Source organism: Pteropus medius, unplaced genomic scaffold (genome assembly GCF_902729225.1).
Source record: "Pteropus medius unplaced genomic scaffold, Ma_sr-lr_union100, whole genome shotgun sequence".
Classification (NCBI taxonomy): domain Eukaryota; kingdom Metazoa; phylum Chordata; class Mammalia; order Chiroptera; family Pteropodidae; genus Pteropus; species Pteropus medius.
The window spans coordinates 22763450-22835184 of NW_024351730.1; the positions used below are offsets into that span (position 1 = coordinate 22763450).

The 71735-nt window shown below is 36.7% G+C and overlaps 4 protein-coding genes and 1 pseudogene across 5 annotated transcripts; 4 read left to right on the plus strand and 1 right to left on the minus strand.

Annotated features, from left to right (window-relative positions):
* Positions 1-5135: 5135 nt before the first annotated feature.
* On the minus strand, positions 5136-5254 carry LOC120588433 (uncharacterized; annotated as a pseudogene).
* Positions 5255-26012: 20758 nt separating this feature from the next.
* On the plus strand, positions 26013-28180 carry LOC120588199 (C-X-C motif chemokine 6-like). The gene is made up of 4 exons (XM_039845444.1): positions 26013-26187; positions 26351-26483; positions 26597-26680; positions 27033-28180. Exons 1-4 carry the CDS (start codon positions 26100-26102, stop codon positions 27049-27051), a joined length of 324 nt encoding a protein of 107 aa, XP_039701378.1. The 5' UTR covers positions 26013-26099; the 3' UTR covers positions 27052-28180.
* Positions 28181-31970: 3790 nt separating this feature from the next.
* LOC120588178 (platelet basic protein-like) lies at positions 31971-37235 on the plus strand. The gene is made up of 4 exons (XM_039845392.1): positions 31971-32057; positions 36310-36370; positions 36707-36842; positions 36981-37235. The coding sequence occupies exons 1-4, from the start codon at positions 31971-31973 to the stop codon at positions 37117-37119; spliced, it is 423 nt and encodes a 140-aa protein (XP_039701326.1). The 3' UTR covers positions 37120-37235.
* A 3916-nt stretch (positions 37236-41151) lies between these two features.
* Positions 41152-42495, plus strand: LOC120587960 (platelet factor 4-like). Of its 2 annotated transcripts, none has more exons than XM_039844965.1 (3): positions 41152-41351; positions 41697-41823; positions 41961-42495. In XM_039844965.1, exons 1-3 carry the CDS (start codon positions 41249-41251, stop codon positions 42061-42063), a joined length of 333 nt encoding a protein of 110 aa, XP_039700899.1. In that variant the 5' UTR covers positions 41152-41248; the 3' UTR covers positions 42064-42495. The 2 variants fall into 2 exon arrangements, with proteins under 2 accessions (XP_039700899.1, XP_039700898.1); XM_039844964.1 differs by having other exon boundaries at positions 41159-41351; positions 41694-41823.
* Positions 42496-55443: 12948 nt separating this feature from the next.
* On the plus strand, positions 55444-57623 carry LOC120588200 (growth-regulated protein homolog gamma-like). Its single transcript, XM_039845445.1, has 4 exons — positions 55444-55646; positions 55744-55867; positions 55986-56069; positions 56924-57623. The coding sequence occupies exons 1-4, from the start codon at positions 55547-55549 to the stop codon at positions 56937-56939; spliced, it is 324 nt and encodes a 107-aa protein (XP_039701379.1). The 5' UTR covers positions 55444-55546; the 3' UTR covers positions 56940-57623.
* The last annotated feature ends 14112 nt before the right edge of the window (positions 57624-71735 follow it).

Genomic DNA, 71735 nt, shown 5'->3' on the forward strand with positions numbered 1-71735 from the left:
CTCAGACGCCAAAGCTCTGTTCTGAGAAAAATAAAGTAAGAGTGGGGGCTGGTGTAGTTGGATATAAAGATGAGGAAAGGACAGTTAACTTTATGTTCTCTGGAGGAAGAAATGAAGATCACTTGCTGAAAATGAGAGGAAAAGGGTACTGTAGGTGGGGTATTTAACAGTTGCTCTTCCATTTGGTTCATTTTCCTTCTGGTAGCTATATCCTCTGAAAAACCACCTCATTCTCTATTCTCAGTCTATGTACTTTTTGAAAAGTTTAATTTACTGTAGGCATGTGACTCAGGTCTAGTCAATCAGAATTTCAGATCTTCCCTATACAAAATGATTGGGGGACTGATTTGAACTTTAATGGAACAAAATGATATATATTTTTTCTTTTTTTCAATTTCATTTATGGTGGTTAGGTATACAGAATTTTTTTTCAAGTTTATTGGGGTAACATTGGTTAATACAATTATATAATTTTCAGGTATACATTATAATTCGACATCTATATATTCTATTGTGTGTTTACCACCCAAAGTCCAGTTTCCTTCAGCTACCATACCTTTAACAAAAAGATAATTTTGCTGAGAAATTTACTAGATGGACTTAAGAGCATAGAGAGTCTGAGATCACCAGCAACCATCTTGCAACTACCTGAAACCTGAGAACGGAGCCAGTGCCAAGAAAGTGGAGTCAAAGAAACAGGCCTTGGTGACTGACAACAATTGGGACCTAGATTCGGCTAAACTTAAACTAGTTTTAAACTGAAACATTCAGTTAAATTGCCAGTTAATTCCTTTTTTTTTTAAGGAAAGTAGTTTAGGTTGAGGTTTCTGACACTTGAAATGGAAAACTTGAAATGATTATATGAGCTAATTGCGCAATGACAGAGTAGGAAAGTGATTATAAGAATGAGTAAAAGAGCTGTAAGGGGAAAAAAAAGTATTTCCAAGAAGAAATTAGTCCTGACGTCATCTCTAGATTTTTCATTAATTTCCAGAAGGAAAAAAATAAGATCACCCTACTATAGTTCTCACGAAGGCTTGGGTTTCTAAAGCTCATCTCAAGAAATAATTCAGCCGACAGTAATATCAGATTGCCTGACCTTACAATTTCACTTGACATTTGTAAATGAAAGTGTTTATTTAAATGTTATTAAAAATAAACATTATGGGAAACATTGTTTTTCAATATGAGGTCAATGAGCCCACAGAATTTGCACTGGCAAAGCTAGTCTGGCTACACTACAAAATGTGATGCTGCAAGCTTGCCCTACCCCTAATATAAATTTCCACATCTGTTTTTTTATTTTCTCCCTCTTTCCCACAAATATACTTTGAGTGCTTAGTTAGATAAAATCTGGTCATTTGATCAGGACTATGGATAAAATGGAAGGCAAGCAGAAGACACTGTCCTTTGCCCTCATGAGACTTACAATCTAATGAGAAAGTCAGTCAATAAGCTAGTAATTACACACATACACAATATTTCAACTGTAAAAGTATTACAAAAAGAGCGTACCTTATTAGAGCACACAAAAACAAAAGTTTATAAGATAAACTTAATTATGTGCAACCCATTCTGACATTTTTCTATTCCATTGTATTCTATTTCCTTTTCTTTAAAAAGATGCAAGTCATAACTTCCTAAATTTATTTCATAATCTACATTTCATAGAGGAATTTAGCTTAGTCAGAAAAATCAGAGAAGCCTTCCCCTAAGGAAATGATGATTGAGCCAAGGTCGAAACATGAGTAAGAGTTAATTAGGTGAAACAAGGGAGGAAAAAGTCATCAGAGGATACCACAAGTGCAAAACCTAGGACAAGAGGAAGTAGATGTTTTTTAGGGACTGAAGGAAGGAGAGTGATGACTGCTGTGTTGACAGCAATGAAGATGCCTGGTCTCTGAAGAGAAAAAGACAGATGGCCAACACCAGACATGCCCTTACAGGTCATGTTAAGAATTGTTGCCTTTGAGAACAATAAGATGGCATTGAAGATTTATTTTCTGAAAAGATTATGTGAGTTAATTGTGTAAAAATAAAGGTAAGGATAGATGTGGGTAGAACATTTACGATAAGGGAAAACCAAAGCTTGGATCTGAATAGATGGTAGTAGATGAGGAGAGAAATGTCTTCTCAACATTAAAAATTAATTCCTTATTATAACACAAATAAAATAGCTTGTAATACAGATTCACAAACACATTTCAGTTTTTATGTAATGACTCATCTAGGGAAGCTGATTGACAGGATAGATTCCTGGGCTCTGTTCTCAAAGATTTCAATTTGATGAGTCTATAAGCTCTGATATGTGTATTTTAAAGTCCTGTGTAGAGTCTGGTGTGCAACTAGGATAAGGAATTATTAAGAGAGTGCTTTTCTTTATTCTATACTCACTTCCATGAGTGCCCTAATCCAATTCTTTGTAAATACAAGCCATATGATAATCACACAAATTTATCTAATTCAAGCCCTAACCTCTCTGCTGAACTACATATTCCTATATTCAACTGTTTAATACTTTGTATATTTACTTGGATGATTAATAGGAATCTCTAATATTAAAATGACCAAAATAAAACTTTAAATCTCAAGCCATTCCCTATCGAATCTTGAATTTCTCTAACTCAGTGATACCTACTTCATGCTTCCACTTGTTCAGGCTAATCTCAGAGCCACCCTAATACCTCACATATGTCATGCCTCACATTCAATTCACCAGCAAGTCCTGTCAGCTCCATTTTTCAAAAACACCCCCAACTCAACAACTTCAAAGGTCCCAATACAAATGAAAGCATCATCGTTTTATACCTGAACTATTGTAAAAGCCTTTACACTGGTCTCTTTTTATCTTTCTTTGCCTGCTTATGTTCTAAATTTCACATAGAGCATGGTGAACTTTTAAAAAGCAAGAGAAATCATCTTGCCAAATGACTTTGTAATTCACCTAGAGGACATCCTAAATTCTCATTATATACTACAAGTGCAAAAGCTTCAATCTTACCGCCTCTGGCTACTTCTTACTAATTATGCTCAGATACATTATTTTTTAAATATATCAAGTGAACTCCTATCTTGGGATATTTGGACCTGCTGTTCTCTCTGCCTGGAATATTTTTCTTTCCCAAAGCCTATAAAGTTTGTCCTTTACTTCTTTCAGATTTTTACTCAAATATCATTGTATTAGAGTTCTTAAATCACTCTATATAATATACACAGACACACCATACATGCACATATCTTTTTTTTTCTTGCTTATTTGTCAACTGTAATTCTTTATAGAATGACCTTGAGAGAGAAACTTTGTTTGTTTTTTTGCTATACTGGGGAAATTGCTCAGGAGAAGCTCAATAAATATTTGATGAATGAATAAATGAATGAATGGCATAGAGAGAGAAGAGATGGTGAAACAAACAAAGAGAAATGAATGGGGATGGGCAGCAAGAGCATGGAAAGTACACAATGGCATCTCTGAGGCACCTAGCCTGTCAGTGGAAAAAGTCAAATCCCATCCTTCTAGGCAGGTAAAGTTGTGTGAATGCAAAGAGGACTTTGGGAGAGGCAAGGAGGCCTATTAGGCAGTAATTACCTATATTGGCTCTGCTGTCAGGCAGGCTGGTTTTAAACCCTAGTTCCACCACACTCCTGTCTAATATTAGCCACGCCACTCAACCTCTCTAAACCTCTATACACTTATTCAAAAATTATCTAAAACAGTTTATTTTGTTGGGAGAATTAAATGAAGATAATTTATACAATGTACTTGGCACAAAGTAGTTGTCATCAAATATTAGCTGTCGTTTATTATTATATGGTAAAGTGAGGTTGGCTAGAGGTGAAATGATGAAAGAAAGAGAAAAGAATAGGATTGGAAGAGCTAAAACATTGGGCTTACTTTGCAGCAAATATTTGGATAAGTAAAGTCTTTCTCACCTGCTAAAATGCTTGGCTAGAGAAAGAGGTAAATAGAATGCCAATAGTCACAATCTTTCTAGTGTTGACCTAGTTAGATCTTTAGATTTCATGAATAAAGGTAAAGCATAATCAGATTAGATGCCAGATGAAAAGAGGAAGGCGATTAAGTAAAAAAAAAAAAAAAAAAAAACACACAAAACACACATGATTCAGCAGAGGACTTAGTGCATCATGTTACACCATATCCTGTTATTTTTTAGGCCACTACCATCATCATGTGTTCTAGCGACATAGGAGGATAGTTAAGACTAACTTTACTCAACATTAGCAACCATTTCCAGAGGCAACTAACTCCTGCTTTAGTCAACATACCCATCAAATGATGAAAAAAATAAAGCGAGAAATTTCTTTATAATCTGAAAATTTGGAAAATATGTGAATTTCAGCATCATATAGATATAGAATTATATTTTTATATTTAATTACAATAATAAAATAAAGAGTTCAAAAATGCTTAAGAAGATGTTTTCACATTTTACTCTGTGATTTCTATTTTCTCCCCATTTCCCCCAAATACATACCTTTAACAGGTCGGTAAATCTCCTAAATATTATCTCTCATTCAAGCGTACTATTTAAGATTTCTATGACTCATGAGCTTGCTTGAGTAGATTTGGATTCAATTCACAATTTCAGTATTTACCAAAACATTAAATAATAATCACAAGTATCAACATGATTAAGGAAACCAGGTTGGCAACACCTCTCTCAGAAATGACAGATCTCAGAAACGGAACTGCGTAGTTGGGTATTAATATTGTTTTTATTGGAGATCTCCAATTTGGCACTCCAATATCTCTTACTGCCAAATCAACACACAGCTCATTCTTACCTGTCATTAAGAACAGGGATTTTGCATAAGTCCTGATTTTGGATGAGTTGACCAGTAACAAATGAATCTTTAAGTCAGACATTAAAGCAGAAAAGTTTCATTTTGAACATGAAACAAATGTTTCAATGTAGAATTCAAACTTTATTCTTTTTCCTTTTTTCCTTCCTTCCTTCCTTCCTTCCTTCCTTCCTTCCTTCCTTCCTTTCCTTCCTTCCTTCCCTTCCTTCCTTCCTTTCCTTCCTTCCTTCTTCCCTTCCTTCCTTCCTTCCTTCCTTCCTTTCTTTTTCCTTCTCTCTCTCTCTTCTCTCTCTTTCTCTCTCTCTCTCTTTTAATGCCGATAGCACCTGGTCTTCCTAGGTGGTCTCCCATCCAAGTACTAACCAGGCCCAACCCTGCTTAGCTTCTGAGATCAGCCAAGATCAGGCATTTTCACGGTGGCATTGCCATAGACTTGTTGACCATTTTCTTTGCCATGCAAAAACTTTTTTAGTTTGAAGTAGTCTCATTTGTTTATTTTTTCTTTTGTTTCCCTAGTCTAAGAAGACATATCCAAAAAATATTACTAAGAGTAATGTCAGAGAGTTTACTGCCTATGTAGGAGTTTTGTAGTTTCCAGTCTTACATTGAAGCTTTTAATTTGTTTTGTATATAGTATAGGAAGTTTGTCTAGTTTCATTTTTTGGATGTATCTGTCCAGTTTTCCCACCACCATTTATTGAAAAATCTATCTTTACCCCATTGTATATTTTTGCCTCCTTCATCATAGATTATTTGGGATAGGCCTTAATGTTTATGACTAAATTTCTTATGTATTGAAATTGTGGTTGTAGTTATAGGACTACATCTTTCTCATAGGAGGTAAATTATCTTAGAGAAATATAGCAGAAGTAATTAGTTAAAAGAGAAAGGGACTGATGAAAATCTATTGACAAGATCCTGCTCTAGAGGTTGTTCAATGACCAAAGATTATCAATACCTCTAAGACTGTGGCCTTGCTATTAAAGACTAATGAATGGTTATTTGGAATATAAAGAAGATAGGAAAGGGAAAGAAAATGAGTGGAAAAAAGGGATATGTGTGTTAAATCCTTTAATATCCACCGCAATGTAGGGAAAAAAGAAACTTTGTATGTGCTGATGCTGAAAAAGTTATTTCTGAGAAGAGTTGAGAGAGAAGCAATAGAGCAGCTTCTGGCAGATTAAGTTTATTTAGAAAACGTGAGAGCAGATGCTAGCCATAGCTAAATGCTTCTGGAGTGAACTGAGAATGCTTAGTGACTACCCTCATCACCCTAACTTTCAGTTCCAGTAATTAGAATTTGTAAGAGCAAGGGAGGGAAGTAGTATTAGAGGCTTAAAATAAGGCAAAGGAGAAGACCACAAAGTCATTCCTGTGACCTCAGCTCATATCTTGGTTATAGGCACTGAAGTCATGACAGCACATTGAAGTCATGTCTTCCACATTGAAAGCTTTGAGGGCTGTGGATAACCAGGATTTCTTCCCTAAGCAGTCTCCATATCCTCAGTCCTTCGAAGACAAAGATCCCAGTGGCATACTTGTGTCTCTGCTACCACCATGAGGCAATTTAGTTACCCACCAGCAGAACCACTGTTGGAACTTAAATATGACCTCTCAGAACCAGTCAGAGAAAGACCATAGGGATAGATTTGGCAAAGAACTTTAGTCTCTTAATGAAATAAACTAGATCCTGAAGTAGTAAAGCCTATTCTCTAACTCATAAGCCTCAATCAGTTAGAGAATAAGCTGATGGCAGAAGAAAGGATAATTTTAAGGGCCTTTTCTGATTATTATCTGCTCCTCCTATTTCTTAATATTATGAGAGAACAGCCTTACCCCCCTTATACAAATTCAGTCACCAATAAAGTCTGTGGAATAAACGTATTAATAAATTAATTAACAAAAATAGGCCTCTGTGGTTTCAGGCCTGGAACTTTTTCAATCTAGAGTACATTATGAAGAGGTTGAAATTCTCTGAAGAGATTGTAACATTAAAGGAACAGCTGGACATGAATGCTATATTGCACAGGGATCCAACATAAACTATAATTGTAGTGACATGGACAGGGCTATTTTTATTATCTTTATGGTTCCGGTACATTATCACAAGAGTAGTCTAGTGAAATTGAATCTAGAAACTAAAGGTGGGAAGAAAAGAAAATAATCAATAATTCCTTTTTCTCTTGAGTGTCTTTTTAGAAGATCCCATGAATTGAATCCAAATAGCTTTTGATTGAGGAAAGTTTCATTACCTGCAGATAGAATATATTGAAGGGGAGTTCACGACTAGAGTTACTGTACTTTTAATATACGAAATGAATATTGGCTATTCCCAAGGTAAACAAGACATCAAAATGTTAAATTATTCATGGAAGTGTTAGAATAAATCTTGGATAATTGTTTTACTAGATATTAATAATCTAATTATAGATCTATAAAAACTATCTGTTATAGACTTGTTGGCTAACAGTTGACCAAAGAGTTTTTATAGGACACTAAATCCAAATGCCTCACCAATTCATAAAAAATTCTGGGGAAAAAATGTGAATGCCTGTTGAATACGATACTCTTAATTGTCCATCTAAGGCTGTTCAAAAAGCTGGCCCCCATGACAGGCAAGATGAATTTTTTGGCTTGCTGCAAAATGAGTGTTTATAATTCATATGCTATTACCAGGTACAAACAGATACCTGGTAATAGCAGTGGGGTTTCTCATGCATTTAAATAGATGCCCCAGAAGATGTTATTAGAAGCCCCAGATAGAGTCCAGCATTTAATGAAGAAGATGGTTTGTGATGAGACCCACCTAGAGGAAGCAGGGTAACTCCAGCATTGGGTAGTGGCAATGACACTGTCTATACCTTATTTTAGCTGCAGCAGTTCTCATGAAAATATCTACTGTCCAGCATTGCAAGTGTGTCAGTCATGCATATTGTGGTATCCATGACCACTGGGGGAAGCTTGCGTTGTCTGCTCCAGCTTAATTCTGCCCGATTTTGGATACTATTCTTGATGCGCATTTTCTGAGACTGGCTTTCTGGCCCTGCTGAAAGCTCTGTGGGTCTCCCAGTATCTTTTTAAATACATTTCTTTTGTGTTTAAATTGTTATTTGTAACTAATGAAATCATTGTCTTTAACAAGATATTAGGATCACATAAGAACCTTCATAAGTTCTCTTGGATTATATCTCTGGAAAGGGCCAGTTTTGTGAAGTTTTTACATATAATGTAGAGCAGATTGTACCCCAGTAAGAGTGAATAGCAACAAGAAGTGTTAGCTGATGTCACTCCCTAGCCACATCCTACCAAGTACAGCACAAAGACTTTTTGGGGTAGCAGAAATGTGATAGAGTAAAAAGATCATGAGCCTTGCAATCAGGAACTTTACCATTTACAAGATGTGTAACGGGTTGTTTAACCTCTCTGGAACTTTTTCTTTCTTATATATATATATATAAGAAAGATATATATATACAAAGAACAGTAGAATTTGTTTTGTCAAGTTGTTATAAGAATGACAGGAAATCAGTCTGAAGTACTTAGCTGTGTGCTAAGTGAAAAGGTATCAGTAATGCAAAAAGGAGGAAAAGACTTGAACATAAGGACAAATGCTCAAAGATTGGAGACCACTTAATATTGCAGTCTTCATTGTTCTGGGCCATGATTTCTTTCTAGCTCTCTCACTAGGTGGATTCCATAAGTAATTTTCTGTGCTGATGTCTCTTGCTTAATAGCTGTAGTGCAAGCCACTTCCCTGAGTTCACACAGAACTTCCTCCACATTTCCATTTGGATATTTCACAGGAATTTACACTTTATTTGTCTAAAGAAGAATTCTTAATTCTACTACCATCTAAACATGTTCGTTCCTGTTTTTTATATCTCAATAAATGGCATCACCATACATTCAGTTGTTTCCATCAAACAACTGAGAATAATTCTTGAATTTTGCATTGCCTGCACCCAAACCATCAACAGGTCTTGAAGGTGCACCTACGAAATTTATTCATAATCTTCCAATATCTCTACACCTCTATTTATCCTAGTGTACCCATCATATTTCTCATCTAGATAAGGGGTTAACAAACTTTTTCTGTAAAGGACCAGATAGTAAATGTTTTTGCTTTGCAGGTTTTGTGGTTCCTGTTACAGTTATTCAATACTGCCATTGTAGCATGAGAACAGCCATAGATAACCATTATTGGCTGTGTTTCAATAAAACTTTATTTACAAAAACATGTGGCAGGCCCATAGATGATAGTTTGCTTACACTTTACTTAAACTGTTAACTGCCTTCCAACTTGTGTTTCTGTTTCCAAATTGTGTACTACTACAGCTCCATGCAGAAGTCAGAGGTGTTATTGAACAAAACAGATCATATCTTATTGCAACGTAAAATCCCTGAAAGGCTTTTTATTGCGAATAAAATAAAATATGAACTCTGTACCTTGGCCTAGAAATTTCTCTATGACCTGGCTCTTGTTTATCTATCCAACCTCACTTACACCACTCTCCCCCTTTCTAACTACAGATGGTCCACGACTTACAACTTTACAGTGGTACAAAAGTGATATATGTTCAATAGAAACCATACTTTGAATTTCGAATTTGATATTTTCCTGGGCTAGCAGTATGTGATTAAATAATCTCTTGTGATGCTGGGCAGTGGAAGTGGGCTGCAGCTCCCAACCAGGCACGTGATTACGAGGGTAAATAATAAATATCCTATTATGTTGTCAGCGTTTTTGGATATTGTATTTTATGTTTCACATCTCATTAGGTCTGCAAAATGCTCATCTTTGTCTCCTGTTTCTGGTAAGAAGAGGAGGAAGGCAATTACTCTTGAGATGAAACTCAAGATTATTGCCTAACAGTCAGCTAAACACAACAAGCTCTTTCCCGCTTCTGCCCTTATTGTTCTTACTGCTTAGAGCCCACTTCTCTAGGCTCTTTGCACGGTTGTTTCATTTTTAAGCGGCTAGAAAATGTTATCTCTTCAATGACCATTATTCTAATGTAAACATTCTCAGCCCATGTGACTTTTCGTCAAGTTATGAAATTACTCTGCCTCCTTCATAGCATTTATCACAATTTCTATCTTGTTTCTTTGCCTGTTTTATTTTGACCCCTCTCACTAGATTATAAATTTATGGCCCTACGCATCACTGCATCTTGAGCTTCTAGCATAATGGAAACTGACAAAGCCAGGCACAAATATAAAAAAGTTTGGAGATGGGGAGACATAAATTGAGGAAATTTCTATGAGAGAGGGAGAGAGCACTTGAAAAGACCATACCAGAGAAACTTCCAACTACTGGTGAAGGGAACAGGAGAAAGAGCTGATCAAGAAAAAAATAAGTCTTTACATGAGTCAGCAGAAAGAATTTGGAGAACATAAGATGTTGTAATCTGAATAACCATATGATTTTTAAAAATTTACTTGGCACATGCAGTAGCCATTATTAATGCCACCATTATTATTATTATAGATTTTTGAAAAAGTATTTTATTATAAAGCTCTATAAAGGTATATGTTAAAGGCTTGATGAAGGAAAGAAGTCAGAAAGTCAGAAGGGCCTTCTAAGCCCTAGTCATCCTGCCATTTTTTCATTATTATCATTTAGTGTTTTATAAGAGCATTTCTCAAACATAGTGTGCACAAAAATGTCTTGGGGAGCTTATTAAAACAGATTCCTAGCAACCCCTCATCCCCAATTCTGATTTAATAGTTCTGGAGAAGGGCCCAATAATTTTTTATGTATTCTTTCCATTGGGATATATTTCACATGCCATAAAATTCACCCTTTTAAAGAGTACAATTTGGCAGTTTTTAATACGTTCACAAAGATGGGCAACCATCACTACTAATTCCAGTACATTTCAGCATTCCCAAAAGGAAATTCATACCCGTTAGCAGTTTCTCCTTATGTTTCCCTTTGCCTAGCCCCTGGAAAACAATAATCTTTCTGTCCCTATGGATTTGTCTATTCTGGACATTTTATATAAGTAGAATCATACAATATGTAGCTTTTTGTGTCTGGCTTCTTTCACTTAGCATAGTATTTTCCAAGTTAATCCATGTTGTAGTATAAATTGGCACTTTTTATGGCTGAATAATATTCCAATATTTAGATTTATATTACATTTTACTTAACCATCTGTAAATTGATAAACACTTGGATTGTTTCTACTTTTTTATTATTACAAATTATACTGCTATGACTATTCGTTGACAAGTTTTTGTGTGGTCATATATTTTTTATGATCTTGGTTATATATCTAAGAGTGGAACTGCTGGGTCATACAGTAACTGTATATTTAACATTTTGAGGAACTGCTAAACTCTTTTACAAAGCTACTACACTGTTTGTATTCCTACCAGCAATGTATAAGGATTCCAAATTCTAGTTAGCCTTACAACACTCAATAGTGGGTGTAAAGTGGTATCTCATTGTGGTTTTTTATTTGTATTTTCTTAAAACAGTAATGAGGTTGAACATTTTTTCATGTGCTTATTGGCCTTTGTTTATGTTCTTTGAAGAAATGTATATTCTAAAACTCCGCCTATTTTTAAATTGGATTATTTGTCTTTTTATGATCGAGTTGTAAGAGTTATTTACATATTCTGAATATGAGATGTTTATCATATATGTGATTTGCAAATATTTTCTTATGTGGATTGTCTTTTTACTTTCTTTATAATTACCTTAAAAGCACAAAAGTCTTTAATTTTGATAAAGTACAATTCATCTAATTTTTCTTTGGTTTTGGTTCTTTTAGTGTCATACCTAGGAAACCATTGCCTAATCCAAGGCCAAAAAGACTAAAACCTATGACATCTATGTTTTCTTTTAACAGTTACATAGTTTTAGCACTTATATTGAGGTCTTTGATTCATTTTAAGTTAATTTTTTTATATAATGTGAAGTAAAGTCATTCTTTTGCATGTGTATATGTAGCTGTTCACTACCATTTGTTGAAAAAACGGTTCTTTCTCTTGTTGAAAATCAATTGATCATAAATGTGTGGGTTTATTTCTGGATTCTTAATTCTATTGCATTGATCTGTTTGTCTATCCATTTGTCAGTAATACATAGCCTTGATTATTATGGCTTTGTAGTTTTAAAATCGGGAAGTGTGAATTCTCCAACTTTTTTTCCCCAAGATTGTTTTGGTTATTCTGTGTCTCTTGCATTTCCATGTGAATTTCAAGATTAGCTTGTCAGCTAGACAGAACATTTTTAAATTCCTTAAACCTCGGGAGCATAGTGGATGGATATTTATGTTTAGACTGTTAAAGTTTTAGTGCATACATGATAAAGGATTCTAGGTTGTTATTGACTGATCCTAAACAATTTCTTTAGTTTAAATACTAATTGCAATTTTGAGAGTCTAGAAATTTATTATATCAGGATGAAGTAGAATAAAAGTTTGCAGATTTTCTTTTAAATGTATTAGCTCATGACTCAACTTGCCAGAATTTCTTGCTCTGAGAAAAGCAACAACAAATACATCTTGGGAGAATATATCCACTATGAGAATATGTCAAGTTTAAACTGATAACAACTTCTTCTCTTGCCTTTATCAGAGACAAGCTAAGCACAGTTGGACAAAGATATTTAGTAATCCCACTGATTGTTAACTTCAGAATGTACTCCAAGTCAGATGATGGCAAAAATATGCTGAAGAACTTTTTCAGTAAAAGAATGTTCTCAAAGAAATTCACAATATAAGAATTTGAAACAAAAAAAGACAGAGAAGGACTAGAGAAAAGCACTTGAGAAAGCTAAAAACTTAATCATTCTAGAAAAACTAAAATTTCAGATAGATAAAACACAACTAATTTCTCCCTGAAGTATTATTTTTTAATCTAACAATATTATTTTATAGTTTATTAATCCAGGAAGGGATAGAAGTCTAAAACTGGTAAGAATCCAGATTTGATTGGTTGATTGACTGATTGATTGTTCTAAAATGGTAGAAGACATCTAATGCAAATGTGAGACATATCCATTGAATATAAACCAGAGCAATTTAATTAGACCTTGTTAAATATGTCTGTACACTAAGTCAAAGTTGAAGGATTATTAGTCAGCTATTGTAATCTTGGGACAGGTTTATGCAATTGGATAATATTTTAAAATATTAACTAATGTGTTTGCTTCTAATCTCCTAACAGCAGCAGAGTCAGCAGATTCTACCTAACACTGACAATTGACACTCCTGTGTAGCCACATGAAACCTAACCTAAAACCTATCATCCATTTTCCATTCAAATGAGCACTATCAATCACCTTTGCTGAAAAATTATATACTTTCTCCTGGTTGCCACTATTGAATTTTACCCTTAGCATCATGCAGCATGTTATTTATTGAACATTAAGAAGTAATCATGACTACTTATTCATCTAAATTTTGCTCAACCTCTTTCTAAAATATTCCAGGTAAACGATCCACTTTTCAAGGTCCTATCTATATATGATCTCCTCAAAATAGAAAGTGAAATCCTCAAAGGGTCAAAGAGTATAAAAAAGAAAACCTGAATATGTACAAATTGGAAGTAAATAGACACTAACTGAGATTCTCCCTTCCTCTCAAGCCAGAAGAGTGGTGACACCACTATGAGCACAGATGTACCAACCTGTTATACTTGTAATGACCCTAATAATGCTACCACTGGCTTTGTTCCTTGTTTTTTATTTGTTTTTGAGATTTGGCTAAGAATTATGGCTACCTACAGGCATCTGATTTGGGGTGGAGATTCTAGATATTCCATTCAATATGTAGCTAAAGGAAGGAAGAAATTTCAAAAGCTAAAAATAGAAAGGAAGCATCCAAATTCTTCAATGCTACAACCCAAACTGATGCACTAATTAGTCATTTAATGTAGATCTAAGTGCAGTAAGACAGTCCTCAGTAAAACACAATATTTCTACCCTAGGTAGTTATAGGTTTTGAAGACTCCTGAACAGGCATGAAACAGTTGACTGTTTGGAAACTTAACTCTTCTTAGTCATGGCATGGTGAGGCATATTACCTATGCAGCACAATGTACAGAAGTAAAAAACGAAATGCGCCTATCTGTATGTATGATAAAAACTTCATGCCAATGACAGAAGTAAAATTAACAAGCTTTAAAGCTAGGAAATGGGACATTCCTCCTAGAAGCTGGAGCACAGACTTGAGAGACAAAAACCCTACAGTGCACAAAAAAGAAATAGTTAATACTTAGGTGCATCCCCAGATAAATGAATGAAATTAACTTTCTGAACCCATAAAGTTATTCTGTAAGAAATTCCCTAAAGCATCATCTTATTTAACTTTACTAACACACAGTAATATTACCAATAATATTTACACTATTTAGCTTTTTACCCTTTATAAGAAGTTATCCAGGTCTTTCTTTCCTAGTTTTGTTGGAGCAACTGTGACTCAACTCACTTTTCTGCCAAAAACAGTAAAGAACTAAACAAAATTTATTAGGTAATGGCTTTCAGGAATAACACAATAGGCAGTAGAAAACCTTAATCATTGAGAAAAGAAGCATGATATCAGTCCCTCAACCATCCTGACATTCTGGCTTAGTGGATCTTTAACCTGCAAGGAGGAGGAACACAATTAGAGCTCAAGCAGAATGAATTCCTGAAAGAGCTGCAACTGGTGAGATGAAGTACTGGAGAAAATGGAGTACTACCTAGGGATTAATACAATTCCCTGGACAAAGACTGGGCTATCCAGGTATGGAGAGAGACTCCGTGAGGCTTAGAAAATATGGCCTGTTTTGTAACTGGGAGCTGGATAGCGATACCAGAGGTCATATAGTGCTAGGAATGTTGCAGCACTAGCCTAGAAAGAGAAAACAGACCTTGCTGAATATCTCCAGTATTGAGGTGAGATGTAAAAAATCTATAATGTATGTCCTATAAGTAAAGGATATAACCAGGATTAAATTCAAAACCAAATTAAAAAATGTCTCATCCTTCAAGGACCAAAACAATCTACCAGTAATGTAATAGTTTCCAGAACAAAAATCAATACCCTTTAAAAGAAAACAATATTATTTCAACTCCTGACAAGATTGCACATACGATGTTCTGCAAATAATTAAATATCACTAGACATATGAAGAAGCAAGAAAATCTAACCTAAAATAAGAAAAAAAGAGGTCATTTAAATTAAACTCAGGTGAATCAGATGGCAGAATTAGCATACAAAGATTTTAGAGCACCTATTATTAATATTTTCAAACATTTAAAGGATAATATAATCATAATGAGTGAAGAGATAGGGCATGTTACTAAGAAAATGGCAACTGTTAAAAATGAAAATTTTAGAACTGAAAGTGAAACATTAAAAAAATTACAGAATAAGAATGAGAAATAGAACATGGGCACAAAACACTAAAAATATAATTAGAAAACAAAAGTACTAGAGTGGCCTATTAATATTAGACAAAATAGACTTCAAGAGAAATTTTTTACATAGGAATGTCAGACCTAAAGAAGGAAGTTTCACAATGATAGGGGTCAATTCATCATGAAAATGTAACAATCCTAAATATGCATATGCCTAATAACAGTCTTGGATTACGTGAGACAAAAATGATTACAGGCAAATCCTCATAGTTAGAGATATTTTTAACACTTATTCAATAATCGATAGTAGACAAAAATATCACTTAATGTATAGGTGATTTGAACACTATCAATCAACTTAACCTGTGTGAACAAACAAGACAATTATGTTCATTCTTACCATTTCAATCTTACATTATGCTAGAGATTTTAGCCAGTTGAAATAAGGCAAGGATAAGAAATAAACATAAAGATTGGAAAGGAAGATGCAAAACTGTCTTTATTTTCAGATTAAATAATCTTTTATGTAGAAACTCTAAAATAATCAACAAAATGAAGAGGCAATCTATGGAATGGAAGAAAATATTTGCAAACCATACATCAGGTAAGGAGTTAATATTCAAAGTATGTAAGGAACTCATATGAATCAATAGCAAAACAAAATAAAACAAATAATCTGATTTTAAAATGGGCAGAGGACCCAAATAAACATTTTTCCAAAAAGGGCAAACAAATGGCCAGCAGGCACATGAGAAGATGCTCAACATCACTAATTATCAGGGAAATGCAAATTGAAACAACAATGAGATATTACCTCACACCTGTTAGAATGGCTATTATCAAAAATTCAAGAGACAATTCAAGAGACAAGCGTTAGTAAGGATGTGGAGACAAGAGAACCCTTGTGCACTGTTGACAGGAATGTAAATTGGTAGACCAATTGAAAAATACAACATGAAAATTACTCAAAAAATTAAAAATACAACTATAATATGATCCAGCAATCTCACTTCTGTTGAAATAAAGGAAATAAAGTAATTATCTCAAAGAGATACCTGTATAATCTATTGCAGCATTATTCACAATCGCCAAGACATAGAAACAACCTACATGTTCATTTATAGGTAAATTGATAAAGAAAAAATATATATTTGAATGTTATTCAACCATAAAAAAGGGAGAAAAACCTGCCATTTGTGACAACATAGATGAACCTTGAGAGTTTTATGCTAAGTTAAATAACTCAAAGACAAATACTGTATGATATCCTTTATAAGTGGAATCTATAAAAAGCCAAACTCAGAAACAGAGAGTAGAATGGTGGTTTCTAGGGGTGGAGGGGGTTGAGAATGGGAGATGTTTGTCAAAGGATACAAACTTTCGATTAAAAGATAAATAAGTTTGGGGTATCTAATAATTAGTAAAAGAAAATGAAGAAAAAGAGAAGAAAGAAGAGAAAAAAATAAAAGAAAAAGAAACAAAATTCTACAAATCTACCATAACTAATAAGTGAATTTAGTAAAAGTTCAAGATGCAAATAATTAAAGATAAAAAATTTTAAATATCATTTACAATAGTTTTAAAATCATTAAGTATTTGGGAAGAAATTTAACAAAAAATGTACAAGAATTAAACACTAAATTATAAACATAAGAAAAACAAAAAGTGAAAAAATATTAAATTAAAAAATAAATCTTAAATTATTAAAATTGAAAATAAATTAAAATTAAAATAATTTTTAAATTATTAAAAATAAAATTTAATTTTTTACCTTGTTAAAAAATTAATTAATTAATTTTTATGGTGACATTGGTTAACATAATCCAATAAGTTTCATCTGTACACTTTAACAATAAGGCATATATATATATATATTTTTTTTTTTTTTTTACACTGTGTGTTCACCTCCCATAGTTAGATTTATTTCTGTCACCACATATTTGACCCCCTTTACCCCGTCCACCTCCTCCTCCCCACCCCTTACCCTCTGGTAACCATTAGTCTATAGTCTCTGTCCTGTTCATTTGTTGCTTTTAGGTTCATATCCCACATGTAAGTGATATCATGTGATTTTCAACTTTTTCTGTCTGGCTTATTTCACTTAACATGATTATCTCGAGTTCCATCCACGTTGTTGCAAATGACATTATTTCATCTCTTCTTATGACTGAGTAATATTCCATTGTATATATGTACCATGACTTCTGTAGCCAATTATCTATCGTAGAACACTTCATTTGCTTCCATGTCCTGGCCACTGTGAATAATGCTGCTATGAACATTGGTGTGCAAATATCTTTTCGGATATGGGATTTCAAGTCTTTGGGGTAAATACCCAGTAGAAAGATTGCTGGATCGTATGGTAGATCAATTCTTAGTTTTTTGAGGAACCTCCATACTGTTTTCCATAGTGGCTGTACCAATTTGCAGTCCTATCAGAAGTTCCTTTTTCTCTGCATCCTCTTCAGCATTTGTTATTACTTGTCTTGCTGATTATAGCTATTCTCACAGGTGTGAGGTGGTATCTCATTGTGGTTTTGATTTGCATTTCCCTAATAGATGTTGAAAAGATGTTGAACATCTTTGCAAATATTTGTTGGCCATTCATATGTCCTCTAGGGAGAAGTGTCTGTTCAGGTTCTCTGCCCATTTTTTAATTGGATCATTTGTTGTTGTTGTTGTTGTTGTTATTGAGTCGCATGAGTTCTTTGTATATTTTGCATATTAGACCCTTATCAGAAAAATATAGAAATATATTTTCTATTCGGATGGTTGTCTCTTTACCTTGCTGACGATTTCTTTTGCTGAGCAGAAGCTTTTTAGTTTGATGTAATCCATTTCATTTATTATAGCTTTTACTTCCCTTGCTTTTGAGGTCAAATATAAAATCCTCTTTAAGTCCAAGGTCCTTGAGTTTCATTCCTATGTTTTTCTATGCATTTTATTGTTTCAGGTCTTATATTGAGGTCCTCAGTTCACTTTGAGTTAATTTTGGTGTGTGGTGATAGCCGACAATCTAGTTTCATTCTTTTGCAGGTGGCTTTGCAGTTTTCCCAGCACCATTTATTTAAGAGGCTTTCCTTTTTCCACTGTATGTTTTGGCTTTTTTGTCAAAAATTGTTTGCCCATATAAATATGGGTTTACTTCTGGACTCTCAATTCTGTTCCACTGATCCTTGTGTCTGTTTTTCTGCCACTATCACGCCATTTTAATTTTTTACTCTTAAAATTAAAAAATTAAAATAAAAATCAATTAAAAATTAAAAAGTAACACTTTAAAATTTTTAAATAATATATTAAAATTGAAAGTTTAAATTTAAAAATTGAAAAGTAATTTAAAAATTTTTAAAATAAGCTTTATTTTTTGGAGCAATTTTAGGTTCATTGCAAAATTAAGGGGAAAGTACAGAGATTTTCTATGTATCCCCTGCCCCAACGTATGCATAGCCTCCCCCTTTAGCAATATCTTTGACCAGACTGGTACATTTGTTACATTGGTAAAACTACATTTACACATCATTATCATCCAGAGCCCATAGTTTACATTAGGGTTCACTCTTGGTGGCGCACATTCTATGTGTTTGAACAAATGTATAAAGACATGTATTCACCATTACCGTATTACGCAGAGTATTTTCACTACCCTAAAAATCCTCTATTTACCCCTCCACCTATCATCCCTCCCTGCCCACTCCGCCCTGGCAACCGCTGATCTTTTTTACTGTCTCCATTTGCCTTTTCCAGAATGTCACATAGTTGAAATCATAACAGTATGTAGCTTTCTCAGATTGGCTTCTATGACTTAGTAATATGAACTTAAGTTTTCTCTGTCTTTTTGTAAATTGATAGCTCATTTCTTTTTAGCACTGAATAATATCCTATTGTCTGAATGTACCACAGTTTATTTATGCATTCACGCACCGAAGGACATCTTGGTTACTTCTAAGTTTTGGCAATTATAAATATAGCTGCTATAAGTAGTTTTTTGTGTAGACATAATTTTCAACTGTATGCTAACAGTACATTTAATTTTGTGAGAAATTGCATCTTCCAAGTGACTATACCTTTTTGCATGCCCAAGAGCAATGTATGAGAGTTTCGTTTGTTCCATATCCTTGGCAGCATTTAGTGTTGTCAGTGTTCTAGATTTTAGTCGTTCTAATAGGTGTGTAGTGATATCTCATTGTTGTTTTAATTTGCTTTTCCCTGATGACGTATGATGTGGAACATTTTTTCATACACTTATTTGCCATCTGTACATCTTCTTTGGTGAGGTATCTGTTAAAGACTTCGTCCTATTTTCTAATCAGGTTATTTATGTTCTTATCACTGAGTTTTAAGAGTTCTTTGTATACTATGGAATAACAATTCTTTAACAGACATGTCTTTTGCAAATATTTTCTCCCAGTCTGTGGTTTGACTTTTCATTCTCATGGCAGTTTCTTTTGCAGAATAAAAATTTTAATTTTAATGAAGTCCTTCATGGATTGTAGTGCCTTTCCTTCATAAATTGATTTCATTTTCAAACCATCATAAAAAGCTAATTGGATATATTTCATATAAAACTTTCACAACTTTCATTTATTACAAAGAACAAATTTGTGCAAAAAATTGCATTGTGAAAGATACCAGCATTTTGTCTGTATCTAATACCTTAGTCACTAATATTTTTCTCTTTTCTATGACATAATCCTTAGTCATAGCATTCACCAGTCTGGTTTGCAAATTTAAACTAGGGGGAAATAAAAGCTGTCCCCAAGGAACATTTTGTTCCAAAAGAAATGACTTCAAGTCTGATTTACCAATGCTGAATTTTTTCAAAACCAAAATGATTCAAAGCAAAGCACTTTGTTAAAGTGGTTAGATCAATTTACTCTCCAGGGGAAACCATGCTTTAAAACCTCAACTATAGTCATAGTTCAATGTCAGCCAAAATTTCTAGGATTTGGTGACTTTTAGACTGGCATTGCAACACTTCTTATATCATTGAGACCAATTTTACTAATTTTCAATTATTGTGAAAATAAGATTTCAAAAATGCATAAAAGTAGTTATTCAGTGGGATTCATAATCAGATTTATAAAAAATTCATGGCAAGAAACCAACTATAAAACTATGTTCTATTCCTATTTTTCTCTTTTGATCTTTGTTTTGTTAATGTTGTTGTTTGTCTTAGTCTATTCAGGTTGCTCTAACAAAATATGACCAGGTGGCTTCTAAACAACAGAAATTTATTTTTCATAGTTCTGAACACTGGGAAGTCCAAGATCAAGGTGCTGGCAGATTGTGCCTGGCAAGAGCCCACTTCTTGGTTCATGGTGCCTTCTCATTTTGTCCTCACATGGTGGAAGGGGTGAGGGAGCTCTGTGGGGCCTCTTTTATATGGGCACTAACACCATTCATGAGGGATCTGCCCTTGTGATTTAATCACCTCCCAAAAGACCTCACTTGCTAACACAATCAATCACATTGGGGGTTAGAGTTTCAATACGTGAATTTGAGGGGAGACACAAATATTCAGACCATAACATTATTATTGTTTGTCGTGGGGTATGTGTGTGTTCACGTGTATGTTTGATCTTTAAGTACACAAACATTGGCTTGGATATTTGTCAAATGTTGAGTCTGCTATTTGTTCAAGTAATAACAAGGGAGGTAAACAAAGGGTTTTAATTATCTAGATATCACATACATAGAGATACATCACAATTATTCCTATTAAAACAGCAATCGATGAGGTTCTAATAGATATTAAATGAGATTCAAGCTATTGTGAGTTCATGCAGAAGTGGATATTACCCTTAAAAATAGGTAGGAAGGTTAATGGTGGTAAAAAAACAGTACAGTAAATGACCAGTGTTAAGCACAATATTAGAAGGCTAACTTCCATAAGGGACGGCTGCAGTGTCAGACAAAAGGACTTCTCAATAAAATAGCTAACCCGTAAAATATTTTTTCCTTTTATTCTTTCTTTTCTTTTCTTTTCCTTCCTTCCTTCCTTCCATCTTTCCTTCCTTCCATCTTTCCTCCCTCCCTCCTCCACTCCCTCCCTCCACTCCCCTCCCCTCCCTCTCTTTCTTTCTTTCTTTCTTTCTTTTTTCTTTCTTTCTTTCTTTCTTTCTTTCTTTCTTTCTGCTCTTTCTTCTTTCTCTTTCTTTCTTTCTTTCTCTCTTTCTCTCTTTCTCTCTTTCTCTCTTTCTCTCTTTCTCTCTTTCTCTCTTTCTTTCTCTCTTTCTCTCCCTCCCTCCCTATCTCTCTCTCTTTCTTCTTTCTCTTTCTTTCTTTCTTTCTTTCTTTCTTTCTTTCTTTCTTTCTTTCTTTCTTTCTTTCTTTTTTTTCTTAACCCAGACCAAATTTCCAAAGAAAGCAATGAACACTTCCTATTTCTGAGGAGGCTAAGGCCTTCAGAAACATTTCAAACTTTAATCTTCATTTTATTTTCTACATATCATCTCTTATTAACAAAAACTTTTGCAAGCTTTCACAGTTGAACAAGAGATAGCTATCTACCTCATTTATTCAGGAGGTGACAAGGAAAAGCCCACCTATGGTTAGGTTACTCGGAGCCTAGCTCAGTTTGGATTCAATCAAGGTTAATCCATTTACTTCTTTTTCAAACAAATTTATTCTATGTTGGGAAGAAAAAAAATTAGATAATGGACAAAAGAAGAGAATACGTTCAGTAAAGCTGGGGCAATTCTGAAGGAAAATTATTACCGAATGATGCTGCTTCTTCATTGGCCTGCCAAGCCCAATGTAGAAGGAGACAGACCGCACCGATATTACAAAATTAACCCAAGAGTAACTGGCTTTTTCCTTTTTTGTGTGTGTGCATACAAGCAAGTAAGTCAATCCCCTGCTTAAACTCTTACTGATTTATGAACTCTTATACTGACATTCTTCATGTGCTTAACCTGATAATGATATGTCTACATCTTTAATTACTATAATCATGTAGCATATCTTAAAGGTAATATGAAGAGCAGTGGATACAAAGGAAAGTAGAAACCTAGAAAAATATTTGAAAAGACCAAGGTCATATATTAACACATAATTAAAGGCTTCTCTGATTTATCGAAGGTGTCAATTTAGAATAATATTCTCGAACTATTAGCATTCAACACAGTATAACTTAATCATAATTTTCCCTGTCGTTTATCTTCACCAATCTCTAAGTCTCAGAAAATATGTAATTTGATTGATACTTCAGTCGTATAAGTCTCTCTTTTAATATCAAATGTCCTGCTGGTTTCTGAACATTTTTTTCAATAGTTCAGATTCTCAAGACTGAAAATATTATTTGAACTGGCCCTAAGAATAACCAAAAAACAATTTCCAATATAGGAGAAAGCCAATTTAAAAGAAAGGAATTTGGGACGTGTTCCATAGTGTAGCGGTTAGCTCGTCTGCTTTATACGCAGAAAGTCCTGGGTTTGAGCCCCAGTGGAGTCACGGTCCATGGTCTATGGCCATGCCACACTGAACAAGCCTGATGTCTGATTTCGGAAGCTTTAAGATCCATTTGTAATTTAAAGAACACTACAGAAGGAAAAGTTATCATTATCTGTCATCAAATGTTTATAGACTGTTTGAACTTGAAACTTTGAAGAGGTTACGCGAGAAATATGACATCCCCACTGACTTTAAACAGTTTATAGTTGACTTGAGGGAAACAAAAGCAAAATTAAATAATAATTAAACTCTGTTTCATGAGATAGTTATTACAAGTACATTCATGTCTGAAAATCCAAGGTAGAAGAAATACATTTCAATTGGCTTTGTCAGAATAAACCTTTCCAGAGAGGACGGTACTTTGCACTGGTCTTAAAGAGAGGAATTTAAAAAGCAGGTGACAATTTCAGGCTGGTTGACCTGGAAGTCTTTTGGATATTTGACATCATTGTGACCACAAAGGCCAGGAGTGGATAGACTAAGGATTTCAATAGCTTAAAATATGGTTGTTGGGCAATACAAGTAAAGCGGTTAACCAGATGCGAAGAGCCATGGGATGTTTGCCAGTGACTATGAAGAAAGTGGTTTGCAATCTGGAAACCATTAAAAATTTCTTGTGGCAGATTCTCTAGTGCTTGACTTCCAATCCTGGATTTTCTGCTTTTTAACTCTTTCTCTGGCCTTACTTTTCCTAGCTGAGGATAAGAGAACTTTTCTTACTTGCCTCAAAGAATCAGTATGAGGATCAAAAGAAAATGAGCATGAAAGTGTCGTGGAAGCTGCAAACCATTAAGAATGTTTTAATTTATGTTACATTCCTCTGTAGTATTATGACTAAAATTTGATGGCTTTTGACAAAGAGTAAACCTTTCCGCCTATCCAGACATCCATGTCATTTGTTGACTGTTTTATCATAGCTTGAAACAAAAATAACACCTTTTTTACTATCTGGACACAGTGCAGGTAAGGCAACTGGCTTCCCTTTAAATTGGTGATAAAGAATAATTACTTTTAAAGAGCTCTGCCTCCTATGGTACTTGGTGCTGTCATTCTCAACTGCAGGGAGTCTTGGACCATCCACAATCTTATTTGTCTTTGCACAAGGCCCATATCACAGATACCTAGACAGGAGCCAGACATGGGCCATGAGCCAGAATGATTTCAATGAACCCAGTTTAAGTTACACACTGCTTCCTGATCAGGTTGGGAAACCCAACAGCCCACTTCTAGTGGGGACTTTCTCTTATCTGCTTGCTAGCTGGAAAAATATTTTATTTATTTATTTTCTGTAAATAAGGCATGGTAAGTTAATTTAGAGTACAAATGAGGTGAAGCATGGACATCTACAAGGGAGACAAGAGGAATTGGAAATCACATTTCATGATCGTTCTCTGATCTTAACATTTAGTGCCCAAATTCATATTTTCACTTATATTTAAAATACTTTATTTGGAACTCACCTACACACATACACACACACACACACACACACACACACACATACACGCACACACTGAATCACGTATGTCATTAAATTTTTTTTCTCACAAAGCCATTTTATACTGTGGTTTGTTCCCATACTTAAATTGAATTTAATTGTCTAAGATTCTTAGTCACATTTTTGAAGTTTTGTCTTATGCACATTAGTGAGGTTTATCTTTTGTCTTTGGATACAGTCTAATCTCTAAAAAGTCAATATAATAAGCCTGAAGGTTGTTTGTCCAGATTACCACTCCCCAGAAGGATGAAGGATTACACGAGCTGAGTCAGGTATGATGCTGATGGTATCAGGAAACTGTGCAGAAGAGAGAACTTGCCATTTGGCTTCCCATAAGGTGAGGCCAAACCTCCCAGCTTTCCTTGACTAGAAAATTTCTTGTTTCCTTCCAGACTAAATGTTCTAAAGGTCCATGACATCTCCTCCTTGCTCACCAATGGAGGTGATGTCCTGGCAAAGGAGAAGAGTAGAGGAGTTAGTAAAATTCCCCAGAGTCACAGGGGACAAGGAAATGAATTTCGTTCCATGACTGATTTCCAGTTGCCATCATGTTTACTGATACAGCCTTTGCTAACCTACTGTTAGGACAAAGGTTTTGAGAACAATCCAGAAGAGTATCTAGTTAGCCTTTCATAAAAGAAAGCCAATGTACCGTTCCAATATAATATAGGCACACCATGAATTTAAGAATGTGAAAGACCTGACCACTAGAATCTCAATGTTCTAACTACTTCCACAGATCATGGAGAGAGAAGGGAGAGGGAGAAGAAGCTAGAAGCTATTCCATCCCTCAAATTGAGGGGGAAGCTTTGGACTAACTTCAGCCCACAGCAGGCCTGCTGAAATGGACTTGGTCACACCATTAATCATGAAATTGGATAGTTCCAGAAGTTTGTGTGAGCCATCCTTCCTTCCCATGAAATTGTTTGAATGAAGCCAGAGTGGTGCTGTCTTGCTGCTGAATTGATTCAAATTTCTAGACAAAACTTCCGGATGAGCCCCTCGGACCCATAAACCTCCTACAGCTTCTCCAAATTGGGTTAATGACATGTCCGCTTGAGGAGCCCTACCTAAAGCAGGCTGGGGCTCTCGCATTGCTTTAATCTGCGCTCATCCTGCCCTTAACTAAGATCGTACATACCTTTTCCAAGTCAATAGTGTACTGAACTGTGGAAAGCAAGGTATTGTCTTCCAGGGAGATTTGCTGGGTGATTTTTGAAGATGTTTATTAAACCACCTTGACACGCATATGCTTGCTAAACTACAAGTTAGGATTTCCAGTAAGCACACTTGATTTGGGAGCCTGTTCTTGCCACTGACTTCAAATGGGAGTACAGACATTTTCATCATATCATCTTGGCTTCAAAAGCTGGCTGAAGTCCAAAGAATAATAACCAAATTTGAGGAACCTAGAATGACCTGTCTGCAAGGAAGAGACGTAGGGCTTTCAGTTTAGTGCAGTTCCAATCACGGCTTACATTTCCTGAATAATAAGAATAAGAATAAAATTTAAGGTTAAGGATGTTCATAAGTTTATCTGAAGTCAAATCTCCCTCTACTTTGGTTCCAGTCTTCCTCTTTACATGGAGATGAGGAGCACCTCCCAGAAGGCTCTGTCCCCCAGGAGAAGCTGGCCTTCCTTAGCCCTGGTTAGCCCAGAAGATGAAATCTCTGTAGGATTGCCCCTCACCTCCAGCAGGAGCAGCAGCTAGATATCGCGTCTTCTGCAAATCTGGTGTAGGAAAGCTCCTCCTAGCCAACCTCCTCCCCAACTTCCACCGCCTTCCCATCCTCCACACCCCCACCCCCAGTTCAAGGAATTTCCCAAGCATCCCAAAGCTTGAATTTCCTGCCTGAGAGAAGGGGCAAGTATAGGTATAAAAGCTGAGGAGGGCTTGGGGAAAGCACAGTGCTGCAGAGCTTCAAATCCCCACGCCTCTTCTTTCTTCCTGAACCAGCGCCCTCTTCGCCGCTATGAGTCTCCTGCCCAGTCGCGCTGCCCGCTCGCTGTGCGCGCTGCTCGCACTGCTGCTACTGACGCCGCCGGGGCCGCTCGCCAGCGGTGAGAGCTCACAGCCCGCGGGACGCACGGGGCAGAGCAGCACGCCCCAGCCTCTGCAGCGACCGCCGCGTCCCGGGCTCGGGGAAGTGTCCCGGGCCAGGCTCACTGGAAAACAGTTCCCCCAGCGACGTGCCCTATAACGGTGTCTCTCTTTCTGTCACAGCTGGTCCTTCTGCGGTCGTGGTGAGAGAGCTGCGTTGCGTGTGTTTAACCATAAAACCCACGATCAATCCCAAAATGATCAGTAATCTGCAGGTGATCCCTGCAGGTCCGCAGTGTCCCAAAGCGGAACTAATGTAAGTCCTCGTGCGCTGTGGTATACTGTGACATTGGCGAGAGGGAAGTCCCCCCAGCCTGGGTCTTCAGCCCCTGCCGCTCATGGGCTCATCCTTTTTTTTTCTTTCTGCAGAGCCACCTTGAAGAACGGGAAGGACGTCTGTCTGGACCCAGAAGTTCCTTTGATTAAGAAAATCATCCAGAAACTTTTGGACAGGTACCCATCACTTTGATCGTGGTTTTATAATCTCTCGGAGTGTAGCCTTCTGAAGGTCCTTATTCTCTGCATCGGATTTGGCTACTACATCCCCAGCCCATTCTTAAAATAAAAAGGGTGTTCAGGAGGAAAGGAGAAAGTTGTTCTGGAACGTCCTGGGAAAACTCTTGTCACCAATCTTACACGTAATTGCCTAAGAGGTTACACGGAACTCATGACTAAGATGCATTTTTTGTTAGTATATAGTCCTTGAGTCAACCCTTTGCTTTTTATTGATCCTAAGATTCATGTTTTGAAAACAGATTGGCGTAGGCAGAAATTTGGATATCTGATATAATTCTTTTCTCAACAGAGGAAACAAGAAAAATTAAGAGAAAGGGCCATGCGTTGGAAAAACTGCTCACTTCTTCAGCAGAACAGTTTCCCAGAGATCTCTGGACCCAAAGAAGATAAAAAGGAAGGGCTGATTTTCTCCAGTGAGTTAGGTTTCTTCATGAATTCCCCGCTTTGAGAGAAGGATAGGAGGAGGGACTATGTTGGTCCCTGAAGCTTTCTGGTCAGCTTATGAAGAATTTTACATAGTATTTCCTGCTATTTAATTGCTGTTATTTTATCTGCTATGCTATTAAAATCTTTGACAATTGACTAGTGAGCCAAGAATCACTGGTTGTTAATTTTTCAAGGTAGCTAGTGTATTTCTAAGATATATTCCCTAGAGTGTTACTGAAAAAGCTGTGCATTTAATATATGAATGTTATTTCGTTAGAATGTTATCTAAGAAGTTAAACTGTTACCCTTACTTTTCTCATGAAATCAGAATTATTTTAGTATTGTTTCTTGGGGAATACATTGGAGAATTTCCTTACTCTTTACCCTGGGATTGTATTTAAGTTATATTGCGTTAGAAAGCTGGGTGCATCATACATTTACCTGTATAGAATATATTTCCTTATTTAGAATTTCTAAATGTTTAAGTTCTATAAGGAGCAATATATTCTTTTCCTATAACTTTAGACATTTGATGTCTTCTTAGTATGGCATAATGTCATGACTTACGCATTAAACTTTGATTTTATATTGTATTTATTAACTATTTTATTAGGAGTACTGTAATTTTAATCACTAAATATATGTTTTCGCTAGATGAAGCAGCTAAAAAATAAGTAAATTCCTTATGGCTAGTTTTTATAGAAATGCATTCCTTTAGCTTTTTTTTTTAAAGAATAAAGCAACCTAACAATGATTTGTACTCAAAATTTTGAAAATATATTTGAGTTATTTGAATATAAACACATCATTTAGTTTACAAAAAAGTAAACAGCAATGCTAAGATATGTAGATGCTTATACTGGATCTTTTTAAGGTTCTGACCATTTTGTTATAAAGAATTATGTATGCATCACATTTATTTTGTTATAATTTCATGTTTTAATTGTGTGTCTCATTGGTTTATAGCACTTCTTTTATTCTTTGGAAAAAATAAAATATTTATAAAATTTAGTCATGTTGTTTTTTCCTTCTTACACTGATACAAAATTATATTTTTCTTTCATCCTACCTCATTTTGAAAATTAGCTGTGCTTTTTTCTGGCTAGTAGAGAGGACTCTCATTTCCCAATGACATTGCATTAGTTCAGCTTTTTTCCAAGCTCAGGCTCCTTCCAGTTGCTCCTTCATAGCACCAAGAGCCTCTGGGTTCTTTAGAAAACACAAATAAGTAAGACTTTCTCACCTTAAATCCTTAACTGGCTCCCTATTTCCTAGATCTGAAATAAAAGTGGGAGAGCACCAAAAATTAGGTTCAGTCTCATTTGACTCTTTCTTCCTTCGACTTCGCTTTTCTACTCCATCTTTGCAGTCAAGTGTTTAGTTCCTTCCTGGGTCCCTGCTTTTGCATTTGCTAGGGTTTCTACTTGGAAGGGGCTTTCCTCTTCTACCTCTAGGAGGAAGCTTATTCATCTTTCTGAACTCAGCTCAAACATTACTTCCTTTACAAAGTTTCCTTGACACTCCCAGCAGAATTCATGTTTTCCATTTGGATGTTCCCATAGCATCTTCTAGATACTTGAATTTATTTGAATGGCAAATATGGCATTGCTTTCATTTGTTTAGAGGTTTCCTTACCTTACTCTGCTAAGAGCTCTCCCAGAGCATCAATCATATTTCCTCTCCCTCTGCACCACCCCCCCCCCATTAATGACATAGATTAACTTAAGAAATTAAGTTATCTTGAACCTCAGGGTGTCAGATAGTGTCTTATAATCAATAACTTGCCTCATGGTAGGTGTCAAATAAGTTGTAATTCCTTTACCCTCTTTTCTCCTTGTCTATGAGTAATCCAAGAAGAGCTTTGGTATATGCAGTCCCCTCAACCTGTAACACCTACCCCTAATTTTCACATGGCTAACTCCCATCCTTCCTTTGGGTCGGTTTACCTGTCTCTTAGGGCCTCTGTGACCCTTTCTCCCACCCCTTTTATATTCTTTCATAGAACTTAGTTTTTTTTCCTTGATAACATTTTGTCATTGACATGACTATAGAGTCTATAGAGACTACGACATGTGGTCATATACTTAGTGTCTGTTCCAATCGCACTGAAAGCTTCATCAGAACAAGGATAATGTTCATCATGTTCATCTCAGTTCTTAGGACAGTGCCTAGCACATAGCGAGTGCTTAAACAGATGAACGATTTAGGTTAAACAAGTCCCACTGTCTCTCTAGTATTAGAATAGTAATTTCATGTAAATAGTTTATTCTTAGGAAAAGCAAGAAAATGAAAGGAGACTAATCCAATTAATCTACATACGCACACACTCCAATTGGATTACTATATTATATATGCTCATATTGGCATGTATTGTATATACTAGTATATGCTATTCTACATCTTTTCATCTCTTTCCTTACATATGAATACCAATTAGGTTAATATATTTTCTATTATATATTAGTATATCTATATAACAGAGAGGTGGAGAGAGAGAGATAAAGAGAGTAAGATACAAAAATAGGGAAAAACCAAGAATAGATTGAAAGAGATGGGTTTGCTGACAATTTTATCAGCAGTATAGAAAAGCATAAAATACATCAAATTTAAAATATATATATCAACTTCTGAGGTCTCTTTTTGCTCCTTCAAATAGTAATTTTCTTTTTCTTAGATGTTTTATATGAAATATATTTTGTGAAAAAATAAACATTATTGGTTTATTTTTTATTATTATTTGAGAATTTTATTTTTCTCTAAAGCAATATTTATAAAGTTTAGTTTGTCATAAACCTTAGAATAAGACCTATTTGTATTATCCTTGCAATTTTATATGTCATGCTCATGCTATAATTGGCCATTCTATAAAGAAAATAGATTACAGAGTATTATCAAAGCATGATCTATACAAAATCCTCAATGACAGCTAGTATTTACCAATCCTTGACCCCACCACTAGCAAACTCAAAGACTAACATATCTGGGCAAAATTAACTTAATGTATGTCATCTAGGGGTATGTCTTATATTTTCCTCACACAAACTCCTAAATACTATTTCCACTCTTCTGTCCACTTAAAACTTTCTCATATATGAAATCCTTGAGAAATGAATGAAGTGTCAGCTAAAATCTACTCTATGTTACTGTCCCATCCAGACAATTTTCAAAGTGTAATTAATACCTTTCATTTTACTAGACTTTCCTGTTTGCCTCTGGGTGTGACATATTCACATAATCCTTCAATTCCTGAAGGTATGACGAGATCTATGATAAAATATGACTAGTGGCCTTGTTTTTCTATCATAGTTTTAATTCTTGCACTAGGAAAATAATTGCTGTTGGTAACTCATATTGTACATAACTTCAAAAATCTTTCCTGGACATTACAAATTGAGAAATTTACTAGACAAAGGAGCACTTGGGGATTTTGATTTACCTCCCTAACTAAGTCCTGGAAGATGAGGAAAGTGCACATGATTCTGATGTTGGCTGACAGTCATAGGCTTTTAGTCAGCAAAATTAATATTACATAGTAATAACATAGAAAGACCTAGAGTTTAGGTGTAAATGTTTGTTTCTTAAAGTGTAGTCTTGTTTCTTAAATATTGAGAAATTGCAGAATTATCCTCATCGCTGAAAAATCCACTTTCTTAATGGATGTGTTTCCACTGCCACACAAGCATGGAATGATTGTTTCTGACCCACCTCTAGGACTGGACAAAAAGAAAAATAGTTGATTCATTTCCAGCAAGAGAGGCCAGTGATGCTTTTTTATAGTTTGTGATGCAATACAAAGTCAAAGCAATTGTGTTTCAAATCTGGTTTTGGGTATTTTTATCTATGAGACCTTGGCAATTTATTTAACATCTCCATCCCTCGGTTTTTTCATCTGTAAAATCAGTACAATAATATGTCTCGGGTACTTAGAGTTATCCTAGAACAAAGTAGATGTTTGATAAATATTTGCTTTTTCATCAAGGCTCCTAATTCAAACTTGCCTTTATAAATGAGAAGACTGAGAGCTCAATAATTTAAGTATAGTTTTTTTCAGATTTATCCATATTTTTTCTACCTTTGCATGAATGATTCATTTTTAGTGCTTATAAGAATTTTTTTTCACCTGTCTTTTTCAGAAAATTTTTGGAAACAATATATTCATATTTTCTTTATATTTTTTGTCAATTATGTGGTAATAGTATCAAAATGTATGATGTAGTTCCTTTTTATAAATATTTATCCATCGCAATACCAATATATTTGATATCATTTATTGATAATACTGTTACATACTGGACCCTGTGAAGAATACTTATGATATAGAGACTACAAAGATGAGAAGCTTTTAGCCTAAGTTAAAGTCTTTTGATAGCAAATATACTCAGTTTTTTTCTGACAAACTTTTCTGGAAAACTGGATGAAAAGGGACTAGAGTTTTTAAAAGAGGGAGAAAGAGAGGGAGTGTCTTAGGTGGGGGTCCCTAGAATTAAACTCTGAGTTTGTGTTTAAGCGGTTTATTGAAGAGTGACCTAAAATGTAACATCTTTCAGGAAGTAAGGAAGTAGCATTAGGCAGAGGAAGAGTTAGTGTTAGGACAAAAGATTTAGATGCTCTTAGGAGTAGCTCTGGAGCTGGGATGGCTTTTCAGTTATTCTGAACTATGTTAAGGGAGGCAGATCTCTGTATCCTCCCATTGACTCCTGGACAGTGACATAGCTTTAGGTAAGACAGTTTCCTTAGGCCATGAGCTATGCCTCAGTTATGAGCTATCTATGGCCATCACTTCCAGCAGCTGAAGAAAGTCATGGTGCTGAAAGGGCATCTAGATGACGTATCATGGTTTCAGGAACAGGGGAGAGGAGGAAAGAGGAAGAGACGAAACGGGGAGGAGGTAAAAGAGGAACAAAGGGAAGAGGACAGGCAGGAAGAGAGGGGGTGAAGTGAGGGGAAGGGAGAAGAATGGAAGGCTCCTTTTTCTTCTTTTTTTTCCTTTCTTCCTTCTTCTTCCCTACTCTCCCCTCTCCTCCTCCCTCCTTTCCTCCTCTCTTCCTTCCATTCATTCTTCATTTATTTCTGAGAAATAAAATGATACTACTTGAAAAAGGGAAAGAAGCAGAGGAACCAAAGTATCCCAGCAAAAATTTAGCCAGCAACAAGCATCAACCACCTCCCATGTGAATGAGGTCATTTGGGATTCTTCAGCCATTCCAGTGGCCTTTTGACTATACCCTCTACATGAGCTCAGGCAGGATAATAGCAGAAGAACTTCTCATTAGCATGTGGGATATCACAAATAATAAACTGTTGTAAGCCACTAAGTTTGGTGTTGGCTTGTTACAAAGCAAAAAAAAAAAGCCAAAAGGGGATCCTTATGCATTTGATGTTCAACAAATGATATTAACATAAAATGAAATAAAAAAATTCTCAAGCCTGCAAAATAGTGCAGTGATCCTATTTAATAGCACCCAGGAAGATATTTCCTCCCCAACTCCTTTACCTTCCCCACTCTCCCAACACCTCCACCCCATGCTTCACCTCAGTACAACATACAGTAATTAAGGCCTGGATCATTCTTGTCAATTCAGAGTTATACAGAAGACCACTTGATTTCAACACTTATAAGGAACTTTTTGTTGGTTTATATTTCAATCTATTGATTAAAGAGCTTTAACAAACTGACTCACATTTTTTCCCCGCCCTGGGATCTTCTTTATCAGTTACTTTTATGACTAATTCTCAAACGATAGCTTATTTCCTTCACACTTGGGAGTTCAAAATATTCTATGTCTAGCAGACAATATATGTCTTACTTTTAATGGGAAATGGTCTTCCAATGTCTCTAGATATTTTCTTTTTAAAACAGCTAACAGATAAGTTCTGTTTTAAGTTTTAGAAAACTTACTACTTTCCTGAATGACTCTGCTATTTATACGATGACTTAAAGGGAAAAGAGATAAAGTAACTTGCCACTAAAAAAAAAAAAAAAAAAACAGAAAGAAAGAAAAGAAAACCACCAGGGAGACAATGTAATATTCATTAAAAGGCTGTCAAGTTATTTTTAAACCCAAGAAGCTCTGACACTAATTTTCTAGCGTTCACTTAAGTTATAATTTTGTAAAAACTATTTTTTTATTTAATAATTGATTTTAAAATTTGTTACTAATTTCTGTTCAGTCAGTTTATTGGTGTTTATACTGTACTTCTCTTTATAGAAATCAAAGAAAATTATGTAAATGCGAGTAATAGCATTTAGCAGTATTAGTAGCAATAGTAACAGCAGTAATAGCAGTAAATTAGTACTTATATCTCATTGCTCTGTGCAAATATTTGAGCTTTCTCTTTTTAAAAAGAAGTAATTAAATAACTAAGTCACATAACAAAGAAAATTTTGTAATGCCTGGAACATAGGAAATACTTAATCAAAATTTACTAAATAAATGAAAACACAAAAACTATCTACCTCAAATGCTGACTAATAGGCTTATAAAATTTTAGTGACTCAAGAAATTTCTTAATACTGTCTCATAAACCTTGCTGACAATGTATCTTTTGTGACAAAATACATTTGTTGACTAAGACATCCTGAGCTACATGCCTGCTTCTTTCCTGGTACCAACTAACCTGATGATCCTGTGCTACATGCTTACCTTTTTCCCAGTACTGACTAGCTCAAATAGTGTCACTAGTTCAGAAGACTTTCCATACAGTTTCCCCAAAAGGATTAGGAATTTTGAGTAATCTTACTAAATGAATCAGGAACCAAAGTTGGATTGTGTTTATGTCCAGTGAAGCCAATAAATATTATAAACCATATGTGTTGGGAGTTATGATAAACAGAAAAAGAAATATCCTAGGAGTAATGCTAAAAACCTTTATATCTTGCTCTGGAAATGGTTTTGAGCTTATATTTGAATAAAAAAATCTGATTTGCAAATTTACAATATTTCAAATACAATGATGGGAAAAGGCTATAAAGTCATCACTGGGGAAGAACTGGAAAAGAGTTTTCTCTCCTTATTCTGTTTCATTTTGAGATTCTCCGAAATTCACTCCAGATCTCAACTCTTAGAAGGATACTAATTTTCAACTTAAGCTTTTCCTCAAGCTTGTTTCTTAGACTATAAATTTTCAGTTTGGGAGAGGTGGAAACTCATTGAAATTTAGTATATTCTGCACCTAAACTGTAAGCTATAAAAAGAAAATAAATAGAATGGAGAAAATAAAGAATACATTGTAAAACAGGAACTGAGAACTTGAGTAGATATACTCGGTAACTGATAAACAACAGGAAAAATTGACTTAAAAGTTAAAAGAAAAAGTTTGGAAAAATTTACTGTAATCATTTTTTAATAAAAAGTAATTTTATACACTTAATAGTTTGAGAGTTTCTTCTAGAATTTTAAAGGTATAAAAAATAAGCAAAAAACAGGAAAATGGGAAATTTAAATATTGCATATGATTTGCATATAGTTGTAGGTAGAAGACAACATGTAGTCAGGACCTCATCCTTTATGCTCAGCCTTCCAAATAACCTTTTTATACCATAGGTACTTTTAGCCACGTGCAATTTTGTTTGAGAATTGTGGCTGATTAGAAAGGAAAGAGAAACTTTCCCTCATGTAATTCATATTTATTGATTTATTCACTAGCACCGTTTAGGACCCACTGAATATTGCATTATCCTATGTACAGGATACACGAGGCATTAAAAAATCCTCAGACATGCCTCTGCCTTCAAAAGTGTACAGTCCAGTTGAGGAAGCAAGTCTTATAGATGGGACAGTGACCCAGATAATAACACATACAAGCCAGCACGTGTAGTTCCATCTCTGTATCACTGCATGGCTTTGTCTATGTCAAGTGGAGTTTGAGATCAAGACCCTTAATTAGGGTCTGAGAATTACGAAATAAAGATCTTATTACAATTTGTAAAATGCTAAAGGTTAGACTACAATTGCTCATGCCACAGAATGTCATACGGCTATTAAAAAGAATGGGGTAAAACTACCCTGAGGTAACATGAAAGGATGTTGAAGACATTTTTGAAGGGCAAAAGCTGTATAGTGATCCAATTTATATAAAAAAGATCTATGTCTATCTCTACGCATATATATGTGGAACTCCCTGTATTATGTGTGTGTCTCTATGTATATGTATATATGTGCATATAAATGCAGATGGAATAGAAACTACTGCCAAATTGTTACTGATGGTTACTACTAGAGAACAAGAATGTGGAGTAATAATGAAGAGGAACTTGTGTCTTTTATTCCACATACATTTACAGTGTACGAATCTTTGACAGTAAATTATATCATATATTTTTCTGTTAGATTAAAAATAAAAAAATATTGGGTCTTGCTTTTCAGGGTATTTTTAGATGGTAGAAACAAGTGGTTTATTTTATAATACAAAGGAGGATGAGTTGGCTTCTAGTTTCTGGATAAAATTACAGAAGATAATACATTTGGAAGACAGAACAAAGCCCAAATGAGGCTTTGATGGTAATGGGCTAATATTTTATCCACATACTCCAAATGCATCCCAACATTTGTCAACAACTGGGATAGGAAAGTTTGCTTCCCTGGGTAACTTGAAAGAGTAGAGAACTCTTTTTTCGAAGAGTCACATATTTATTCTATGAGTATCTATTAGTATCTATTAGGCCCATAAATAGCATTATAAGAAAGGCATGGCATTTTATATCATTATACAAAAAAAAAAAAAGCCATATTTCAGCCTAGCTCTTAAAAATGGAGTGTTAAATATGTGTAAGGCAGATAGGTGTTGAGAAAGAGAGAGTGGGAATGTGAAGTAATATATAAAATAAAATCTAGCAAGAACTTTAACTTGCCTGGTGATTATCTGGGCTGTGTACAACTTGACCACCCTTCTACATAGGTAACCACAAACCCTCATCCCCCACCCCTCCAACCTTTTTTCTCCTTACTGGCCTTGAGGGGGGTGCATATAAAAGACTTCAAGAAAGCATGAAAAGTCACTTAACTGGAGAATCTTGGCAGTAATTCACCCTCACTCCAAGGTCTCCTGGCTCTGGGAACAACTCCACCTCAGTTCTTGCCACCATAAGCCTCAGGTCCGATGTTACCTCCTCCCGTGCAAGCTCACTTCATGTCTTACAGGTGCTGCTGCTGCTGCTGTCACTACTCCTGGCTATGATGGTGCCCCCCACCATCGGAAAAAGTAAGAGAAACTTAGGGAAAGCTAAAGATGCGGTCCCTGTTTCCCTGTAGCTGTGGCTGATTCTGCTGCAGCTGTGTCTGAGGAAAAGGCAGTCGTGGTGCTCCTGGGGCTAGAGAAGGCCATTATATTAATAGTCCTAACTGGAGGAGCTATGCTAGTGGGTGCTTAACGTGTGCCAGGCATTTGGCTGAGATACTTTAATAAAGGTTTCAGACCATATTCACAATGGCCTTGTGAGAGAGCTACAATTCACAAAGAAGGGGACTGAGGAAACAAGTCAATAGATAAGATCTTTAAGATATTCATGACCACTAATCAAGACTGTTTCTATCCTAGCTAAAAGTGTGGACTACAAGTGGTATACTGAACTTCTCTGCACGTGTGTAAAGACCATCTCTGGCATTCATCCCAGTAACATCCAAAATTTGAAGGTGATCAGTCCAGGACGTCATTGCCCCAAAGTCAAAGTGATGTAAGTCCCTGCTACTGTATTATTAACTCATTAGGGAAGCCCTCTGCCTTTATTCCCACCAACACTATTTTTCCAGCCCCATGGATCCCCTCTAATAATCATGCCAAGACGCATGGATAATTCTATTCTCTCTTGCAGAGCCAACCTGAAGAATGGGAAGGAACTCTGCTTGGACCCAGATGCTCCCAAAATCAAGAAAATAATCCAGAAAATTATGGAAAGTGATGAGTCTGCTGCTTTACCTGTACATTTTCTGCCAAACTTTTTTATCTCCTAGGAAGAGTAAGACTTTGAAGCCTTGACTTTCTGGAGTTTTTATTTATCTAGGATACTCATTCATACTGTATTAAACTTGGGTATGTTTTTCATTCTATCTCAAAAAGTCACATTCATTCTGAGAAGGCTGGTTAATAGATGACAAAGAGAAGATGAAAGTAGCAAGTCTAATTTAAAAATGTTATATATAGTTTACACTCTAACTCTATGCTAAATGTAGTACTGTGCTTTGCATTTCTTTATTTAAAAATTTATTTCCAAATACATTTGTGTTAACTTATCTTGCTTTACTTTACTGTCAAACTAGATATGTCCATAATGGTAAATAGATTCTATAATGGTCAATGATATTAAGAATCACATAGCCCAGCATGGAGCACTTGCTCAATAAACATTTCTTAACATGTTTAGGGACTTAATAGAGTCTTTCACTGTCTTAGTCCTAAAATGTCTTGTTTTGAAGCATTCTCTAAAAGATTTTTCTAATGTTTATTTTGGCCTTCAAACCCTAAAATTAATAAAGTTGTAGAATATGAGTCTTGTAGCAGTGGTTATTTACTTTAAAGTGAATATATTTAATACTAGTAGAGCAAAAATTACTTGATAAAAACATTAATGTACTCTATAAAAAACTCCAGTATTTCTAATGATAATAATAACAATGATAATAATAATAATAATAATACAGGTTCTACTTGGCACTAAATGTTTTACTCTGGTATGTTTGTACATATTTGCATTTACTTAATATTTGTATGGTTACAATTCTAGTATTAGAATCAGCCCTGCAAATAAGTACAATAGAGAATTACTTTACCAGACTATTAATTATTATTTTATAATCAACAGAACTTTCATTTATTTCTTAATCCCTTAAATTTATTCCCATACTGTTCTTACAAGAGTATTAATGTAAAATCAAAATTCGTTATGGCTTTTTGTCATATATTATTAATTTTAACAGAATTGTTGGAAAGGAAAGCCTTAATTATCTTTTAATTCTTTTTCACACTTTGGTATTCACAACAGGCCAACAGAAGTCACTAGTTGCTGATCTGTATCATTTTTAAGATACTATAATAATAGATAAATTTTATTAATAACTTTTAATATGTCAGGTATTTTAAGTGTTTTGCATACATGAATTAAACAATTCTTACAAGATAGTTATAATGTGCTTAAGAGCACATCCTCTGGAGAGAGAATAACTAGTTTACTCAAGTCCACCACTTGGTAACTCTGTAACTTTGGGCAGTTTGCATAATCTCTCTGTACTGCAGTTTCTTCATCTCTAAAATGGGATAATAATATTGCTTACCTCATAGAGTTGGTGTGAAAATTAAAAGAGTTAATAAATTCAAAGTGCTGAAAATAACGCATGTCACAAAATAATATATATAAATGTTAGTGACTATTTGTTATTATTACGATTAGCACCTCTAATATTACAGAGAAGAAAACTGAAGTTCAGAGAGATTAAGAAATTTGCCCTAAGATTAGATAACTCAATAGGTGACAAGAGCAAAAATTTGAAACTGTGCTCTTAACCACCACACTACACAACAATCACACCACACCACACCACACCACACACCACACCACCACCACACCACATCACACCACTTTCCTTGATTCTTCTTTCACTTATGACCAGATTACACTATGTATCACATAATGTTATTGACACATAAAATGGGACTTGATACATAAATAACATGCTGTATATATTATGATAATTACAGGAGAAGAGATAAGTTCACCCACCTCAACCTGTGCATGGAATTTGGAGAGCATTCATATAGCAAACATTTAGTTTACAAACTTTCCTTATTAAGGTCTCTTCTTATTATCTCCCTACTATTAAAGGTTCGATGCCTTAAAATGCTTTGTCTAAAAAATAAAGGCGTATATTAAGTAAGAGTTAACCAAAAATAAACATAAATATACATATAATAAAGTAGTAAATGGGGACTGCAGTCCTAGCCATTAATTTGTCTCCAATAATTCAAAATAGCTCTGCATCTCATTCATTTCTCCAGTGGTTTCCTACTGAAGTCCAACAGGGCCAGCTCCTGAGACGTGACACAGTTTTTGCACTATACTAATACCTATCGAGATGCAGATGTCTTTTAGTTTTCTGTGCATATGTAGAATTATTCTATTTAGATGCATAGAAAGAATGATTTAATTGTCACTACTCCCTGGATTTCTTTACACTGCAAATATTGAAATCTGGGCGTAAGGTTGTATAAATTCAGTATGTTGCTCATTCATCTCCAAAACTACCCTTCCTATCCATTCCCTCTGCCACTAATCCAATCTGAGATTTTAACTTTCAATTTCATAAACATAGTCTATACCAGCCATTGTATGAGGTGTTGGATATTAAAGAACATATAAGTCACAGAGAATTGCCCTTGAAGAGATCACTGGTGGGAGAAGCAAACATGTTGACAAACAATCACAATCATGTGTGACACTTATTAATATAGAGGTATGCTCCGATTGCACTAAGAAACAGACTCATGAACAAGTCAAATCCTCATCATCACCATTTTCAACACTTACTATCTTTAGGAGTGTATTAACTTTATATTGAGCCTCTATAGACCACTGGTGTGCTGGAATAGTGGTAAACATTATGATAACTCACCTCCTAGAGCTTCTCACTTAGGAAGAGAAATCATTTTAAATACTTTAAAACTCACACAGGTACACACATATTTTATATGCACAGATGTGTGTGTGTGTGTGTGTGTGTGTGTGTGCACGTGTGTGTGTGTGTGTGGTCTGTGAGAACAAAGAACATAATTAACTTTTCAGCTGTCAGGGAAGGACTTCTGAGGAAGTAATATTTAAATTGATGCCAGAATTATGAATAGAATGTAGCCAGCTGAAAGGGCAGGTGGCAGGAGAATAAGAGAAAGAACATTCTAGGCCCAGGAAGTAAACTGCATATCTCTGCAGAAGTCTGGTCCTGCTGAGCATTAACGGATCAGCTAGTTCCTCGCAGTGGGCTCTGGGTGCCGTCACCACTGTTAATCAGTGTGACAGGGAACTTCTGGCTTTGAGATGAGGGCATACTTTGCCCTGATCAAGAGCCAGAGTCATTCTTTTTCAGGGAAAGAAAGATGGTCCATAATGATCTCTCCCTTTCCTGCACAGGATTCTGTTGCATACCCTCCACATTCTCATCCACGTCTTTTCCACACAGATCTCAGATGCTCTGAGACCTCTTGAGAGCATCACAGCTCCTTTCAACAGTGCGGGCCATCTCACCGTGTTCCTAGCCCAGGTCTCAGCAGGCACTGGGAGATGTGGCCTGGAAATTCTTCTTGGCCTCTCTTCTATACTGAGCAGGATGAAGAAACATCCAAGCACCAAGTTTTACAGAAAGAGAGCATTCAAATATTACTCTTACAACTTTTTCTCAGAGTAAGAGGATCAATGAGGGTAATAGACCTTGCCTCCTACAGTATATTGGATTATGGTTGGTAGAGCCTACGGATCCCATTCAAGAGACTGAGGAAGCTTTCCATATTCAAGTGACATTCAGAACTGAGTCATTGCCTAGAGAGCAAATTCGACATTTTAGTAGCAGAAAATAATTACAAACTACACACCTTTAACACACACAGCTGCCAAAGTGAACTCAAAGGTAATCAACAAGAAAGGTAAGAGAGAATGAGCAGTTATTAAGGCAGCTGGGGGATGCGGAGGGAACAGATGGAAAGGTACTTGCTGTGTAAAGTGCAACGTGGTGACTACAGAGAACTCTACTATTACACATAACAAAGAACACATATATTTTATAAGGTTTAATCATCATTTATAACTCCACAAGTGTGCATGTATATGAATTCAGTTTGGGGTGTGAGTCCTACTACCAGCTTCCAGCTGAGACAGCTGACCCGGGCTTTTTATATTTATTTAATTTTTTCCTAATCTTGGCTGGCCAGAACCTACCTCCTCTCAGCTTCAGCACCACAGCTCGTCACTCTCTGCCCCAGGCTTCCGGACTGCACCGACAGTGGGGATAAAACGGGCCTGAGAGGCTCAGAATCACTGGTCTGCAGAGCTTCAGCCTCGACCGCCCTTGTGCGCTCATCTCCTGTCGGCATCTCTGTGACATGAGTCTCGGAGTGGGCTCCAGCACCTCCCGCCCATGGCGTGGCCCGGGGCTGCTGCTCCTGGGGCTGCTGCTGCTGCCAGCTGTGGTCGCCCACACCAAGGGTGAGAACAAAGGCAAAGAGGGGAGGGACCTGGGGAGGCCGGGAGAGAGGCCGGGAACCCCCGCGCTGGGGCAGAGTCTTTAACCGCCTGCGAAACCCGCTACCCCGCTACGCTTTACGGAGCGTACATGTTAAGTGTGCAGGCACTGTGACAAGCGCTGCCCCGTGCGCTTCACCACCTTGGCAACAATACTTCTTTACTGAGTTAGATATGGTTCGTAGACTAGGAAATGAAGGCCACACGTAGTGAGAAATGTCCCTGAGGAACGTTTAAGCATCCTAGGAGTTACCACGCCATTTCCCACTCTCATCTCCTCCTGTCCCTCCCACCTCCAATCCCTAGAAGACCCTGAAGAAGGAGAAGAGGAACTGCAATGCATGTGTGTGAAGACCACCTCCGGAGTCCACCCCAAGCACATCATGAGCCTGGAGGTGATCCGGGCCGGACCCCACTGCCCCACCTCCCAACTGCTGTGAGTCCTCACACTTGCACTTCACCCTCTGCTTCTGCTGCCCTTACCTGTCACCCTTCTACACCCACCTCCACCCACAGCCTAATCCCTTGTTCAAGTCCATCCCTTAAAAGGCGCGCCTCTTCTTCCCCTGGCAGAGCCACGCTGAAGAATGGGAGGAAAATTTGCCTGGACCCACAAACCCCCAGGTATAAGAAAACAATGAAGAAATTCATGGAGAGTAAGCTGCTAACTGCCTAAATCTGCACATTCGCTCTATAAAGTGTTTTGTTTTTGTTTTTGGTTTTCATTTTCAATTAAACTGTGGGAAAATCTGATGTTTTTATTATCCTTCAATTTCTAAATAAAAACAAATCAAGTTACGGTATATTCTAAACATTTCTGAATAGAGCAAAGACATAGTATTGACACATCACAATTTCCAATAAGAAAAAAAAATCTCCAGAATTTTAAGCAAGAATATATTTTGAAGGAAGATTTGATTTAAAAAAGACTGGTTTTGCTTGATGTTATATGTTGGCTGAGAAGTATTTGCATATTTACATGATTGTATTACTTAATAGCTACTTATTCATATATTAATGTTATAATTAGCTTTGTCAATAAATACTAACAGCACTTAAGCTTTACTGGACTACTTTTTAAAAAATAAATAAATGAAACAGACTTTGCTTTTATCTCCTTAAGATTTGTACTATATCTCAGTATTAGAAAATTAATAAAAATAAAACCAGGATCTCTACTACTTAATGGAATATTGATATTTTCCAGAGAAGAACATTACAATAGTTTACTCTTTCTTGGTTCTTTGATAGTGTTGACTTTTCGCAAAAATGAATGTTAAGTTCTTGTACCCACATTACTGCCTATGATGAATCCTACATAAGGCAAACTATAAAATTGGTTTTTATTACATTCCATTGAAATACCATGAGTGTTGCTCTAAGCACACAAATGTCTTGAATAGATTTTTTTTCCCCCCTCAGTATTCTCAGGTTCAGTAAAACCTTATTTTCAGTTACCACTGATCCACGAATCCCTTCACATTGGAGATACTGAGGTTACATGTGAAACAGCTGTGGAAACCAGGAGAGGTACAGGTTATATTTTCATTCATGCTTTAGGAAAACACTACTATACTTTGAGGAGAAAGGAAGACATTGCAAGATGGTTGTGTTATGCATTGCTTCTGTAATAAATTACCACAAGCTCAATGACTTAAATAACACGAATTTATTATCTTACAGTTCTGGAAGTCACAAGTCCAAACTGGGTCTTATGCGCTAAGCTCGAAGTGTCCTCAGAGCTCCATTTTTTTCTGAAGGCTCTAGGAGAGAATCCATTTCCTTGTCTGTCTCAGTTTCTAGAGGCCACCTACAGTCCTCAGCTCATGGCCCCTTCCTCTACGTTTAAGCTGTATCACTCCAACCTCTACTTCCGTTGTCACCCCTGAGCCTTCTATGTCTTATAGCCTGCCTGCCTCTTAAAAGGACCTTGATAATTATGTTGGGCCCACGTGGGTAATCCAGGATAATGTTACTATTTTAAGATTACCACATCTTCAAAGACTTTTTTGCCATATAAGGTAACATTTTCACAGGTTCTGAGCAGTACAGCATGGAAATCTTGGCAAGAGGGTTGTATTATTCTGCTAACCATAATGAGCAAGAAGGAAAAATCTAGTTGAGGCAGGAGAAAACTGCATACCTTCGCTCAGGAGCTAACATCATTTCAATCTAATATGTGGCAATATTTGTGTAGAAGGAGGAATTGGACTGCTAAGAAAAAAATGGAGAGCAGTACAATTCAGTTTCCACGGAGAGGTGGGGGATTGGGAGAGGTTTTGACAAACTAGTTAAATAGATACTATTTAGAGGCTTGTGAAGTACTGTAGTATTATCTAAACTTCCACTCACATTGCCTGTTATGTGATATTGTTTGCATTATAGATTTGAGATAATCTCAGAAAGGTTAAGGACTCTTCCGCGGCCACAGTTTATTGGAGGCTGAGAAGATCAGTCTGACTTCCAAGCCCTTGCTCTTGCTTTCACACTATGCTGTCTTTCACACAGGCCAGTGACATGTTAGCTAATTTTTCATAAGTAACTGTCCCATAAAAGAGCTCTTTGAGAGTGGAGTAGGAATTTGCTATGGGAGCAAAGGGAAGAATGGAGCTGCCAAAAGATGAACATTACGTAGAAAGACACAAACTCATTGAGTCCTCAACACGTTTATTGTTCTGCAGAGCTGAAATGTCCTGGGGAAGGTGAACGATGGTCTCTCATTTGGTGTTTTTTACCTTCAGTCCACCTTATGCACAGTCACCTGAATAATCTTTCCAAAACACACATACTTCATTGCATAAAACATTCCAGGTCAAAAGTTCTGAGCATAGCACCCAAGCCTGTGTCACACTCACTTCCTCTCTGTGCCTTAGTTTCTTCATCTATGAGATGGAGATATTATGAGAGTCTGCTTCATAAATTACTGTGAGGACTAAATAGAATATGTTTGCAGAACACCTGACATAGTTCCTCATGCAGAGTCTGTGCTTAAAACTTAGCAACTATTAATTATTAGTATCGTTCTCAATTTTGCTCTCAATTCACCACCCCACTTAGTTTGAAGGGTTGAGTTAGGCATTTAACAGAGTGATTCTTGGTGCTAAGTAGCAAAAAATGGTTACAATAACAATAAAATTTTCTCAAAACAAATGAGCTTTGGGAGAGAAAGCATTGAAAATGAGGCGTGGGTGGTACAGAAAAGTTTTGCTCATTTTCCTTTTAGTGCCTCAAACAACACACTTAGTTGGAATTAGTAGGCGTGACTAATTAGTAGGTGTGACTTAAAGGGCCAAATGACCAAAGCAAAAATTTTCAAAGTCAACTAATGCTGGCGGTGCCTTGCAAATACTCCCTTCAGAACTACCTTGGCTAAAGAACACTTGCAAGGTGCCACCTTTTTCAGCAATGGTATCCAGAGAGGGCCTTCCTGCCTGGAAATACCCAAGCTAGGCAGCTGTTTACTGTAGTTTCCTGCTGTTTTAAACATTTGTGGAATGATAAAGATTGAATGTACTTAACCCCCCTTTTTTTTTTTTTGGCTGGCTAGAGGCAGCCAGCAGAAAATGTTCACAAACTAGGCACTTACTGCATAGTCATGAACCCTATCAACTACAACAAAACCACCAAAGAATATTTTGCTCTTAGCAGTTGTTCCACATTTTTCTAATTTTTGCTTTTTTCCCTTCTAAGGCCTTTGTGATAAAAATAGTTTCCTTTTCAATGCCTAGAGCACTGAAGTTTTAGTTGGTTTTAAAGTTATATCCACATTTTTTCTCATAAAAGATAATGGATGCGTATTTATTATATATAACACAGAAAATATAGAGGAAATAAGGAGGAAACTTTAAAAACTAGCTTCACTACTCAAAAATGTTCTTTTTCTTTTAAAAAATATTAGTCTTTTGAAATTGTTGAGGAACACGAGAGAATTCCCCCATTGTACCCTTCTTTAGTTCTTATGGTTGAACTAGTTGGAAAATAATAAAATTGACACACGACTAGATTAACAGGAGGAAAAAAAACAATTTAACGTATGCACATGGGAGTATCACAATATAATGCTCAGATCATAAAATGAGGCTCAAAGAAATGATTGAACTAGACATCTTTTTATTCTTTTTAGACAAGGAAACAATACATTTCTGAGAAATTGACAAGAAAAAGAAAGTGCTCATTAGAAAAGAATCTAAGCAGGTTTTGGTATTCCTTAGTAAGGAATGTAAACAAAGTTTGAGCTTGGGTAGGAAATTAGTAAAGGTGTTTAAAGGTTTGTTTACACACGCTTTTTCAACTCTGGATTTTATAACTCTTGTGATAAGTTTGCCTTTTGGCCCTTTAGGAGCGGGAAGGACACCCATCATGGAGATTTATTTCCTGCTTTTGGGGAGACAGAGGAAAGTCAGAGAGTTCTCTCTACTCTTTCTGCTTCTTAGGTGATTTTAGTTCAAAATAATATGCCATTGCAGGATATTTGGGGCAGCCTGCCCCGGGGCCCAAGAATGTGGTTATCAAGTGAACTGTTTTCAATAAAATACCATTGTATGCAATCATGAAGGAAACGCAGTAATGACTTTATTACATTGACACTTGTTTGGGAGCATTTCATGTCCCAATTTGGGGTAATAGAATAAGGTTTTACTAGGCCGGAGGAAGAATGTGGAACCCATGTGATCTAGCATTCACTTACACATTTATAGGTACTATGTATGTATATAGTCCACTGTATGTTTATTTATGTGTGAATATATATATATGCATATATGTATTTATATACACATGCCCGCAAAAGAAGTTCACAATCCAATACTTATACTTGCTTTGCACAATGTATTCTGACATTTTTCCATACTATCCTATCCTACTTCATCCACTTTTTAAAAATGTTGTCCACAAGCTCGTAAAGTGATGCCATAACCCACTGATGAATCATAACTTTTGGTTTGAAAATATTGCTACAGTTCTTTGACTAAAGAGTCAAGTTTTAACATTCTGTGTTGGAGTCTACACTCTAATTAGTGCTTAGGGAGTCAGGAGAGGCAGTGTGTTCAGGACCAGCAGGATAGTTAAGTCTCTTTGCCTATAGTCCACCTTCAATCTAAATCTCCAGGTCTGACCTGGGATTGAAGTCTTTGGGAAACCCATGAGGAGCAGCTTTTGAGGGGAAGATGTAACATGAAGTAGAATATTATCTAGATTGTTGAAATTCTTCATCCTTTACAGCTGGGGGCTCTTACTTATTCTCATTGCCCATTCTGCTTTGATCACGCACATCCCAGTTTGGGTTCTCAGGCAAACTGAATTGAGGGTAGAAAATACTTTGCTTTCTAGGAAGGCTTAAATAAGGCAAACGCCCTTAGTGAATTTAATTCGTGGTTTTATATTTATTTCTTCTTCCACAGTAGCGCTTTTCCTTATCCCTATAACTGTTGTTGGCTTTAGCCCAGAGAGTTGTTGAATAAGACAGTCTTGGGTTACATCTCAATTTTGACTCTGTGTGACCCTGAGTCTCCTGGGTCTCCTCATCTGATAAACAAGGACAGTTCTGTCCAATTCACAGGGCTCTAGAAAGGAGTAAATCTTCCTTATAGTAGTACCCAGCATGGGTCTGACTCAGAATTAAAACCAAATAAATGAAAGTTATTTTTCTTCTTTTCTTTAGAGTTTTATCTCCAGAGCACATATCATTTACAAACAGCAGTGGCCACAATCCTTGATCTAATAAGCAACTCGTTAAGAACATGGCCAACAAGTAGAACTTCCTCCCTGCACAGAAACACACCCAAAGCTTGGGTGCTGATAACTAGTTACAAAAAATATTTAACATGATAGACACAAGCTGTATTTTCCATTCATGGTAACAACTAAAAGAAAGTCAAACAACAAAACCACAATGTTTATTAACCAGCGTATCTATGAGATTTAAATATACATAGGACATCTGGTGATTGGGAGCCTGGCTTAATTGTCTATGTAGTAAAGAAAACAAGGAAAAGAAATAAACTTTGGATATAATTTTGTCAAATATTTATTTCTTTGCTGAGGCAGACACAACATGGGGCTTACACTATTATTAGCCAGCCTTGTGGTGAGAGGTAGTAAAAGTTGAAAGCAGAGCAGCCATCAAAGCAGAGCTGGAATAATCAACTCTTAACTTACCATCTGTGTTGGCGATTCAGTCTTCTTTTTCCAGTAATTCTAGGGATGATAATAGAATCTATTAGGGGAAAAGAAATAAAGCAATTTGTACATATCTTCATAGAATAGCAATTAAACTGACCTGTAATTATGTGTTTATCTGTTTCCTCCTTTAGATCAGGGAATAAAAGGTCATGCCTTTATTCACAGACATTATAACACATTCATGCCATTTGTCCCATCAATGATTTGCATGATATGTTGGTTAGAGTCATATCTGTAACTATAAGAGAATATGCTAAGAGTTCCCTTTGTCTGTTCATTAACCCACCCAATCACACACAGATGCTATAATATATGTTCACTAAACGTTATTTGGTTGTAGATATTCACATGTAAAATACACATAACCAATCCTTTCTCCACTTACACCATAATTTCCACCATATTAATTGAATCTCATGTTTCTTGAATGTCCTCAACCACTTTAGAAATGGTAATCAATGGACTAGATCAGTCATACACTTCCACGGTCACCCCTTTAAAATAAATGTCATTCAGAATCTTCTGCCTTCAAGATCACCTGATTATGTGGACAGAGCCTACAAGGGAAAAATAAAAACAAAAATATTCCTGGCCAAAAACTGGAGGATAATTAACATTGGGACGTACTATCAACATTATGCTCGATATCAAGCTTTTATGATTAGTCATAATTTTTCAAGTTGAAATTTGGGTCTTTAAGCTATGCACGCTATTTTCTTCTGTGGTTTAAACATTCATCTTTCAACTTCCTAAATTTTGTTTCCATAATATCATAATTTCATAATGATGTTGTCATCTCCAAAAAAAATTGCTTATGTGATTATTTCTAAGAAAAGTTTCTCCATTTCCTTATTCTTTTACAATTTTCATATTCCTGAATTTCTTCTTATTATACTATATCATTTGTTTAGTGAGTACCACTTTCCAAAGTTCAGAAAACAGTTTCAAGAAAATAGAGATGAAGAACCATTTATAAAAATATTTTTAAAAAATCAATAAACATAAAAAACCTGCCCAAAGCTAATATATCAAATGGTTCTCAGTGTTAAGTGAATAATTTCAAATATTCGTAGGCTGATCATATCATTAGCTTTTCATGCCAGGAACAGAAATGTAAATAATCTGGCATTGAAGAAGAAAATAGGCTAAAAGAAGAATTTTATGTTAGAAGTTGTACTTTATATAACTTTATGTCTCCTACTACACCTACCACTTTGCCTTACACACATAAATGAAAAAAAAAAAATAAGATGAATAGCTATTATCCACTCACTTCCTTCCCAGGCTTTGGATCTCTAATTAGCTAGTCCCTCTCATTTATCATGAAGCAAATGGTCCATGAAGGCCAAACATACTCTAGCTCTACTTGAGGCAGTCAGCCAAGACCTCCCTTGCTTTATTCCTGACATTGCACCCTTTCTGTTCTAGACCTGGACAGATCAGGCCCTCTGGGCTTTGAATATATTTGCAAGTTTCACTTGTGTTCTTTGGAATTATTGACAGACCTTGGCTTCAGAACTTTCTAGGAACTGGTTCAGACTCATTTCTCTGACTGTTCTAGGTAGGATACTCTTCCCCAGCTCTTATACTACAATGCAAACTTGGCTCATCTGGCTCATGCTGATAACTGAGTGGTCAAAATAGGCAAAAGAAAGTAGAGACATTTTAGGCTGTTGCAATCCTTCAAGGACAGTTTCTTGATGTCTTGACCTCAAGACACATTGGTTACAGGAAACAGTGGTCTGAAATCATCTGTTCATGCATTATTTCAACAAAAATTTGTTGAATGCTTAGTATGTACTAAGTTTTCTTGGAAATGAGCAATGCGAAGAGAAATGAGGTATATCTCCATTGCAGAGTACATAATTCAGCATGGGAGTGTATAAACCAGTGATCCTGAACAATGTGATCTGTATCCAAGGACCAAGGTAACCCCTGAGATGGAGTCAAAGATTTTCTGATGGAGGCGGCACTTGAAATGGCTCCTTAGTGACAGGCAGGAACCTCTAGGACTAGACAATGCCTTTCCTCCTACTTTATGTCTCTGCACTTTCTGCTTTGATGTGAAACTCTAGGTTAAAAAAAAAAACAAAAAAACTATTTACTTTTGTTCTTGGGTCATATCATACTGCTTCCAGCTTCCATGCCTTTTTTCTTTCCTGGAGTGGGCCCCCACCCATCACCTAATGTAGCACCCTCCTCTACAAAGTTTTCTCTAATAGCTCCCAACTTTCCAAGAAAGGGTATCGCATGCCCCCTCCTCTGAGTGCCCAGAAAGCTCTGCACATTGCTGACTGTCATGGACCTCCAGACGACTCCATATCTGTCTGTTCTGCTCCCATAGACTGTAAATTCAGTAGTGGCAAAATTCATCTTTTCCCTCTTTGTAGCCTAATTTAGAACTTTTTTAGTTTCTAGCTTATAAGTGGTAGGTAAATGTCGAAGGGATGAATGGATAGGTGAATAAAAAATAGAGTAAATAGAGCGGTTTCCGTTGAAAAGGTTTTGCTAGCAGAAATGTGAAAGATGAACAGTGTTAAGCAGAACAGTTTCACTGACACAAAACAGACATCTGATTTAAATAGTCTTAAAAAGCAGAGAAAGAGAGAGAGAGAAAAAAAGAATCTTTCTTGGTTTGCATAAGTAAAAGGTTCAGGAGTAAATCAGAGCCATCTGGGGGACATAGGTGTCTGAACAAGGTCCTTAATAATTTGTCCCATTTCATGTGCTTTCCTCTGGGCCAGCTTCATTCTCAAGCAGACTCTCCAAAGTATTGGCTAACCTCTGAGCCCCATTTTACCAGTTTAGTAAACACCAGGAATAATTAAGAACCTCTTTTTCACTTGTTTCAATAGAAACTCTAGGAACTGTTTCTCATTTGGCCAGGCTTGGGTCACTTACCCGTCTCTGAATCAATCAGCAGGGTTGTGGGGTGGTCCCTTTGGGAAGGAACTGAGACACGGGTCATCCCAACTGAATCCCACAGACTGAACACAGATAAGTCAATGGCGTGTTACCAGAAGAAAGAGAAAGAGAAGCCAGACATACAGTCTCTGGGGATACTTGAAATGAGAGGCTGACCTTGTTCCTGGTATACACTAATGCCCTTGGCCTGTAGTGGTGGATTCGTCCAGGAATTTAATGTCATGTTCAGACATTTTCACTCTTCTCCCCACAGACCGGAGTCATTAGATAATTTCAGGAAATAGAGATGGCAGTTGTGTGGGAATAAGTTCTTAAGGCAAACTAGGAGTAGAGCACAGCTCCACTGCCCATTCCTGCCTGCCAGTCAGCATGGTTTATTCTCAGAATGGAGCACTGTCTTGGCCTAAGTGCCCCAGAAAAAGCAGAGCTATCAGCCTGCCATGAGGCAGACTTATTTGGGGGAATTATTCCCAATGTACAGGATTGGGCAAAGGAGAAGAGTGAAATAGAAAAAGAGTGCAAATAACTGGGGTTTAATCCAACTGGAGACCCTTTGAGAAATCATGTAGAATATTGGCCTAGAACATGAAAGAGGAGGAAGTATTTATTGATTGCCTATTGAATGCCTCCTGTTCCTCACTGTGCAAGAGATTTTCCACAGCTGTGACAGAGAACTTTTGGGGCACAAAGATACCTGGTACAGCTAAGGCGAGTTGCTGTAGGTTCACACTTTCATGCAGTTGGTGGCTCCAGCAATAACCAGAGTAAAGCAATGGGCCTGTATTGTACTAAATGTCAACTCTGAAAGATTTGTAATGATTCCAGGGCAAAAGGGAATTAACCACCAAAGCTTCCATTTTAAAGAGTCTTCCATATCTTTAAGTCATTGCTTACATGGGTTTAAAGATTATGCATAAAAACCCAGCATTCAACTCTTGCAAAAGTAATTGGCTTGAAGAGACACTTGTTCAAACGAGAGAATGAATGTGTTTATTGTACTAGACTACAGCATCCCTGTGCTTTTAAATATCTCTACATTTTGGATGATAGAGACTCTCATGGATTCAAATGACATATTAAGGAGAAAATAACAACTACCAAAAAAGGAAATATTCTTTTTTTACTTCATTTCCAAAAACAAGTGCTTTTGATTAAGCCATTCCCAGGAGTCAAATTCCACAAAACCTACAAATGTTTTCTGCATCTTGACATGCTTCATTTCCTTTTCTTTTCTTTTCTTTCTTTTTCTTTTTCTTTTTTTTTTTTTTTTTTTTGGCAGCTCCTGTAGATAAATTAGAGTTCTAATTTCCCTGAGTACTCTCATTTATGTCAGCTGTGAGTTGCATCTGGATCCCATTACAGCAAACATTTTGTTTTTCTTCAGTTACAAGAAATAGATGAGAGATTTAGACATCACTATTAATGCTGAAGACAAATAATTTAAATCTATGAAACACGATGAAGTGTTCAAACCGGGACAGCAGTTACTTTGGATTTGCATATTTGGGCAATATGAACTCAACGAAAATTCAATTCCCTTTCTAGAAAGCTACCAAGTAAAGCATGCATGTCCACTGATTTTATTTTGGTAGTATCCTAAACTGAGAAAGAAAAACAAACTTTTTAGTTTGAAATAATTTTAAATTTACAAAAGTTGCAAAGATAATATCGTTTCAGTGTACTCTTTACCGAGTTTCCTCTGTTGTAAACATTTTACATTACCATGCTGCATTGGCCAAAGCTAAAAAACCAACAATGGCACATTACTATTAACAAAACTCCAGAGTTTATTTAGATTTCACCAGCTTTTCCGCTATTGTCCTCCTTCTACTCTAGGATGCAATCCAAGGCACCACATTGCAGTTGTCATGTCTCTATACTTTCCTCTGGACTGTGAGTTTCTTAGTCTTTTCCTATTTCTCATGACCTTGACAGTTTTGAAGAGTAGTAGTCACCTATTTAATATTCTTCAACTTAGGTTTGCAGAATGTTGTTCTCATGGTTAGACTCGGCTTATGAACTTTTGGAAATGTTACCGAAGAGGTAATGTGCCTTTCTCATCCCATCATATCAGGAAGTACATAATATTGACTTGACATCACACTAATGATATCAGCCTTCATCATTTAGTTAAGATGAATCTTTGCCAGATTTCTCCGTGGACTTCTCCAATGGTAGAGTAACTATTACTATTTTCAGAATCAGACACATAAGAAAATATAATAAGCTGTATCTATGCCACAGAAGAGAGTTGTGCTGTTAGTGAAACAGAACGATAGAGATGTATGACCATTTTGCTGTGTTTCCATTTTAGAATGAGTAAACGTGAACTATTCAACTAAGGGAATAACAAACAGATTTTAAAGAATCACTCCTCTATGGAACTTCTTAACCAGCTATCACAGAGCGTTTCTATCAGCGTAATGGTTAAAAAACATTCTTCCTGGATTTGAGAACCAGGCTCAGTATCCTGTGACCTTAGGGAAGTTACTTACTTAACCTCTCCACACCTCAGTTTCTTTTTTTTAATTTGTAACCTGAAAGTTCCATAAAGATAACATTTACTTCACAGGGATGTCTGAAAGATTGACTGAGTCAATATTTGTTAAACTCTTAGAAGAGCACCTGGAATTTAGCATAAAATAAATGTGCTGCACCTTGGAGTGGGTGCAGAGGTTAAGTAACTTGCCCATGGTCTGTGGCAATAAATAAAGGAAGTGACCTGTTTCATATTTATTCAGAATCTTGCAAGCTCTTATAATTTGTCAGCTACTATGTTTATTGAAGAAGAAAAAAGCAAACTTTCAGTGACCTGTTAAAGTTTGTTCCATAAACAAGAGAGATTAAAGAAAAAAAAAAATTTCTTCATGCCTTTCTGACTTTTATAAAGTTTATAAAATGAGCCTGTATTATATTTACAATTAGAAAACAAAACAATGCATCTCTTGTTTTAAAGAATAGCTTTTGTATTTCTGGGCCAGTTTCCCATCAAATTCCAGGAACAATGACATGAAGAGTAACCACACAAGCTCTCAATTATTCATGAGCTAGTCACATGTTTTATAAAATTTAGATGATTTCTTGTTTCCTAGTGCTTAATGCAAATTTTAATATTCTTTTAATTTCTCTAGTTTTTCTCTCAGGACTATACTGATAAAGTATTTTTAAGGGCAGTCATTTATTTTGTAAAATGTTTCCAATAAATAATATAGAGAGTCTTTAATTCAAACTCCCTTTTTACAGATGAGGTGATCGAAAGTAGGACTACAAAATAAATCAAATGATTGATCTCAACAGCAAAAAAAAACAAAAAAAAAACCACTCAGATAAATGCTTCCCTTGTAGAGTATAGATGCACCTTCCTTTTAGAAAGCCTGATATAGAAAATTTTAAACGCATGAAGAAACTTTTCCATTACAATTTTTTCTTTATAGAAGGATTTGCACAGGTTGAGTTTCTGTTTAGGCAATATTGGAAAGAGCTGTATCCACTTTATTTATTTAAACAAACGTTTATAATCCCTTAATCCATGCTGGCTCTCACAAATGTTGACTCATTTCTCATAACTACATTAGAGTAGGCAAATAAATCTTTAATAACTTGTAGATGATAGCTGGCAACTTAAATGCAGGTGGTTTCACTGCTCACCAGGTGGCTGGCTATGGAGTACAGGCTCTTATCCCCTGAGCTTGGCTGCTTGGAACCCCATCCTTAGACATATAACCCTGGGCCAGAGGCTATTCTTTTCTCCTCTCTTGCCTCCCATCATATCCCAGGTCTCCAAGAGGTCTGAATTTAACCTGGAAAATTACACTTAATCATCGAATCAATCAATGATTTTACAAGGTGTCAGTTTCAAAAACTAAAATTCCTAGCCAGTAAACAGAGACATGCGATGTTTGTTTCTAGAGAAAAGGGGATCGATACTGAAAGTTCTGTAGAAATGGGGTTTTACGTGTGATGTGGCACTTCATATTCCATCTGCACACCACTGGAGTAAGGGTGCTGTATAGAGGATCCCCACTCCCAAATGTCCAAGTGCTATTTTGTCCAAGGATAGACCAGAAGAGGTGAACCCCACGAGCCTGCAGGACTAGACCCTCCACAGTTTCAAGGTGACCTCCAGTCCCATATTTCATAGATCAAATTTGAACCTTTCATACATAGAAAAGGATATCGCCCATAAATTTTGGAAGTTCCAACATTACAGACCAAAGAATGAAGCTCAACCAGGTACAGAAGAGGAGATTATGTTATAACCCTCAATTTATTGAAATTAACACTGGATTCATCTTTTTTTTTTAATTAATTAATTTATTTTTTTATGATGACATGGCTTCAACTTTTGACACTCATCCAAATGGAAAATAAAAACAAGATATATTAAGTGCAATTTCGGAGTATACAACAAGAAAACAAGTCCAACACTCTGGAATCCGAGATGACAACGGTATTGAGCCTTAATTTCAGGCGTATGAAATATGCAAAACTGAAATTTAGAGAGAGACAGAATACATATTAATGGAATATAGAGAGAGACAGCTAAGTAAAATTTACCCCCTCACCCCTCCTTGATTCCCCTAGGTTTGTTAACTAAAGAAACATAACTCTTTCCTTCTAAAGATGTGCCACCCTTGTCGGAGGGTCTCACGGATGCTCTCCAGCGTTTTCTCCTTTTCTGTCCTGAGCACTGGGGTCCCTGGGCACCCACGGTCTCCCCCTCGCAGGCGGTAGGTCCTGCGTGGTGGCGACTCACTCACTGCTCCTTTGGAGACTTGGGCGGAAGGAGACTATCCCAGAGTCAGCCAAGGTACACCGCAGGCCACGCAGGATGGCTCCGGCGGGGCCTCCACCCTCAACACCCCACTGGGGCGGGGCCCGCCTTCCGGACCCCGGAACGATCAGCAAGTCTGGGACTTTCCCAGGACTGAGGGCTGCGACTATAGATAAAAGGGGTTCGCCGGTCTCGAGGAGCCACAGAGCCCGCTCAGCCAGCTCTCCCGCCAGCTCTCGCGCTCCAGGCACCGCCGCCCCGACACCCCGAGCTGAGCACCATGGCCCGCGCCGCGACCGCCGCCGCCACCCGCTCCCCTTCGCTCCTCCGGGCCGCGCTGCTGCTCCTGCTCCTGGCCGCCTCGTGCCGGCGCGCAGCTGGTGAGGCTCGGAGCCCTGGGATCTCACGGGAGGGACAGGAGACGGTGGGCGCCCATCGGGGGGACATCTCCGCTAACCGAGTCTGTTGTCCCCGCAGGGGCGCCCGTGGCCACTGAACTGCGTTGCCAGTGCTTGCAGACCTTGCAGGGGATTCACTACAAGAACATCCAGAGTGTGAAGGTGACACCCCCGGGACCCCACTGCGGCCAAACAGAAGTCATGTAAGTGCCTCCTGGCGCTTCTGCTGATGCTACCATGTCAGCCCCACGGTCCCGATGCCCCGACCCTGAGCCCCAGACCGACCTCCCGCCTCACGTGGATTCTCCCTTCTCTCTGCAGTGTCACTCTCAAGAATGGACAGGAAGTTTGTCTCAACCCCGAAGCCCCCATGGTTAAGAAAATCATCGATAAGATGCTAAACAAGTGAGTTATGTGAATAGAGTCACTGGTGACAGATATTGGCATCTGCTTTCTGAAAATTATATCAGAGAAACCCAGGGTTTCGTTGGGACCGAAAAATCATTATTTCACAATTAAATTTGCCATTAAGATCATTAATGTGCGCTGGTGCAGAAGGATGTTTCCAGCACCCTCCGTCCAATCCCTCTTTCCATCCTCATTCATATTAATGTGAGTCAAGCTGCCTTTCTTAAAATTCTCATTGGCGTTGGCCAGTTATTCTAAAAAAGATTTCCACTTGTTATAAAAACAGGCATTTTTCTTCCAGTTTCTTATGGGCTTCACACCTGAAAAGCAAAACCCTTGTTTCTCTGCAATCTGGGCCCTAAAGCTTAGTTTGTAGTGAAGAGCAGGGACTTTGCAGTGACACTGCACTGGGTACAAATCTGGATTCCACCACCTCTTTACCGTGTGACTCCAGGACAATTATTTGGCTTATCTAAGCTCATTAAAACAGGAAAAACAGTAGTAGTTACTACTTAGTGTTGCTATGAGGCTTAAGTGAGGCCCAGTGTGACAGATAATCAGCTGTCACTCTTTTTTGCTCTCTATCCAAGAGGTTCTGGCTCTTTGCAGCCAATAATTCAGTAAAAACCACAGACTCCCCCAATCCCTCACCACCACCACCACCACATTCCTAAATAAGAGTACCCAAGAGCCTAGAGGTCTCTGCGACACAGTTTAGAAGTAAGAACTTGATGCCAGTCTGGTGAAACTAGAGTCAGAAAACTCTGGAACGTAGAGGGTAGGACAGGAGAAGAGTGCTGTGCAGAGGGTTTTCCTGAGTAGCTACTAAGGACAACTTTTTTCTGTTATAGGGGCGGCTCCAATTGACCAGAGGAAGAAGGAAGTTGGTTGTTGGCTATACCTGAAACAGGCCCTGCCCTTACAGGAATCAAAGAGGGTAAAGAGAAATCATCAGCTCCCAAGAACACCTGGATTGGGCTTAATATATCTGAGCATCTCTTAGGAGAGTTCTTCTACTTATTTATTTATTTATTTATTTTCAGCTGGTTTTCAAAGATTTTGTGTTAATATTTTACATGCAAAGTCATTAAGGATGTAATTGACTCTACTTGTGCACTATACTGTTATTTTTATTGTTTATTTTGTCAAATCCGAGTTAGTTTAATTTTGATTCTTATTTAATTTGAAGGTAAAATGTTTGCAAGTATTCTCTAGTCATTAAATTAACATTTCCGAGAAGCCCACGGCATGCCAGCCCCTAGGACAGAGGCTGGGGGATCCAAGCAAATAGTGATGTCATTGTCAAGGTTGGGAAACATATGTGTACATTTATTTTTGTCACTGTTTAGAAGAATGTCACTTGTTTATTGGAATTATTTCACAGTATATGCTTAACATTTCTCATGTTGAAGCTTTAAGAACTACAATGTTCTAAATATACCTTGGACATTTTATGTCTTTCTTGTAAGGCATATGCCTTAATTGTTAATTATGCAATTTTTGTCTTAGAACAGAGATTTAAATATTTATTGATGCTTTAGCAAAAAAAACCACATGAAAATAAAGTATTTCAAAATAAACATTTGTTTCATTTTCTGGAAAAAATCGACTAACATTCTTGGATAATCTGGTGGTTTATGTCAATGTTTCTCAACATTTTTTTTTACTGGGTATTCAATTGGCTACACATCTAAATCAAACTGTTAGTTATGCTTAACTTCATATGGTGATAGCTGTCACTCTTCTTGGCTCTCACCTACCCAAGAATGCACTCTTCCTAACTGTAGTCCATCCCTTCCCCCTTCAGTGTGAGAGTCACCGATATACATTGTTTGGGGTTTTGTTTGTTTGCTTTTAATTAAATTTATCGGGGTTACATTAGTTATTAAATTATATAGGTTTCAAACGTACAATTCAATAATATATCATCTGTATATTGCATTGTGTGAGATCCGTCCATGTTTGTGGCAAATGGCAGTATTTCATCTTTTCTAATGGCTGAGTAACATTGGTTGTCTCCATGTCTTGGCCACCGGGAATAATGTTGCAGTGAACATCAGAGCGCATATACCTTTATGGATAGATGTTTTCAAATTTTCAGGGGAGATATCCAGAAGAGAGATTGCAGGGTCATATGGTAATTATAGTCTTAATTTTTTGAGGATCAACAAGTAATGCCTGTGATAAGGGGTCTAATATCCAGAATATATAAAGAAATCATGACTTCTTCCAAGAAGAAATACAAATGGCCAACTGACATATGAAAAGATGTTCAACTTCACTAGCTATTAGGGAAATGTAATCAAAACCACAATGGGATATCACCTCACACCTGTAAGCATGGTTGTTATCAACAAGACAAGTCATAAAAAGTGTTGGAGAGGTTATGTGGAAAAAAGAACTCTCATACACTGCTGGTGGGAATGTGAATTAATACAGCCACTGTGGAAAATAGTATATAGCTGTTTTCTATAAAGAGCTCCTTGCTACCTGGCTACTCAAGTTTACCTCCATAAAAACATTTACATTTTTAAAATTATCTTAATAAAGACTCTCATTGTTTTGCTAAATGGTTTTTTCAAATAATTATTGACAATTCAATAACGCTGGTAGTAAAATGGTGGTAAAGTAGATTTTTTTCTTCAAAACTCAAATAATGGGTATCATCAACAGAAGCAGAATGAATGAATGGCTGGGTACTTTACCTATGAAAAGATCTATTTTATATTTGGGTTTAATTTCCTAACCTTCACTTATAAAGAACTACCAGTGAGTTTAATCTTATCCTAATCCTTTATACCAATTTATCAAATAGAATGGTTTTAAGATTTGAGTGCATTAGTTCTTCTTTTATAGTGTGATTTTTCTGGAATCTGATAGATTGTTTAGCTTGAGAAAGCTTTCTGGAACTTGGTATTCAACTCTGTCCCAAGATGACAGTAGTGCTCCATGTTTCCAAGACAAACAAAATTGGTTTTGTTTGGGGAGGAAAGATTCCTATAAAGATTCCTATATTCTAAAAGAAACCACTGAAAAGGAGTAATGTTTATGGATGTGTGGGGTGTGTGTGCTTGTCTCTGACTCAGGACTCATTCAGGAAATCCTGAGCCTTAGGTAAAAGCCTTCAGCAGAGGCAAGAAGGAACAACTGGCAGCCTGAGAACAAGTTCTGGCTTGCCCCAAGTAGCTGGGTAAATAAAGTCTCTGAGTACTAAAAAACAACTTCTGTGAGCTTTGGTTTTGCACTTAAAATAGATAAAAATGATAATCTCTTCATAACTCCAATGTTCTTCATTAGTTATAAATTAGATGAGAAAGAAGACGATTTGTGAACTGTACAGAAGTAAATAAATGCAAACCATTCTAGAAGCTCCATAAATGCTAGCATTCATTCCCTAACCCCAAAAGTGCTAGCATTCATTAAAAAATATTTACGAGTAGGACCCCAAGGACTCAATAAAGCTCTCACACCTAAGACCAGTCTTTACACTCCAACATTATCTTGAGCTTGCTGTATTGGTCACTTAGCTCTATCATTATGGAACATGGAACATTAAAAAAAAAAAAAAGATGTTTCTGTTCATACAGTGGATAAAGTCATAGGTTTCAAAGAATTAGATAAACTTTGGAATAAATTCCAGCTCTATCATTTTTTGGCTGTGATCTTGGGCGACTTTCTTGACTTCACCTAACCTCATTTTCCCTTCTTAGAATAAAGATAATAACAGAATATACTTTCTAAAGTTGTTGCAGGGATGCCTTCAGAAATCTTCCATTGGTCAACTCCATGGACATTGTCTCAATGTCATTTGTGGATCAAGTAAGTAGATAGGTAGTGCAGTTTTCACACCAAATTGCCCTGAGACTTTGTAAGTACAAAGCAGTCTCTTATTAAGAATATTATGGCAGGAAATGGGACACAAGGGTGTGTGAGGTGGTGATTATGGGTGAAGGAAGCAATGGCAACAATGACTAAGATTTCTTGAGCAGTGTTACCAAAGGAGCTAGAGCCAGAAAGGAAGAAATATGGCTGATCCTATTCCGTTCTTGTGAGTTCTTCTTTGTGTGTTCTACTGTGATGTCTACTCAGGACTTCCAGAAATAATTGTAGAAACATTAGGGGATGGTGGAGGTGGCAGACCTGCAATAGCATAATAGGGATAATCCAGAGTAACAGATGATACTGTTTTTCCTTTTGCTGACTATCAACACCGATAATAATAAAGAGATCTAGTTCTATCTTCACCTTTGATGCCCCACTCCATATCCCCTCTGCTTACCAATGAGTTCCACAGTGGCAATGTGCAACATCTATTCATGCTGACAGTTTCCCAACTCAAGCTCCTCTCTCCTTCTGATTTTCTTCTTGAGGTCTCTCTCCATTTAGGTGTGGCGAGGAGGAAATGGAAGAGAGTATTTGCTCAGTTCACATGCAGGATGGCCTGTGATTGAATGCCCTCAAAGGCAACCTTCACTGAGGGGCGGGAGTTAGTGGAAGAATTTTCTATTTTCTAGTTCTCCTTAGTTAGACAGTTCTATCTACATCTATATTACCTATATCTGAATTCATATCTACACATGTCCCGCTTCTCTATTATGTCTACATTCTCTTTTAAAGCCTTGGACATATTTATAATAGCTATTTTATAATCCTTGTCTATTAATTCTATCATTCTGTCATTTCTGAGCCTATTTCTATTGAATGATTTTTCTCTCTGGTGATGGGTCACACTTTTCTACTTGGCATGTGTTGCAATTTTTGGTTGAGTGCAGACAATTTTGAATCATGTGTTAATGAGCATTGAGGTTTTGTTTTCTTCTTTTAGAGTCTTGATTTCTGTTCTGGCAGGAAATTAAGTTACTAGAACATCAGTTAGATATTTTTGAGACTTGTTTTTAAGCTTTGTTAGGGTGGTCTAGAGAGAGTCCTGTGCCCTCGGGCTGCACTACTAAGTCATATTTCTTCTGTGTCTTTACAGAATACTTTGAGTGCTCACAAGTTCTTTCAACTTTAACAAGTCAGACCTTAATTATCTCCCCCACCCCACATGAAGTCTAAAAATTGCTCAGCTTACAGATCTCTGGCCACTCTCTGCCTGACCTTACAGAGTTTCACCCTATACACGTGTGACTTTGTGTTGATCACAGAGGCCCAATGGAATAGGGAGATTTGTGGAGCACTATTTTCCTGCACAGATGTCTTCTTTCTGCACCTCTACTCCATAGCTTACAGTCATATCAGTTCCCCTAAATTCAAATCTGCGTCTCCTCAACTCAACAAAATCACTATGCTCTGCTTGGGGTCTCCCTCCCTGCACAGTGGTCCAGAGTTGATCCACAGAAAGCAAGGGTGATCATGGACTTAACCTTATTTGCTTCCTTTTCTCAGGGTCCCTAGTCATTTGTTCCCTGTCGTCTAAAATCAGTTGTTTCATATATTTTGTTGAGTTTTCTAGTTGTTTATGGCATAAGGTCATGACTTTTCTTTTACTCCAACATGACTGTAAATGCAGGTCTTGGTGCTACAACTCTGAGGAACACTTTACAAGTTTTTTTCAGAGGTTCTATAGCAAGATTAAGCTCTAACTACTTACAATGATCTTATTTAGAACATAGACTTTTTAGCTTTTTTCTCTTCCCTACCCTACATTCCCCTGCTTCCTCACTTGTTTTTCTTACAATCATCTTCAAGATAAGTTACTGCACATAAGCCTTTGTATCAGAATCTACTTTCAGAAGAACCCAAACTTGGTTAAATTCTCCAGAAGTTAAATCTCAAGGCTGAGATTTTTGTACTCTTGTATTACTATTTTATCAAGAAGTATAACACCAGAGAATCTGGAGGGAGGGAAATATGAAGTGGGGCAGGGAAAAATGATAACTAATAGGAATATGCATAACCACAACCATGCTGGCCATCGCTAAGTACAAATGAGTTATTCATTTCCCAAGAGGCTATTGTGAGTGTTTCCCCTCTTATTCTGAAGAAACCATGAAATCAACTCAAATCAAGAAATTAGAGTTGCCGGATTTACATTAGAGAGTCATAAATCATCCAAACAGCCACTGATTTTTCTTTCTTGGCTAAACTTAGGATCTTGGCTAAACTTTAGGATCCATAAGGCCCTAAAGTGGATGTGGAGGTATGGGGGGAAAACTCTAACAAACCCACATCTAGGAACTTATTTTCACCAGTGAAGAGAATGATACCTCTACTGACCTTTTGTCCTCCCAATTAAAATGATAAATACTTTTTTAAAAAGCAATAGGTAGTTGGAATTGTACCTTTTGCTTCCAACAGTTTTCTGAAGAAAAAAAGCCACATAGTCTGTAGAGGAATAAACAAGTCAAATGTTAAAACCAGGAACTGATCTTTTAGCAGCCAGGCAGGGTTTTTTTTTGAAACCTGAGAAATCACACAATAAATTAATTCTTTCATTTTACAAATGGGACTGCGGAGGCTTGGAGATCACTAAGGAATTATCAAATGTCATAGACTAGAACTCAGCTTTCTGATATTTAGATCATTCTGATAATTGCCAAACAGGATTATTAGTTTGAATCTTGGATTGGCTCTAGGATTAGCTTTCTAAAATTTGTAGAACCTGTCTCAGAGTACTAATTAATAACTAATAGCCCATTCATATCATAGCAACTGTAGGGGAGTCTAAAGGAAATATGATGAATATTGTGGCCAAACAATTTGAAGTCAAAGATGAGTTCAGCCACTTTGTATAATCTGCTAAGTTACTCTATCAGTTAGCTATTGTCTCCCCAAAATGTAGTGCCTTAAAATAATAACCTTTTTATTTTAGTTCATGACCCTGTGCATCATCAGTTTGGGTTAAGTGTTGCAACAGCTGGGCTGGGCTCAAGTGGGTGGCTTTTCTGATGGTCTCTCCTGGCATCACTTTGGTAGCCATAGTCACTTGGTGATGAGCAGGACTGCCTCACTCACGTCTGATGAATGAGCTCTGTTCTCTTCTTATGGTAGAAGCAGCATTTTAAGACAACAGGAGTGGATGCTCCTGGGCTATTTGCAGTTTTGACCTGCAGTACTTACATTACTTCTATCACATCCTGTTGGCCAAATCAACTCATAAGGTCAGCACAAAGTCAAAGGATTTGGGAAATATATTTCACATCTTGAAATGATGGGCTGCGAAGAATTGGTGGCTATTTTAAATCTTTCTGGTATATTCAATTTTCTCATCTATGAGATAGACATATCCCTTATAAGATTTTCAGATAATATACAAAAAGTTCATAGAAGTGTGTTGACAGAAAGCAGAACTCAATAAATGATAATTACTATTATCACATTATGTTGTATCTCTGATAGTGTAGATACATGTTTTGAAGAATGAAATATAAGATTACAACAAAAAATGGAATTTTTTTTAGTGACTTGCATGTTTGTGTGTCTCAGGCTGTGTGAAATTTCAACCAATAAAACAGGTTGTCTATAAAAATTTAGAAGCTGACAATCTGAGCATTTTAAGCAATCTAGATCTAACTGTAAATTAATTCTGCTCCTGATATGGCATAGATTTTAGTAAGTCTAGAATTAGAGACCCAATTTTGATAAGGAAGATCCTTGGATATTTTATCACCATCTGTTTAACAAACTCCTTAACAACTGATGATGTCCTAAGCTTGTCTTTAAAGTTTTGAAAAATTAAATTATTTTGAGTCTTTCAACATTTGGTTATCTTAGCTTTGTATATTTTCTTACAATAATAATAATAATAATAATAATAATAATAATAATAATACGTATGCATGTTGCAAACACAACATTTTGTGACCTTGACTTGGTACAAAAGGAAAATGAGACTAAAAGAAATTAAGGTTATGTATGATTAGTGTTTCTAACTTATTTGCAGTTTTTTGGTCTGTATAAAGGCCAAGATCTGATCAGTCAACTGAATGTTGTCAAGTTATTAAAACTTACTTTATTTTGAGATTGAAATAACTTTTTCCCACTTCCCTAACATGCCAAGATCCATGCATTAGTCTGTCCAGGTTGCTATAAGAAAATACTGTGGACTGGGTGGCTTATAAACAACAGAATTTTATTTATCCTAGTTTTGGAGGCTGGAAGATCAGAAAGCCAGCATGGTCAAATGAAGGTCTTCTTCTGGGTTTCAGAATAGTCACTGTATCTTCGTTCAACAGAAGCCCTTTGGGGTCTCTTACATATGACACTAATCTCATTCATGAGGGCTCCACCTCCCTCCCCCCCCATGACCTAATCAACTCCTCCTGCCTTTGGGCATTTGAATTCTAACATGTGAATTTCAGGGAGAAACAAACATTCAGATCATAGCTACTCGACAAAACTGTGCCTCTTTGTGTACTTCAATGTCTAGAATGTTTGTCAGCCTTTTGTTATAATGTGCTTCTTTTCATCTTTAACAACTCCGATGTTAACTTCCCTGTGAAGTCTTCCCTCCCCCGAATCCAAGTCTTCCCTCTTCTGTCTCTAGGATGCCTCAGGTACCCACCTAGTATAACACAGATCATCTTCTAATTTAAGCTGCTTACATGTCTGTCTCTCCAAACAGGCTGTGATCTTCTCAAGAGCAGAAATTCAATTTTTATTTTCTTTTTGGCTTCTTTTCTGTGAATTTTTTATATTTTATTATAGTTGACATACAATATTATATTAGTTTCAGGTGCACAACACAGCGATTAGTGACATCTATATAACTTTTGAAGTGACCACCCCGACAAATCTGACACCGTATATAGTTATTACAACACTAATGACTATATTCCCCATGTTATACTCTACATCCCCATGACAATTTTGTAACTACCAATATGTACCTCTTAGTCTCTTTTCCCCTTCTTCCATTCCCCAAACCGGTAACTATCAAAATGCTCTCTGTATCCTTGAGCTTATTTCTACATTATTTATTTATTCTGTTCTCTAGATTCCACATATAAGTGAAATCACATAACATTTGTCTTTGACTAACTCTACTCAGTCCAGTACCCTCTAGGTTCATCCATGTAGTTGCAGATGGCAAGATTTTATTCTTTTTTATGGCTGAGTAATATTTCATTGTAGATATGTGCCACTTCTTCTATATCCATTCATCCATTGATGGACACCCAGGTTGCCTTCTTATCTTGACTATTGTAAATAATATTGCAATGAATATGTGGATGCACATGTCCCTTTGAAGTAGTGTTTTGGGTTTCTTCAGCTACTCAGAAGCAGGATTACTGTGTCCTTCTTTTTCTCTTGTTATATAGCCTTTGTTTTAAAGTCTGTTTTGTCTGATATAAGTATTGCTACCCTAGCTTTTTATTTTTTTGTTTCTATTTTAATGAAATATATTTTTCTATCCTTTTACTTTTAGTCTGTGTGTGTCTTTCAATTTGAAGTGAGTGTCTTGTAGGTAGCATATGTAAAGGTCTTGTTTTCTTATCCTTTCAGTTGCCCTGTCTTTTGATTAGAGTGTTTAATGCATTTATATTTAAAGTAATTATTGATAAATATGTAGTTATGGCCATTTTATTTTTCATATATTTTCTTTTCTTCTTCTTTCTTCTTCTCCTTCTCCTTCTCCTTCTTTTTCTTTAAGAAGTCTTTATCATTTCTTGTAATATTGATTTGGTGATGATGAATTCCTTTAGCTTTTTCTTGTCTGGGAAGCTCTTAATCTGTCTTTTGATTCTAAATGATAGCTTTGCTGGATGGAGTAATCTTGGTTGTAGGTCCTTGTTTTTCATGCCAGTCCCTTCTGGCCTGCAAAGTTTCTGTTGAGAAATCAGCTAATAGTCTTATGGGAGCTCCCCTGAAGGTAACTAATTGCTTTTCTCTAGGTACTTTTAAGATTCCCCCTTTGTCTTTAACTTTGGCATTTTATTTATGATGTGTCTTAGTGTGGGCCTCTTTAGGTTCATCTTGTTTGAGACTCTCTGAGCTTCCTGGGTTGTATGTCTATTTCTTTCACCAGGTTAGGAAGTTTTCCATCATTATTTCTCCACATAGGTTTTCAATTTCTTGCTCTCTCTCTCTCCTCTCTTTCTGGTACTTTATGATGCAAATGTTGATACACTCGATGTTATCCCAGAGGACTCTTAAACTGTCCTCATTTTTTTGGATTCTTTTTCTTTATTGCTGTTCTGATTGAGTGTTTTCTGTTACCTTGTCTTCCAAATCACTATTTCAATCTCTGTTTCATCTAATCTATTGTCGAGTTTCTATAATGTACTCTTTACTTCAGTTTTTGCATTCTTCATTTCTGCCTTTTTTTTTTTTTTATGTTTTCTATCACTATTTTTATGTTTCCTATCTCTTTGTGGAAGTTCTCACTGAGATCATTGAGCATCCTTATAACCAGTGTTTTGAACTCTGCGTCTGGTAGATTACTTTTCTCCATTTTGTTTTAGTTCTTTTTCTGGAGTTTTGCTCTATTCTTTCGTTTGGGATATGTTTCTTTGTCTTCCCATTTTGGATGCTTCTCTATGTTTATTTTTATCTAGTAGGTAGAACTACTATGTCTCCTGGTCTTAGTATAATGACCTTATGTAGTAGGTGTCCTGTGAGGCCCAGTGGTGCAGTCTCCCTGGTCACCTGAGCTGAGTGCTCCAAGTGTGTCCCTTGTGTTGGCCATATGTTTCTTTCTGTTGTAGTTGAGCCTTGGTTGATGTTTATACATCAGTGGGAGGGATTGGTCCTAAGGCTGATTGTTTGTGAGGACTGACCATGACTACAGTGGAGGAGCTGATGTGCAGGGGCTGATTCTATGGAGCAGAATTTGCTTTAGCGAAACTCTGGTGCCTGCTGAGTCTGTCCTTTGGGTGTGTCTTTAGTGGAGGTAGCTGAATGGTGCTCTACTGTGGTCTGAAGCTGGCCACCAGGTTTATTAGTTCTGGGGTCTCTTGGGAGGGGCTCTGTTGCAGGCCAGGTTCAGCCACTGTCTGTTCCCTGCCCGGGACCATTTGGTATGAGCTACAAAGAAATCTGCAGATGATTTCCACTTGTTCTGGGCTTTGAAGTGCCTGGGAAAGGCTAAGGTGCAAATCAAGGCTGCTACCTCTAGTGCTGGTCGTGGGGCTGCTTGGCAAGAGGTACCAGGAATGCCAAGGCCAGATGCTGCTTGTTTAAAATATGTGAACTTTTAAGAGATTTTAGGAAAGTCCTCAGCATGAGCTAAGAAAGGCTGTTTGTATGAAAAAGCCACTGGAAGTGTTTTGAGTGGGCCTGCAAATTGAGTAGGGCAGTGTCTCAGGGAATTACCAGGGTGAAGCAAATGGTATTAGAGAAGCTGATGAAGACTCAGACATGGCACTCGCTGGTGCATGCATGCTGAGTGTATAGAGGGCTCAACAAAGGAAGAATGGCTTCTGCCAGCACCTCTTCTTGTCATAGAGCTGCTCCTCCCATCCTCGCCCTGATGTCAGACAATTCAGTTTCTCCCCTTATGTCCCTGGTACTTTTAAAGCTGCTGCCCTTGTACCAGAGAGCTCAGAGCATGAGTCTATCGGCTAGTAAGTTCATGCACAGGCCCTTTAGGAGGAACGCCTGGGACTCCAGCAGCCCTTCATCTCATTCAGCCACAATCTCCACTATTTTTCACAGTCAGAAGTTATGGGGACTTCTCTTCACAGACCTGGAAACTTGGGCTTGGGAGCCTGATGTGAGACTGGGACTCCTCACTCTTCAGGGGAACCTCTACAGAAGAGACATTATTCTCAGTTCTCAATTGCCACACATGGGTGTAGGACCAGCCCCTTCCACATTTCCACTCCTCATACTAGACTCGATATAGCTTCTTCTTCTTCTTAGTTATAGGACTTCTGTTCAACAAGACTTCAAGTAGTTCTCTATGATGGTTGTTCTGTAGTTTAGTTGTAATTGTGATGTGATCATGAGAGGAGGCAGGCACAGTGTTTACCTATTCTATGGTTTTGACTGGAATTTTTATTCTTTAAATACTTAGCATAAGCATATTTAAAGGCCCAGGTAGGTAATAGATGCTCAATGAGAATTGCCAAAAAAGAGACCAAATTTAGAATTTATCAGCCCTTCAGTAATCACTGATTCTTCAGTTAAATGCTATGGGTTGAAATATGTTCTCCTCTCAAATTCATCAGTTAAAGTTCTAACCCCTAGTATCTCATTTGAAGATAGTCTTTACAGAGGTGACCGAATTAAAGTGAGGTTGTTAAGATGGACCCTAAACCAATATTTCCACGTTCTTATAAAAAGGGAAAATTTAGAAAGACATACACCCAGGGAAAATACCATGTGAAACTGAAAATGACCATATGCCAGCCAGGGGAGAGACTTGGAACAGCAACCTCCCTCACAGTCTTAAGAAAGAAACAACCTAGCCAACACGTTGATTAGGGACTTCTAGCTCCAGAACTGTGACACAAAAACTTCTGTTGTTTAACCCACTCACTCTATGGTACTTTGTTAGCAGCTTTAAAAAAATAATAAAAATGCTTTAGTGTTTGATTTGTTGATTCTTCAGATCTCGCCAAAAAGAATGTGGTCAGTATGGGATAATTAAGGTCACTTATAAATCTTAAGGACAAAATTGAAGCTCATAAGCTCTTAAGTCAGTTTCGATCCCATTGAAACTGCTGTCTTCAAACCAAAAGTGAACCGTAGTTTGCTGTTCTTGACAGGACAAAGGTTATTGTAACCTGAACTTTAGTTCCTTTGTATGTCATCTATGCTGTAAGTATAGTCAGAGCTTGGCAGAGTCTATTATGACCTTGAGTTGAGATGATGAAAATAGGCATCAAAGCCAAAAGCAAATACTTGTTGAGGAAAATCATCTTAATTTCCTACTTTTCACAAATATGACCTTTGAAAAGATATTTAGACGTCCTTATGGCTCCATTCTGTAAGTCACCATTAACTGCAACTGGCACCGAACCCTTTACTATTGTGAAGTTTCACTCTCCAGCAAATAATAGGTTCTTTTCTCTATTCAACAAATTCTCCTCATCTAGCTCCAATCCCTCAACTTAAACAAAGCTTGAAAAACAAGTTCAGCTTCCTTATTGGCTTGTAAGTGATAAACATACTATTTGATAAGCTGTCCCTTTCATTCTTCAGTGTGAGGAGAACGCAAGAACAACACAACTTCTCAGGGTTACAGTGAGCACGTAAAAGAGGGCTGCAGTGTTGATTCCACCATTCAGACAAGGATCAGGGTCAAGCATAGACATGGCTGCTGGGAGCTCACGAATGCTCCTGCTGGCTGCCCTTGTCCTGGGCATCTTTGGTAAGCCAAATATGGCTTTGTCTTTCCTTATAGGCACTGGGAAAATTCAGAAACTATTCCAGATCTAATGAGATTGTATTTGGCATTAGGAAAAAGGTAGAAACTGTCAATCAATACCTACTCAGAACATACATTTAGATTGTGGAGTGTCAAAGAGTTTCTAGTTAAGCTAATTTTTGAAAATCTGTGTAACTTCCTAGACATATCTGACTGTAAGAATCTGTGCTTTTCAATAAGCTATCTCATTGCCCATAATATCTTTAAGCAATGAATTATCGATCTAGTATAATTACCAGTTTCTCAAACATAGTACATACTCAGTAATGTTCGTTGGTCATCATAATAGCAGATGACTAGATTAGTGCGATTGTCTTCCTGATTATTTCTATCAGTACTTACTTTGTGTGTCAAGCGTCCTGCTGCACTGATTTCACATTTTGGGTAAAGAATTAAGCATCATGGTTGTCTTTGTTCTTACTCAGAGTTTTGTTATTCTTTTTTCACTCAGATGATCCCTGTGAGAGCCAAGAGTTGCGATGTCAGTGTGTTCAGACATATTCTAAATTTATTCCTCTCAAATTCATTGAAAATATTCAATTGATACCCGAAGGTCCCTACTGCAGCAGAAAAGAATTTATGTAAGTAGTGAAGATGTGGGAGAGAATAGAAGCCTCTAATACTGGACCTTTCTTTTTTTCTTTAACTTTTCCCCCAGTTGTATTGTAATATAATTGACATGCATTACTGTATATGTTTAAGGTGTGCAGCTTAATGATATATCACGAAATGATTATCATGATAAGTTTGGTTAGTGTCCATTATCTCATATCGATATACTACATATACATATAGATACAAAACACATATAGATACAATAAAATGAAAAAGCTTTGAAAGGAAAAGTATGCTTTTTCCTTGTGATGAAAATTCTTAAGATCTACTCTCTTAACAACTTTCATATATATATATATATATATATATATATATATATATATATATAATATATATATTATATTATGTATATCACAGAGCTGTGTTAACTGTAGTCAACGTGTTGCACATCACTTCCCTCGTCTTTATTTCTCTTATAGCTAGAAGCTTGTACGTTTTAACCACCTTCTTTCAATTCCCCCTCCTCTTCCTACCACACTCTCTACCTCTGGCAACCACAAATCTGATTTCTTTTTCCATGAGTTCGTTTTGTAAATAGATTCCACAGATGAGTGAGATCATACAGTATTTGTCTTTCTCTGCCTGACATTTCACTTAACATAATTCCCTCAAGGTTCATCCATGTTGCCACAAGTGGCAGGATTTCCTTATAATTTTTTTATGGTCGAATACTACTCCATTATATAGACATATCACGTGTTCTTTATCCATTCATCTGTTGATGAACACTTAGGTTATTTCCACGTATCGGCTATTGTAAATGATGCTACTATGAACATGGGGTACAGGTATCCTTTTGTTAGTGTTTTTGTCTTCTTTGAATATATTCCCAGAAGTGCAATTGCTAGATTATGTGATAGTTCTATTCTTAATATTTTGATGACCTTCCATACTGTTTTCAATAGTGGCTGTACCAGTTTACAATCCCACCAAGAGGGCACAAGGGTTCCTTTACTTCCACATCCTTGTCATCATTTGTTATCTCTTGCCATTTTGGTGATAGCCATGCTAATAGGTATGAGATAATATCTCATTGTAGTTTTGATTTGCATTTCCCTAATGAGTAGTGATATTGAGCACCTTTTCATGTCTGCTGGCCATTCATGTATTTTCTTTGGATAAAGTCTATTCAGCTCTTTCATAGTACTGGCCTTTTCAAAGCTGGCATTTGCATACAAAATGCACTAGATTGAGAGTACAGGTGACCAGAGCTTTGAGCATTATTTCTCAGCAGTATGGGAAGATAATTGCCTAGTGTTCAGGCTTTCATTTCTGAAAACATCATGTACCCTCTCCAAAAAGTAAAAGGCTCTCAAATGAAGCCACGGTTAGGGTGTGAATTTTTCTGAGTGGACTTTGAAGTAAACATGTACAATGAACGAAGATACATGTTCCTCTGTAAGGATATATGAAGAATTCTTGATTGTCTGGAAATTCCTCAGTTACTCACAGAAATACACAATATGTTCAATATAGCCTAGTGGCTCTGGAGGCTGACTGACAACCTTTCTGAAGCATTAGCCTACGAATACAGAGCTTAGAGGCTATGGAGAATACTGCATTTTAATGAAACTTTATTCTATTGTAAACTATATATATCATGCATGCTGTTTTAAATGCTCATTGCTAAGCGACACATTACCACAACTTAGTGGCTTAAAATAAATCTATTTATTATCTTATAGTTCTGTAGCCTAGCAGTTGAGGCAGCTGCCCTGGATTCTCTGCATAGA

What these genes read in the sequence shown, in the direction of transcription:
- LOC120588200 (XM_039845445.1), top strand. Translation starts at nt 55,547, where the DNA reads ATGGCCCGCGCCGCGACCGCCGCCGCCACCCGCTCCCCTTCGCTCCTC. An exon ending in CTCGTGCCGGCGCGCAGCTG is followed by an intron (nt 55,647 to 55,743) that starts GTGAGGCTCGGA and finishes TTGTCCCCGCAG; the next exon opens with GGGCGCCCGTGGCCACTGAA. An exon ending in TGCGGCCAAACAGAAGTCAT is followed by an intron (nt 55,868 to 55,985) that starts GTAAGTGCCTCC and finishes TTCTCTCTGCAG; the next exon opens with TGTCACTCTCAAGAATGGAC.
- LOC120588178 (XM_039845392.1), top strand. Translation starts at nt 31,971, where the DNA reads ATGGTGCTGAAAGGGCATCTAGATGACGTATCATGGTTTCAGGAACAG. An exon ending in AGAGACGAAACGGGGAGGAG is followed by an intron (nt 32,058 to 36,309) that starts GTAAAAGAGGAA and finishes CATGTCTTACAG; the next exon opens with GTGCTGCTGCTGCTGCTGTC. An exon ending in GCCCCCCACCATCGGAAAAA is followed by an intron (nt 36,371 to 36,706) that starts GTAAGAGAAACT and finishes TTTCTATCCTAG; the next exon opens with CTAAAAGTGTGGACTACAAG.
- LOC120588199 (XM_039845444.1), top strand. Translation starts at nt 26,100, where the DNA reads ATGAGTCTCCTGCCCAGTCGCGCTGCCCGCTCGCTGTGCGCGCTGCTC. An exon ending in GCCGGGGCCGCTCGCCAGCG is followed by an intron (nt 26,188 to 26,350) that starts GTGAGAGCTCAC and finishes TTTCTGTCACAG; the next exon opens with CTGGTCCTTCTGCGGTCGTG. An exon ending in TGTCCCAAAGCGGAACTAAT is followed by an intron (nt 26,484 to 26,596) that starts GTAAGTCCTCGT and finishes TTCTTTCTGCAG; the next exon opens with AGCCACCTTGAAGAACGGGA.
- LOC120587960 (XM_039844964.1), top strand. Translation starts at nt 41,249, where the DNA reads ATGAGTCTCGGAGTGGGCTCCAGCACCTCCCGCCCATGGCGTGGCCCG. An exon ending in TGTGGTCGCCCACACCAAGG is followed by an intron (nt 41,352 to 41,693) that starts GTGAGAACAAAG and finishes TCCAATCCCTAG; the next exon opens with AAGACCCTGAAGAAGGAGAA. An exon ending in TGCCCCACCTCCCAACTGCT is followed by an intron (nt 41,824 to 41,960) that starts GTGAGTCCTCAC and finishes TTCCCCTGGCAG; the next exon opens with AGCCACGCTGAAGAATGGGA.